The following is a 72089-nucleotide window of genomic DNA, read 5'->3' as shown; positions in this document are numbered from 1 at the left end:
AATGATCAGATTAATAACTCTTGCAAATAACAATGAAATCATATAAAAAAGACGAAATGTATCACTAATCCTAAAGAAATCTCTAATTAATTGAAAGAATTCTCTATAACTTCTACTTACTTTGACACCCTTCAGTTCCAGGAGTACACTAGAGTACTGAATAAATACATTCATGAATAATTCATTCATATTACAAAAAATTCTAATATACTCATTTCATTAATTCATTCATGAATATAAAAATCAACTATCCACAATATGGTCATGTATACAAGTACATCACATGAAGTGTCTACACTCATTCTAAAAATTTCTACTATCCACATACTCATCTAAATCTAAAAGAAAATCACACCTACATATGCAATCTAGCTAAATGTCCAAGAAATGAGCTAGCTACACATTTTCTCTATTTCTAAAGCATGAAATGAGCTATACAAGCCAAGGAAGAAGAGAAAAACAAGCCCCAAACCTTTAGCGCCGATGGATGGACGGGAAATCAAAGATCTTCACAAATGTGGTGAAGAAATGAGCAAGAACTCCTCCCTCTCCCGAGCCGAGAACAGCATGAAACAAGTGAGCTGAATGGCTCGGGCGGGGGGAGAGGGAAGGGGATAAGGGGGCCAATGCCTTTTTTTCCCGGTTGGAGACACCAATCGGGACAAAATGAGGGCCTTTTGTCCCGGTTGGTAGTTCCAACCGGAACAAAAGGGTACGCGGGCCTTTTGTCCCGGTTGGAACCACCAACCGGGACAAAAGGCCCCCATTTTGTCCCGGTTGGTGTCTCCAACCGGGACAAAAGGCCTGGCCCCCCCCCGCTGACCCGGCTAGCCGTTGGACCCGGGACAAAAGCCACCTATTGTCCCGGGCCCAAAGGCTGCCGGGACAAATGGCCTGGAACAAAGGCCTATTCTGTAGTACTGCTTATAACTAAGCATAACAATCAGATGGCAAGCCCGAGGATGTAATCAGGCAAAGCAACGGCAAATCAGTAACTGCATCTTGATGGACTACAATGATCCAAAATGCTCAGCTGTTGGTGCAAGGGGATGCTGCGAACATGGATGGACCTGAAATTGCGGCAAGCAGCAGTATATATGTAAGTTCGTTAAAGGCTGAAGCTTGAACGGAAGTCTAGATGATTCTGAAGAATAGCTGTTACTAAATACATACCAGTATGAACACGCACGTTGAAATGGGGGCCTCCTTTTTTTTTTCTGCAGAAGGTACTTTGTGTGCTTCTGCCTATTTTCGTTAGGATCAAAGGTCATTGAACTGGAGGGGGCAGCCAATCCTATTGCATTACAGGAAACAGAAGCATAATTTCGAGGTGATCATATGGGACAAATGCCAGTCTACGGAACAGCGCAAACGAAGTTGGGAGACGCAGCTTACGCCGGCATGGTGTGCCACCCTGTGTGGACGACGATGCATTTGTATCTACTGCAGGGGTCAAAGAAACAGCTATCAGTGGTACAAACAGATGTTTAGTTCTCTAAGGGCACTTTGGCCGTGCATAGGTAAGGCAGCGTCCTCACCTGGATTACAACTCTGAGACTACATATCTGCTGGATATGCAGTGCAGCCGAAGGATAGCACAAAGTGTAATGTATATATAGCTACAATTCCCTGGTAACGAAGAAGCAAGTCTCTCTGTGGGCAGGATCAGGTAAACAGCGGGCACGGGTATGGGAGACGTAACTGATGAAAGTAAGGAGAGTATAAAATCATAAGGAGGGAAAAAAACAGTAGCATAGAACTTAACAAAGGGAAGATATACAGAAGCATCTGGAAGAGGTGGATATACCTGGTCAGTTTCGTTGACGGCACAATTGAGTACCTAAAGGCTTGTCGGAATCGACCACCCGGCTTGATTTCACGGTATAAGTCCTATCCGCTGACGCGCGACGGAGGTAAAGGCAGTTTAACATTTGCACTACGAAGGTTTTACTGACGAATTTGATAACCGGGCCTGCAAGGCAACCAAAGAAGAAATTACTAAGAAATGATATCCAAAATAAGAGCCAAATGTTCAGGATATTTTCAGCTGAGAGAGTAAATTGGTGGTTTGCAAGGCATCTTCCTAGCCTCAATGCTAAATAGGCTGTTATAACAACCGGAATGCCAGAACGGCAGTGTACTCTCATTATAGGAGCCAATGCCCGAGGACGTAGCATAGCAGTTTAGTGGCACAAAAGGGCTTTCGGTTAACAGTGGCAAGAAATAGACTACGCATGAGCGTTTCGGATCAGTAGGAAGAACTAACTGTAACCCAAATACAAGCAGGAAATCAGTTTTTTCCTACATCCAAGATGTGTTAGAGTCTGGTAATCCTTACCTCTTTTTTTGCCTCGAACTGCCGTCAAATAATTGTTGCCAAGAATGTAGCTATCCTTTCCATTTCCATAGTCTGAAGATTGCTAATCTGAGGATTTGCTGTCATGAGCGCGGGAAAAATCAAATAAACAATCTCAGTGGCCACAGGTGCATACTCATGCCTGTGTGTTTTGGGGAGTGCTAGAAGGTGATGATACCTGCGGATCGACATCTGAATTTATTGCCAGCAAAACAGGGACTTTCTATCCTGTAGCCATTGCAGTTCTCACAATATTCTCCAAATCAAATTAGGTATCCACATTTACAAACTCCACGCTCTCAGCAGCTAACTTGAGATCTTCCGATGTCTTCCCATTTCCGTTAAATATAAACCTGATACAAATTGAATAGAGTTAGTTCTCCTTCAGAATAAATGTCATCAACTGGAGGAACAATGAACTCTACAGCTAAAAGGTGTGCAAATTAAATAGCAAGCGAAAGAATTCCTGCGGTAGAATAAAAAATAGCAACATGATGTCCTTTTTAGCTTCTAGACTTAAACTCCACGTAACACTCTTGTGCATACCATTTCGTCATTAATAAAAATTCCCTGTTCATGCGCAGAAGAAGTTACCAAGGACAGATCTGCACAAAGAAAACTGTTCCTACTTCTATAGTAAGTTTTTTGCACAATGCCTGTTAGGTGACTTCCTACTGTTCCAGAATCTCCCTGCTCCTTCATGTTTTATAGAATGGAAGGTAAAGGCAAAAACAAACTCTCAACCTCTGAACCTCTTTGACCATGCATGCAGAAGTGACAATTTGGAGTTCATAGAAGATCTTGTATTCGAGCTGTTAGTAAAACTAAGCTAGAGATCTTTAACTTCTGCCAGATTGTTGTACTGCCCCTTAAAATGCTACTTACATAACAGGCGACGGTAACTTAGCAAGCTTGATATTCTTTTTATGTTAAATAGAGACCAGCTAATCATCCTCGGCCTCCCTGCAACTGATTCTGCAACACCAGGAAGGCATTCCTCCACCAGCAAATGCAAACGCATTGCTCAATGACCCATTCCATCCCAGGAAGTAGAAATGTAGGAGCAAGAGCAGCACCTGGTGGGTTCGAATCCCGCTTGGAGCGCGAGGCGGAGCTCGCTGGCACTGACGAGCATGACGCCGCAGTGTAACATCCCGAAAATCCACAAAATAAATCACGCGCTAAGTTATTTTCAAAATTATTTTTCGTCGTTGAGCTCGAGATCCTCCTAAAAGCCCTAAACCCTAGATTCCGGAAACTTCCCACTGTCCCGAACACCCGATGTCCCATCTCCTTTTTCCCGCTCCGCGCGACGCACTGCGTGTCGACCGACAATGCGCGCGTGGCCGACCAACCCGCGGTCGCCGCCGCAGATTTCGCTGGCACGCGCACGATCTCTCTTCTCTCTCCCTCTTTCCCTCTTTTTTTTATTTTTCTGTTTTCCTTTTTCTTTTCCATTTTCTCTTTTTCTTTTCTTTCCTCCCTCCTCCCTTCTCCTTTCCCCCTCCTCTGTCCCGCTTCCGCGCCGCTCGGCCGCCTGTCGGCCACACGCGACCACTCACCGCGGTCGGTGCCGACGCATCTCTTCCTTTCTCTCTTTTCCCCTCTCCTTTTCTTTTTCTTTTTCTTTTCCCTTTTCCCATTTTTCTTTTTCTTTTTCTTTTTCTTTTTCTTTCCTCTCCCCCTCCTTCCTTCTCCCTCTTCCCCTTCGGCTCTGTCCCGCTCCCGCACGCCCCCCCCGAACGCCTGCTCGCCCCTGACCCGCACCTCGACGCCGCCCGTCTTCCGCTCACCCCCGCACGCCCTCCCTGGCCGTGCACCGTGCCTGAGCCGTGCGCACGCGCAAACGCGCTCGCCGCGCCGAGGTCGCCACGCCACGGCACCGGCACGACTGCACGCCCCGCCGTGCCACACACGCACGCCTGCCATGCCACGCGCTGCACGCGTTCCACGCTGACCCGGAGCTCGCCGCGCCGCCCGCTGGCCAGTGCCACCACCGCCCTCCTGTAGCCGCCCTCGCCGTCGTCCTCGCCCACGCGCGAGTCGTCGCCTCGCCCCTCGCACCGCTCGGCCACAAACACAGCGTCCGCCCCCCCCCCCACGTGTCACAGTGACCGGCGCGCCGCTCGCCGCTGCCCGAGGGGTCATGGCACCCCTGTGCCACCGCGAATCGGGCTGCTGCGGCTCCAATCGCCATTAATGGCGCACATGGAGCTCGCCGGCCGACCCCACCACGGTCACCAGCCACCACCGCTCCACCGCCTCTCTCTCGGCCTATAAATAACCCCCTCGCGTCGCCCACCACCACCACAACGCCGACCACCGCCGCTAGCCACCTCCCAAGCTACGCAACCCCGCCGCTCCGAGCTCCTCCGCTCGCCGCCGCAGGCCATCGTCGCGCCGCCTCCTCGCTCCATTCCAGTCCAAGGTGAGGGGGGCAATAGAATGCCCTCGCCTCCCTCGACATTTCCCCCCTAACCCTAGCCGCTGCCGGGCCTCGCAATGCCGCCGCCGCACACGCCGGCCGCCAGCCGCCGCCCGCTGCCATGGAGCCGTCCCTATAGACCACATCTGCCCAAATCAAGAGGGGGAAACGATTCCCCGCGGACCCCTTCCCCTTTTCCCCGGCTCCCGCCCGCCGTCGTGCCCCAGGGCCGCCGTCGTGCCCCAGGGCCGCCGGCTCAGGCGCCGCCGGCGCCCTGATCCCCCTCCCCTGTTTTGCCCCGTCGAGAGGTAGAAGAAGGAGGGGCACAATTTCCAAAAACCCCCTCCCCTTCCCTCTATTCTTTTAAGAGTCCTTCCACCTCTCTTAACCTTTTGCAAAAGAAACCCTTCCTTTTATTTTTAGTCGAAACCAACCCTCCCACCATATGAGAACATTTATAAATAAGCCCCTGTCCTTTCTAGTATGCCCTAGATATTTCTGGAAATTATAATCTAGTCCTTCCCTTTCCAAAGATAATTACAAATAGGCCCCTGGACCCTGATTTAACCCCTAAACCTTTATATAACCTATCATTTCATGCACCAAACAACCTCGGATCTACCTAAAACTTTACCACGCCAATCATGACATAATTTTGTCCATGTTATTAGGAAACCGCCCGAAAATATTACTCCGAACTCCATATCTTAATTATTTCCGATCCGACTCAACGATAAAACTTTTATTTCTTTTCTTGATTGTGTGTTTGTTTGTGTGCGTGGTAGACCACGGTGTAAACGAAGGAGAGGCCGTTGACGAGCAGTATTGCGAGCCAGCGATCGAGGACCAGTTCCACGACCCCGAGCCCGAAGGACAATGCTTCGACCAGGACCTTCCCGAAGGCTTCGAAGACGGCAAGTTCAATCCCATCCTTTGATGCATGCTTTTGTCCTAGTTTTTATAAACACAACCTATTGGCCTGTTTTACAAAATTGCATATGTTTTGCCTGCTGAAAACACGGTTGGATAGCCACCCCTTGATTTGTTATAACCATTCCTTGACCACCTAGATTAATGTCTAATTTAGTTTGGACGTTAATCGCTGCTAGAATGCTTAGGATCTTATACACAATACAACTTGTTTTATAAAGAAAAGGTGTGTGTGTGGAAAGGGATAAAAGTGGGATTTTCGAAAAGATAAGTCTAGACGGGATGGATGGCATTTCTGTGTGATTTGCCGTTTGGTGTACTTGTGCCTGTGTGGCAGAGCAAGGAAGGGAGATATCCATCTTGTCACCACTAAGGACCGAGTTGGTGTGTCATCTCACCTAACTCCACTATCGTGCAAACCACTCGACCGTTGTATAGGCAACGGCTTAGCATAAACCCCACTAGTTAGTCTGATAGCCATCAGGAGAGCTGAGAGCAACGGGTGATCAAGGAGAAGGGATTAGCTCTGTGTGACTTATGCCCAAGTTAAAACCTCTGTGTGATAGGTCAATGACCCCTTGGTGCATCCCGTGATGGCTAGTCAGGTCTAGCTAAGGTGGGTAATGGCTTTGTTGGGATCTGCATCGACACTAAGGTGATCGAGTTGCGGTACCCCTGCTTGTGGGTAAAGTTGCACACCTCTGCAGAGTTAAGAATCTATTCGAATAGCCGTGCCCACGGTACTGGGTGAGTTACGGTGTGGTCACATAACTAGTGTTTATTTTGGGATGGGTTGGCGTGAGTTGTTTTGTAAACGTGTCCGGCAGTTATGCCGTGTGCTACGGCGGATGAGGAGTCTGGTACCAGCTTAAAACTTGGATCCTGTGTGGATCAACCCTTTGTGTTACTCGGAACAAGAAAACTGGTTTTGGGAAAATGTTTTCTTTCAAATGAACCCTTGCATAAAATACTGTTTTCCGCAAATTAAACCCTAACCTTATCCTTCATTTACCCTGTGCATTATATTCTGTTTATACCCCATCCGTGGGTGTGGTTGGACTTGCTGTGTATGTTTGTACTCACCCCATTCTTAATTTTTATAGAGGAAGACCCAGACTTCGTTCCAGAGGATGTTGAGTAGGGTACCGTCCTTCACCCAGCCTTGCCTGTGGATTTGGGTCACCCGCAGGAGATTCCGCATGGCGCAAGACTCTGATGACCCTCTTTTTATAATTAATATCATTGTGTGGGTGTGGGTAGTAATCCTCGCGATAGTGGCGCTTCTCTGCTCACTACCGCGTAGAGTTGTACGGTAATGAACCATCTATTGTAATAAATGTGTCATCAGCCTCCTGGGACTGATGTTTGTAACACATTTAAGTCTTCTCTTATGAGGGGACGTTTCAGGTGGTATCAGAGCCGTAGGTTAGCCGTAGGACGTGACCCTTGGAGCGAGACCCCATTTCCAAGCCTTTCCCATTAGGTCCAACCCTGTTTAACCTCACAGACTGTTTTTATGCAAAACGTTTTCACCTGATCTTTGTTTTTCAGATGGCTGAGGAAGGATGGACCCAGGGCAATTGCCAAGCTGCACTTGGCTTCCCCAGCCTGTTGATCAATGCCCTGGAAAGCCTTGGCGTTACGGAACGCCCAAGGTACTACAGCAGAGAGTACGAGCACCATGTTACCCTCCGCTGCAGGGTGATCCTGGTCATCGCCTGGAGTGATCGCTACCCCGACATCCAGCCGTGGCGAGTGACCGCTACGGGGTTTAGGTACCAAGACACCTATCCCTTGGCCATTAGAAAGGCACTCCGTTACCTGTGCCGGATTTTTGAGAGACACCTCGCCTCCACACCAATGAGGTTCTTTCCGCCGGCCATCAGAACCCCAGTTTGGGAAGCTCGAATGAGGAGTCTGAAACGGCATCGCCATGTAGAGGACCCACTGTACCAGGTGGCTACTTACCTAGCCTCCCTGGATCAGCTCTTTGACGAGCAAGCCAACATTCTGAGAGAGCAGACCCATCGAGCCGAGCAAACAGAGCTCGCGGTGAGACAGCAACAGATACGAGCAGCCCAAGCCGAGGCAAGAGCCATAGCTGCAGTCAGCAGCGAAGCAGTTGCTCAGGAGAGCCTCATGCAAGCCCGAGACCGGCGTATGCAAGAATGGACCAGGAGTGGAACCCCAGTCCCGGCAATTGGGGAAGACCATGTTCTACTCGGGACACCCGTCATAGGATGGGGACCACTCGTGATAACCCCACAAGCCCCACCTGAGAACCCCGAAGGGCCTACTGAAGGAGAAGCTACTACGCAACCCCGGGAGAACGGAAACTTAGAGAATGGCGAGCAAGGAATACTCGCACATTCCGCCCCAGAAGAAGGCTCGCCCCGCGAGTAGAATGCCCGACGCCACCCTGGTGTTGTACCTCCCAGCCCCACTGGCTTAAGTTGTACCCTTAAGTGTGAACCTGTATCCGAACGTGTAGTATGCGTTTTAGTCTTGTCCTTGTGCTGTACCCTCCCTTGCAGTTATGAAGTGTTTGTGCTTGTTGATTGCTATGATTGTGTGCTTGATAGTTTGTGTGTGCTTATCGGCAGAAGGTAGCTTCTGCCTTTTCAAAAATACGAATTAAACAACTTAAACATCACATAATCTAAAATCCCACTCTACCCGATCCACAGATGGCTTCCCGAAGCGTTACGAGGGCCTCCCGCATCCGGAACCCTGAAGTCGCTGGTACGGGAGTGCTGCCTAATGGGCAGAACCCTCCTCAGGAAGAACAAGAAGTGAGCCAGGACGGAGGAGAAAACCAAGTAGAAGGACCACTGCCACCACCACCACCCCTCGGAGACCTGGCACAAATAATTCATAACCAGACCCTCATCCTAGAAACACTGGCCAATGCCCTCGTTGACAAGCGGCCTCGAGAGCAAACCAGGAATGACAAGCTAACAGCTTTTCTGAGGGCCAAGCCGCCCACCTTTGCCCGATCTAGGAACCCCTTGGATGCAGATGACTAGCTACGTGTAATTCAGAGGAAGCTCGAGCCGTTCGAGTGCCAGGACCGAGACAAAGTCCTTCTGGCAGCCCACCAACTCACCGGGACTGCCTTAGCCTGGTGGGAGAATTACTGCGCTGCTGCCGAAGATGCTTCCACCATCACTTGGAAGGAATTTGTGAAGGAATTCCGCCGATATCATATTCCCTCGGCCACCATGAAGCGCAAGGCGGATGAGTTCCGCGCACTATAGCAAGAAAGCATGTCGGTGGAAGAGTACACCCATCAGTTCATGGAGCTGGCACGATATGCGCCAGAAGAAGTGAACGATGATGAAAAGAAGCAGGACATGTTCAAGAAGGGATTAAACCCAGAACTCCGGACCCTGCTTACCCCTCAGATCTACCCAGACTTCAACACCCTGATGAACAAGGCCATTCTTACAGAAAGGGCCAAAACCGAAGAAAGGAAGGATAACAAGCGTAAGTTTCTAGAAAGCAAGGCCCGCCAGCAGGATCGCTTCCAGAAACCAAGGAGTTTTAGCTACACTACACCAAGGTCTCAGGCCCCGATGCAGTATAGGATCCAGTCCCAGATGACAGGTCCACAGGCCTCGAACACTCAACTCAGGAGCCAGAACACCGTGAAGGCCCCACAGAGCAATGCAACCAGGTCACCAACAACAACAACAATGTTAGGGCCTATTTCAACTGCCGCGAGGCAGGGCATTTCTTTGCCAACTGCCCATATGCCAAGAACAAGCCGGCCACATCAGCCTTCTCCAATACAGTGAATGGACCAAGGCCAGTTATGTCAGGTGCCAACCGAGTGCCCATCCGCAACAACAACAACACCAACAACAACATTCATCAGATGAGGCAGCCCCAGCAGTCATTTGGACGAGACCGCGTCAACCACATCAACGCGCAGGAGGCTCAAGGAGCTCAGGGCGTAGTGCTCGGTGAGTACCTAGTCAGCTCAGCTCTTGCAACAGTACTATTTGATTCTGGATCATCACACTCGTTCATATCCTCAAGTTTTGTGGAAAAGCACAATATACCTACAGTACTACTAAGAACACCCCTATTAACCCGGACGCCTGGAGGCGACATCGAGTGTCAACTAGGTTGTCTACGGGTAAGGATCAATTTAAGTACTTAAGTCTAAGGGAATAGACGTGATCCTTGGAATGGACTGGTTAAGCCGACACAATGGTCTTATAGGTTGTAATGACAAAGTGGTACACCTAACGAACCCAGAAGGAATACGATTGACCTGCCATACCCAGTAAAGTCGATCTAACCCAATAGTGTTTAGCATGGAAGCCAAGTCCTTGGAAGAAATCCCCGCAGTAAATGAGTACCCAGATGTTTTTCCCCAAAGAACTTTCCCCACCTGTTTAGAGGCCAGCCGAATCTCGAGGATGAGATTCATTTTAAGTGGGGTAGGTTTGTAACATCCCGAAAATCCACAAAATAAATCACGCGCTAAGTTATTTTCAAAATTATTTTTCGTCGTTGAGCTCGAGATCCTCCTAAAAGCCCTAAACCTTAGATTCCGGAAACTTCCCCCTGTCCCGAACACCCGATGTCCCATCTCCTTTTTCCCGCTCCGCGCGACGTGCTGCTTGTCGACCGACAACGCGCGCGTGGCCGACCAACCCGCGGTCGCCGCCGCGGATTTCGCTGGCACGCGCACGATCTCTCTTCTCTCTCCCTCTTTCTCTTTTTCTTTTATTTTTCCGTTTTCCTTTTTTCTTTTCCATTTTCTCTTTTTCTTTTCTTTCCTCCCTCCTTCCTTCTCCTTTCCCCCTCCTCTGCCCCGCTTCCGCGCCGCTCGGCCGCCTGTCAGCCACGCGCGACCACTCACCGCGGTCGGCGCCGACGCGTCTCTTCCATTCTCTCTTTTCCACTCTCTCCTTTTCTTTTTCTTTTTCTTTTCCCTTTTCCCATTTTTCTTTTCCTTTTTCTTTTTCTTTTTCTTTTTCTTGCCTCTCCCCCTTCTTCCTTCTCCCTCTTCCCCTTCGGCTCTGTCCCGCTCCCGCGCGCCCCCCCGAACGCCCGCTCGCCCCTGACCCGCACCTCGCGCCGCTCGCCGCTGCCCGAGGGGTCATGTCACCCCTGTGCTGCCGCGAATCGGGCTGCCGCGGCTCCAATCACCATTAATGGCGCCCGTGGAGCTCGCCGGCCGACCGCACCACAGTCACCAGCCACCACCGCTCCACCGCCTCTCTCTCGGCCTATAAATAACCCCCTCGCGTCACCCACCACCACAACAATGCCGACCACCGCCGCTAGCCACCTCCCAAGCTACGCAACACCGCCACTCCGAGCTCCTTCGCTCGCCGCCGCAGGCCATTGTCGCGCCGCCTCCTCGCTCCATTCCAGTCCAAGGTGAGGGGGGCAATAGAATGCCCTCGCCTCCCTCGACATTTCCCCCCTAACCCTAGCCGCTGTCGGGCCTCACAGTGCCGCCGCCGCACGCGCCGACCGCCGCCCGCCGCCCGCTGCCATGGTGCCACCCCTATAGACCGCCTCTACCCAAATCAAGTGGGGGAAACAAATCCCCGCGGACCCCTTCCCCTTTTCCCCGGCTCCCGCCTGCCGTCGTGCCCCAGGGCCGCCGGCTCAGGCGCCGCCGGTGCCCTGATACCCCTCCCCTGTTTTGCCCCGTCAAGAGGTAGAAGAAGGAGGGGCACAATTGCCAAAAACCCCCTCCCTTCCCTCTATTCTTTTAAGAGTCCTTCCACCTCTCTTAACCTTTTGCAAAAGAAACCCTTCCTTTTACTTTTAGTCGAAACCAACCCTCCCACCTTATGAGAACATTTATAAATAAGCCCCTGTCCTTTCTAGTATGCCCTAGATATTTCAAGAAATTACAATCTAGTCCTTCCCTTTCCAAAGCTAATTACAAATAGGCCCCTGGACCCTGATTTAACCCCAAAACCTTTATATAACCTATCATTTCATGCGCCAAACGACCTCGGATCTACCTAAAACTTTACCACGCCACTCATGACATAATTTTGTCCATGCCATTAGGAAACCGCCCGAAAATATTACTCCGAACTCCATATCTTAATTATTTCCGATCCGAGCTCAACGATAAAACTTTTATTTCTTTTCTTGATTGTGTGTTTGTTTGTGTGCGTCGTAGACCATGGTGTAAATGAAGGAGAGGCCGTTGACAAGCAGTATTGCGAGCCAGTGATTGAGGACTAGTTTCATGAGCCCGAGCCTAAAGGACAGTGCTTCGACCAGGACCTTCCCGATGGCTTCGAAGACGGCAAGTTCAATCCCATCCTTTGATGCATGCTTTTGTCCTAGTTTTTATAAACACAACCTATTGGCCTCTTTTACAAAATTGCATATGTTTTGACTGCTGAAAACACGGTTGGATAACTACCCCTTGATTTGTTATAACCATTCCTTGAACACCTATATTAATGTCTGATTTAGTTTGGACGTTAATCGCTGCTAGAACGCTTAGGATCTTATACACAATACAACTTGTTTTATAAAGAAAAGGTGTGTGTGTGGGAAGGGATAAAAGTGGGATTTTCGAAAAGATAAGTCTAGACGGGATGGATGGCATTTCTGTGTGATTTGCCGTTTGGTGTGCTTGTGCCTGTGTGGCAGAGCAAGGAAGGGAGGTATCCATCTTGTCACCACTAAGGACCGAGTTGGTGTGTCATCTCACCCAACTCCACTATCGTGCAAACCACTCGACCGTTGTATTGGCAACGGCTTAGCATAAACCCCAGTAGTTAGTATGATAGCCATCAGGAGAGCTGAGAGCAACGGGTGATCAAGGAGAAGAGATTAGCTCTGTGTGACTTATGCCCCAGTTAAAACCTCTGTGTGATAGGTCAATGACCCCTTGGTGCATCCCGTGATGGCTAGTCAGGTCTAGCTAAGGTGGATAATGGCTTTGTTGGGATCTGCACCGACACTAAGGTGATCGAGTTGCGGTACCCCGCTTGTGGGTAAAGTTGCACACCTCTGCAGAGTTAAGAATCTATTCGAATAGCCGTGCCCACAGTACTAGCGAGTTACGGTGTGGTCACATAACTAGTGTTTATTTTGGGATGGGTTGGCGTGAGTTGTTTTGGAAACGTGTCCGGCAGTTGTGCCGTGTGCTACGACGGATGAGGAGTCCGGTAGCAGCTTAAAACTTAGATCTTGTGTGGATCAACCCTTTGTGTTACTCAGAACAAGAAAACTGGTTTTGGGAAAATGTTTTCTTTCAAATGAACCCTTGCATAAAATAATGTTTTCCGCAAATTAAACCCTAACCTTATCCTTGATTTACCCTGTGCATTATATTCTGTTTATACCCACTCCGTGGGTGTGGTTGGACTTGCTGAGTACGTTTGTACTCACCCAATTCTTATTTTTTACAGAGGAAGACCCAGACTTCGTTCCAGAGGACGTTGAGCAGGGTACCATCCTGCACCCAGCCTTGCATGTGGATTTGGGTCACCCGCAGGAGATTCCGCATGGCGCAAGACTCTGATGACCCTCTTTTTATAATTAATATCGTTGTGTGGGTGTGGGTTGTAATCCTCGGGATAGTGGCGCTTCTCTGCTCACTACCGCGTAGAGTTGTACAGTAATGAACCATCTGATGTAATAAATGTGTCATCAGCCTCCTGGGACTGATGTTTGTAACACATTTAAGTCTTCTCTTATGAGGGGACGCTTCACGCAGCCGAGCTCGCGCAGGAGGCGCAGCATGTGGAGGTTGCTGTTGGCCTTGACAGCATACCCCACGACGGAGCGGAGCCCCTGGAGTGCCTCGCGGTAGGCGGTGAAGTTGCGGAGGACCTGTGGCTTGCTGTATAGGAGGACCTGCAGCTTGCTGTACAGGAAGAAGGGCTCCGCGCCGCCGCCGCCATCGCATCCTCTGGCCACACCCCCTCGCAGTACAGGTATCCGCCATGGCCATCCGTGGCGGCTGCGCCGGCCTGAGCAGCGGCTCCCACCATGGTTGGCCGGGGCCGTTGCGACAGCTTTGGCACAGCCCGTGCGGCCTAAGCAGTGGCTCCCGCCATGGTTGGCCAGGGCCGGAGCTCGGGGAGACCGGGGAGACGCCACCGCACTCGCCTGCCGGGCCGGGGACGGCCGCTGTGGCCCGCCCTGCTCGCCCACCGCAGCTCCGCTCGGAGGCGAGCGTCCGCGGGGGTGGCGCGCAAGGCGTGCGCGCGCGGCATCGGCGAGTGGCGAGCGAGGCGCCCAAGCCCGGCGTCTGCGAGCGGCGAGCGCGACATCCGGGAGCGGCGAGCGCGGCGCTCGAGGGCGGCGTCTTCAAGCGGCGAGGGAGGAGGGAGGGGCGTTGGCTCGGCGAGGGAGGAGGGAGCAGCTCGAGGAGGGCCGTTGGGGCTGACCTCGGAGCGCCACGGCGAGGGGAAGGGAGGTGGGAGAATGGCCGGTGGAGCTCGAGCTCGAGGGAGACGCTGAGGTCCTGCTCCGTCGCTGCGCCGCGAGGCCCGCCGCCACGAGCGCCGAACGGCCGCGAGAAGCATGGATCCGGCCGGTGGCGCATGGATTCGACGTGCTTAGATCCTGCTGGCCCGGCAGCCCCGCGCCGCGCCTCTGCAGGCCGCTCGCCACAGACACGGCCGCGCGTCGCTCGCCGCTGCCACTGTCGGGGTGGGGAGGAGGGAGCATCACGCGCTGGTAGCACGGCCGCGTGCAGCCGCTCGCCGCTCGAGGAGGGAAGGAGGGACGAGGGAGGCGCAGCTGACGCGCGCTGCCACCTGCAGGCCGCTTGCCGCGGACGCCCGCCGCCGCACGCATGCGCGCACGCCGATTGCCGGGGAGGGGAGGAGGGAGCACCCCGCGCCGCCGCCGCCCTCTTAAGCCCCTCTCGCGACGCTCCACCCCGCACGTGGCTGCGCGCGCCGCTCCGGCTACCCCATGCACGGCCGGCCTCCCGCGGGCCCACCGACATGCCGCGCGCACGGATCCGGGAGGCAGGGGCCGGAGTGGGAGGGGCCGGCCGTGGGGGAGGAGCCGTCGCGTATTGTGCGGATCTGGCCGCCGCTGCCGCCATGGCGCCGCGCGAGCACCCACCATGGCCGCCATGGATCCGCAAGCCATGGAGGGCACCGTCGCCGTGCTCTCTGCCGGCCACCGCCGCTCCGGCTGGAGTGAGCGCCGGAGAGGGGCCGGCCGAGAGGGAAGGAGCCGCTGCGCCGGCGCGGATCCGTCCGCCGCCGCCGTTGCCCTGCGCGGCTCTAGCGAGTTCGAGGCCGGATGCGCCGGAGGAAGGAGGGAGGAGGGGAGGTGGAGGAAGGAGAAAAAATTGCAATATTCGGACTGCAAACACTGACCACTCGTGAATTTACCACTCCCAGTGAATGACACGGGGGGACCATCTGTGCCTATGAAATGTGGGGCCAATGGCAAAACTGCAAAGGCCAATGTTTGCAGTCCCATATTTGCAAATTTCTCGGAGGAAGGAGGCGCCACGGGTCCGCGGAGAGAGGAGTGCCGCACGCGGCACGCGGTAAGAGGACGAAGCAGGCTCACTCCTTAGGCGGAGAGGGCACAGGAAGTTGGAATTTGGCAGTATGGCGCAAAACTTTTGTGGACGTTGGCAAGATGACCAGGCCACAATTGCTGTAGCGAATGGCGACGGAAGCAGCGCACATGGCACCATCCGATTCGAATCACAGGGCTCACGAATTGAAGGCGACGTGTCCACTCTGCCTGCGGGATTTTTGTCCGCGCTCTAATCTTTAGAAATGTCTCAAAATATAACATTATTTTTTATGAGAAACCACAGCAGGCAAGAAACTGGCCTGGACCATTTGTGTTGATGTGAGGTTTTTAATTTGCATACATAGATTTAAGAAAGGGGGGGCATAGGTTACAACTTAGGAAGTGTCTCTGTGTCAATCAACTGAAATCTAGCTTATGTGTCAATCACCGGCCACAGCCGATAGATCATTATCCAACGTCTTAGTTGTCCCCCACAAGTGTTTTCTGTCTTCTGCATGTTAACGGGCCTGCAATTTACTGTTACACACCCGTTAACCGTCGGACACAATCAATAACGGGCGCGACAGTCTTTTTTGAACCCGTTAGTCGGACACAGTCAATAACGGGCGCGACAGTCTTTTTTGAACAGTAAGTTTGAGGCATGTTTTGTCCCTGTTATGGGCCGGTTTGTTAAGAGAGAATTGTCGCTCCAGTCTAGTAGTTTTCTTTCCGATTCCAACTAGAGTAAAAAACAAAAAAAATTATATGCAAACATGTAATAAAAAATAAAATAAAAATTATATGTAAACCTGTAGTAAAAAATAAAAAAACAAACAAAAAATTTACACGTAATATTGTGTACTGTTTTATCTTTTTTTTTACAACTAAAAACAAACCAGAAAGCAAAAAAGCAATAAATAAAAAAGTTAACGGTAACTTTTTAGGCTAGCCACGAAGTTACAAGTCAATTTCTCCTAGCCCATCTTTTTTATTACAATTAAATAAAAATCCAAACCTAACGATCTCAACTAAAGTCAAAAGACATCACAGAACAACATTTTTCAAGTGTTGTGCCAACCTTGCATACTTAATTCTGGCATTATCTCCTCCTTCAGTAGTCTTTCACTCTTTTGTAACATAGGAGCTGGTCAGCCGCTAGACGCAGAAAGGGAATGTCTGTTTCCTGAAAAATTCTAGTGTGAAAGTAAAATTTATTCCTATAAAATCAGTAAAGTTCAGTAAAATAAAATGCAACCTTGGGGAGAATTAACTAAATAGGTGCTATTAATGTGAAGCTAATTACTATCCCACCGACTAAAACAATAGTTGTACCAGGCAACCTAAAAAAGACATGGAAAAATAAGTTATAATTATAAAATACAATTTCTAAAATTCTACAGTTGAGATTGAGTGCTTTTATATAGTTGGGCTGTAATTTTCACCACAGTACAGCCAAATAAAAGTTTACAAACTACATAAGAGGGATAAATGAGTAATTATTTCTTAAAACACTATACAGATCTAAGTTTCAACAAAAAATGATGGAACACAATGCCACAGGGTACTGCCAAGATAAATGACCACAAATTCAGGATTTCTCCTACAAGACGCCGCTTTCTTCCATATGCTTTTCGACAACACAGAACAAGGCCAACATGGCCTAGCAATCCATTACTATCTAGTTGCCTCACCTAAGAAAATGGGTAAAGATGGGACGGTTTCATGGTTATGTTATCTTACATAGTTCATTATATCTTAGAAAAAATTAGTTGACTATGATAATAACTAAGCACATAACTTCTGACAGTTATTTTTACAAGGCCCAATGGGTCAAATAACCAAAAAAGAACACATATTTACAGTAAAGCTTGACTGACCAAGACAGCCATCACACCAAAATGATAAGAAATATAACAAGTTATAGATGCATACAAGCACAACACAAAATGAGGGTAGGATTGGACCGACAGAGATAACTACCATAGAATTCTATAAGCTAAAGATGGAAATGTCTACTGAGGCATTCAGAGCCACTAGACTCTTGAAAATCTGCATAAAAATCATCATCTAGATGGTGTTCACATAATGAAATCAAACCATAATAATTCTTTATAGTGATGACATCTATAGCTAGCTACAACCATAATGATTCGGTCAACATACCACAAAATAAGAAAAGAAATATATTGCTACATTAGAGTTTGATTAAATTTAAAAGTTCAGAGATACTTTGATCATAAGGTAAAAACTCACATCAAGTATGATTTGTACTAGCTAGCATGATACAACAAAAATGGAAATCAATCAACCATAAACTGGACAAAGAAAAAATTCGATGAGGAATACCAAATCGACCAGAAGTTCTATTCTAGGTAACATTTGAACAAAAAAAATTATGCTACAATTTTATTTAAATTATATAAGTGGTAGTTGTGTAATATTTGTGTATGTTGCTTGAATTTTTTAAATGGAAATTAAGTTTTGAGTAAACTGCACAACAGTGGTCTCTATGATACAACATCAATTTTGTAAAACAGACAACCATCTGATAAACAGAGATAAGTGAAATATCAGCTTTTAGTGCTATATGAACTCAAAAATGAGAAACGAGAATGTGTATCGTACATATCAACAAAGGGAACTCAACATGTTTGTTGACTATCAAATGTGTACATTCGACTTGGAGTTGTTGAGTTGGCTGTTGCTTCTATTGCAATAAAAGAGATAAGCTTTGGGTGTACCTCAACCTGCAACCTGCTTTCGGACTTGACAAAACAATTCATAGACATAAAGTCCAATAAATGAATAAAATTTACAAAGAAATAATAATAAATTTAACAAATAACATGCTTTTGGTACCTCAACCTGCAAAGTAGAACTCCAAAGAATCCCCATATAAGAACAAAAAGGGAGAAACAAATACTTAGTCCATTATACATCACAGTATAATGTGCTATGAACTATAATGTGCTATGAACTAGTAACTGGAGAAATGAATTGCTTTAAAAGATGATGGGTCGTCTAGTGGGGGTTTAGATAAGTTAGCATTAAGAAAATAAAAGATTGCGCAATAAGTTCTAAAATTTAAGTACTTCCACAGATAGATAACTTAAAAGTTATAATTAGCCTCTTTCAAAAGTGAAGCACTGGCAGTAATATATAACAAAAAAAATGTGTTGGTCTAGTCTAAAAATTTATAACGAAATAATAACAATACAGCTAGTCATAGTGTAATTCTAGTACAAATAGTTGCAATTTTTTTATTTACACTTGTTACAACCAAGAAAATTATAGTATTGGTATACTAAAATTTAAGAAGTGAGCGTTACAATATTAAGATCTTTCCACCATAGACAATACAGTAGAGGCACTAAAATTTTGGAATGACACTACAATATTAATTATCAAGCCACTGCAAACAAACATCACTTGTCTTATTTGGCAATGCACATATCCGTCTTGGTCAAACTGAAAATAAAATATACCAAAGGCACAATGCAATTATATTGACATTACAGAACCGATAAAAGTGTAATATTTATATATAAAACTTGTAAGTTTTCAGATGGGAACTATAATGTTTGGTTTGTGAAACACAGAACCAGAGGAAGTTTTGAGTCAAAAAGATGTTACAAAATTAGCATATACAAGATTTTTCATTTTTTTAGTTCAAAAGAATATTATATTACTCGTACAACCAAGTTGAATAAAAAAAACTCGATCAGCAGGGAAGGACGACCCCACTGACATTGAATAGAGCTGCTACTAAACCTCTAAACATTGTACAAAATTGTAATCTTAACACAAGCTGAATAGAGCATGCAAAACATGCTGGTTGTTACAGTGTAACTGCCCTTTCTAGTAGCCTTGTGTTAGCTAGAGGTGCTGGTTAATGCACACAAATTTTAGATATTTTTTAGAAATAATAAACTTAGATATGAGAAACAATAAAACTCTACTGAGTAAAAGTTATCAGGCTATTAGATCCACACTCATAGCATGGGCAAATAATAAACTTTTTCATACCCCAAAGGTCATTGCCATCTGCTAGACAAAAATATACTTCTGAAAATAAATATCGATGCTTTGACTTACACCTGTCCAAAATGAACTGTCCCAGCACATGGTCAAGGCACAATATTTGCAGTCTTCAATTCTAAGTAATGAAAACTAGATTGTGACCATATTATATTAATTATTGATAGTAGTGTAGACTTTGCCGGGCATCTAGAACCTACACAAATCAGACAACCCCAAATTATCATCACAAACTAGAACGCCCAGAACAAGGGATTCGTTCAAACAAGAAACTGTGAAATAAGGGGCAAGATATATAAACTTGTGAAAGCACGCACCTACTAACTTAAATCCTCTACATTATAATTGAAAATACAAAAATAAAAAAAATTCACAGCAAATGATATTTGAAAATGTGTAGTTGTGTACAGGAAAACAAACCATAAACAATACAAAAGGTCACATACATCAATAAATCACAAGGCACCAGATAACCGATCAATGATCAGACTACAACGGAAGATCTAAAAACCTAATCATGGGCTATTCGATATGCGTGCCCAGATCAATCTGTCACTATTAATCCACCCTTCATCAGATCAAGTTGTATCAACACAAAATGGAACACGGATCAACAACAGGGAGAAATGGAAGGCGTCCTTACATTGATGGAGGAGTAGGTGTTGAGGACACGCTAACCGCAAAATAGCTACCGTCTCAAACTCTCATCCATACAATGGGCGCTTACCTGATCTTCTCAGTCTCTCGCGGCAGGGGGGTGGCGAGGCACCGCCTGAACTGCGGTGGACGAGACAAAAGCGGCTGCCTGATTCATGAGTTACCCCTGGACAGGGATGGGCAGTGCGGCGGTGGCGGCGGCTGCGGGAGTGGGGCGGTGAGAGAGGCTTCCTAGAGACAGGAAGCGGAGTGGAGAAGAGAGGAGACAGCCTGACAGCCGACATGGCCAGGAGATCGCCGGAGGTGAGGTCTAGATCTAGGTTTAGACACGTTGTTTGCTGCGGCTCCGGAGGAGTGAGGATGGGTTGGGGCAATAGCGAATTAGCGATGCTCCGGGGGAGTGAGGATGGGTTGGGGCAATAGCGAATTAGCGATGTGCCTGGCAAGCTAAACGAGCAGGTGGACAAGACAAACGGACCCGACAACGTCTAAACGGGTAAAAAGAAACTCTCATGCGGACCCGACAACACAGATAACACACTGATTCATCACAGACATTTCAGCCTTGATCGGATGGCTTATAGCGTCGATTGATGGATATACAAATTGTCAACCGATTGACAACGAGCATATCTGTACAACTTAACTATCTTACATTACTAATAAAGTTCTCCCATCAAAGCAAATTGGCTGCATCTTCCACTCGCGCATGGACAGACCAGCATTGAGGATCAATTACAATGGCTTTAACAACATGGATAATCAAGAGGGGCTGCTGTTGAAAGATGAGGAAGTTTCACACTTTCTAAATATTACAAAAGATCGCAGTGATCACCATAGACGCCAACCTGGGTGCGCAGTGCCGTCGATGGCCACGTGCGGGGTGGGCGGCCGCACCGGGCCCCCACCCATGAGGGCCCCCCAACTTTTCTAATTGTCATAGCCCAAGGTTCAATCGTTTGACAATTATGAATCGTCACATGCTCACAACGAGCTGTCATGCTATTCCATCCATATCTGCATTGTGTGTCATACCCGTGTCTCTTTTGCCTTAGATCCGTAAAATGGTGGTTAAAAAAATTACATCAGATATTGTAGTAAAATATAACATTATTCGTTTATTTGTGGTAATTATTGTCCTACCATGACCTAACTAGGCTCAAAACATTCGTCTCGTCGTGTATATCAAAACTATACAATTAGTTTTTTATTTACCTACATTTAATGCTCCATATATGAAACAAAAAATTTGATGTGATAAATAAATAGTAAAATTTGGAGAGAGAAATTTTAGAACTAAACACAACCGTGTTAGCCGTTCGTAACCTCACTATTTGCGATCCTGTCGGCTGCAGAGCTGCTGCCGACGACGAGCTCCCCCCCGCCCCAACCCCGGGCTCATAGCCTCTGCCTTGAACCAGTCCGCGTCGTGTCGGTGTTCTCAGTGTCTCATCTCCCATATACAAGGGCCAAGGGCGACTGCATGCTCTCTAATAGGAGAACAATCTCTCGGCCAAGCGAGCAAGCTTCGAAGGCCGCAAATCATCTTGAGGTATTGACGTGAGTTCGTAAATGCTATTATCAGTTCTTGTCTTTTTCAACTGATTTTTTTTTTATTTTGACCATGTATTGTCCATATTAGCATGGAGGTAATAGCATGTAGGTATAACACTAATATTGGTGATAGCATTAATAACTATACTGATAATGTTTCTTAGTAAAGCATAACGTCAGTACTACCTATATTTTTAAAGTATTGATGTTTGATATACTTCTAAATAGTGATACTTGTATTAATTTTTATAAAAAAGAGAGTTCTATTAAATATATTTTAATAAAATATTTTAGGGCCCCCATCTAGAGTTCCGCACCGGGGCCCCCAAATTTCTGGAGACGGCCCTGTGGGTGCGGAGTAGTACTGGACCTCTGGAGGTATCCTAATGTGATACAAGGTAGGGGATTAATATGCTTCCAAATACTTTTAGCGTCAGGCACTGTAGGAAAAGGTGATCCTGGTCCTCCACATCGTTGCGTCGTGAGCAAAATGGGAGGTTGACAATATGGCGGTGGAAGAGCAAGGAAGTCGGTTAACATCCATCCAGTGGAGCAGTCGAAACATTCCGAACCTATGTATGAATATCTTCACAAGTTCAATCCACATATCCTAAGAAATTAAAAACAAAACTTTTCACAATTATTCAACAACAGATTCCATAAATTATGGCATTGCCATACTTTTTTGAGGGACCGAAGAGACGACCAGAGGGGGGTGAATGGGAGCCGATAAAAAATTATCGCAAATGAAAGCTCGGCTTATGATCCCCTAAAACACACTCAACCCTAACGTCCTAGGTGAAGTGTGTTGTAGCTATGGAGAAGCTACACCAACACAAAACAACCCTAGGAATAAGCAAGAACCAACGCGGAAGAAATCACAAACAAACAGCGCAAGAACAACACGGTATACTAACACCGGTTAAACCGACGTGTGAAGAAGTACTCCACCGGTTCAACCGACGTTACAGAGCCGGCAGCAGAAAAGAACCACTCACCAGTTAAACTGACGCTACGGTTTAAACAGCGTCGGTTCAACCGACGATAGTTCACCGGATAAACCGACAAAATCCAAAACGAACGCCGGTGCAGTTGTCCAGAGAGAGCTCAAAATGAAATTCTAAGCGCCAGTTAAACCGACGATCACAAGCTCAAAGCATCGGTGCAGTTGTCCAAAGAGATAGCAAAACGAATTCAACAGAGCACCAGTTTATCCGACGTCGAGGAAATTCTATACGCCGGTTGAACGAGCAAAACAGCAAATTAAATAGTAGCACCGGTTGATCCGATGCATGTAGAGTTCAATGCACCGGTGCAACCACCGAAAACCCCAAAAACCCTAACACGGGAAAACTCCACTCACCGGTTGATCCGACGCAAGAGAATGTAAGCGTCGATTCAACCGGTGATAAGGAAAAATCCTGCCCGAGCAGAGCAGAGTTTTCCCAGTCCGCGAACTTTGAGAAACTTGACGATTGAACGATCAAATCAAGTACAAAGGGGCTCAAATTTTGGGGAGATGAAGATGATGACTTCAAGAATACATCCCCAAAAGATTTCAACGAAAGTCCTCACGGATTGAGAGGAATCGAAAGAAATCTGAGCAAAAACGGGGTTTTCTCTAGAAACGCGAAACGCACAAGAACTCCGATCCTAAAGAGCTCGTGATTCCTAGAAGTTTTGCACTAGGCAAGAGGGATTAGAATCACGTCAAAGAGCTCAAAGAACCACACCAATCTCGTGCTTCATGATCAAACAAACGAAATCAAAAATCGTCACAAACAAAGGGACGAAACGTATGAGATTGAACACGAATTCAAAGCCCGGAGGGCACAAGGAGGGAAGGTCCCCCTTTCCCAGTCAATCTCAGTACAAAACGTTTCAAGAAATCATCCTCCAAAAACTACTCATAGAGATGAGAAGGAGAGAACCAGGGAGAAGGAGGAGAAGGGCGTCCGAAGGAGGGGCGTGCGCTCTGTCCAGGGAAAAAGGAGGGAGAGAGAGGGAGAGAGGGGGTGAGGGGGTTTTTTAACCCCAACTACTCTCAACCAAAAAAGACTAAACTACCTCTAGACTCAAATAAACACTAGAAAGCACGTAGGGGCAAAACCGGAAAAAGATACACGATCTCATCCGACGGTCGAGGTTCTTTCTTCGAGTCAACGTCTTCTCTGCGATGCCGCCGTGCCGATGAAGATCCGGTTCGCGGTTTTGGGGGGTCCGTGAAACCCGGATAGATGGCCGGTTTTGAGAAAACCGCAAAAACTCCACGCGCGAGAAGATACCCGCCTCCACGCCGTGGCCCTAGACGCCGTTCCCGCCTCGGCCTTCTGACGGCCCTAGACGCCGCCCGACGCCCATCACCTCCTTGCCCGCAGCGAGGCCCTAGACGTCGTCGACGCCCGTCGCCTCCATCAGTCCCGAGACCGACGCCCGTGCCTCCACGACTTGGCGTCTTCAACCGCCGTCGGCCTCCTTGGTTTTGTGGCGCAAACCAAGAAACCCGCCTTCCGTCGCCGCTTGCGTCCTCGATCCAGGAGTGGACGCCACAGCTGCCGCCCGGCCTGAGCTCCTCCACGGCAACTCTCCATCGACACTCGACGCCCGTGTACCTGCAACCAAAGACCAAGCGCACAATCACACCGCATGGTTGACAATTCACTCATCACAAGCATGATAGAGTACTCAACATTCCTCAATCTCCCCCTTGATGAGTGCATTGTCAACACACCACAAACGAACCAATGATTGAAACAAAAATAGTGAAGAACAAAGATGCAAGAGAGAACTTGAACAAGTGACAGAAGCTCGAAAGAAGCAAGAAGAAGTCACTTGACCAAGCAAAGATCGATCCCCTAAGACAAGGGCAACGGCTAGACGCAATCGATCAAACACAAGCATGACTCCTCAAAGACAGAGGCAGGGCTCGACACAGTCATGCCAGAAGCGGAAAGAAAACCAAGAGCTAAACAAAACAGAAACTCCATGCATTTCCCCCCTTACACGTGCAACTCTCACTACATGTATGCACTCTCAAAGCCTTGTGCACAACAAGTTTTTGGTTCTCTCAAAAATCAAACAATTCTCCCCATTGTTCGATCACTAAACTTCTCCCCCTTGTTGGCACATGCACACATCAAGGCTTAGACCTAAAACTCCCCCTGAAACTGAGACTCCCCCTGAACATATGCTATGCAATGAATACAATACAGGAGGTGTAAGTGAAAGCATTCAGGGATACAAAGATATGAGCAACAACTAGTCACAAGCACGTGTGCAGCTATAAACAAGACCTGCATCTAGCTCAATAGGGTATATCAAATCAGACTAGAGCTAGGCAAGTTCCAGTTTAGGAGAAATAAAAGCATCACCCTTGATCTAGCACTAACAAGTAGGGACTGAAAGACAGTGCTAATCAAACTCATACAGATGAGCCAAAAACATCCAAAGCATGTTGTGAATATTGATTTTGCAATCTCATTATATCAAGCAATTTTAATGCCAGGGGTTGAAAGCTTGTCATGCTTTACTTAGCAACGATGCCAAGCCTATGCCAAAGGCAGTCAGAAGCTTAAGACACTCGTTTCAGTCATGCACAGCCTTGCCCGGGTTCTCACAAGTGCAAAGTGAGCCATCCCGAAAGCGTGATCAGTGTGACAAGCAATCCCACCTGGATCTTTCCAATCCAATTCAAGCATAATTCAAGCAATTTTATCAATTTTAGATCATATCAAGTATGAATTGCTGAACAAAAGGCTACACTAGCATGAATGAGATAGCAAAACATATCAACATACCCTAACATGCTAGTAGCCAAGACAGGGTGACCATGTTTTCAAATTTTCAAATCAAAATAGCTTAACTCAGATGATGTCATACACACAGTGGAGCAAGCTATACATGATCACATTTATAAACTCACACTAGCAAGCACTAGAAGATCATAGCAATGTATACAAGAATGCTAGTGTAAGTGAGGCAATGCTAAATGCATAAATAGACAATGCATATGGACAATGCAACTACCAAACCTAGAAAACGAAGAGAAAAACAAACAAGACCTATAAAGCTAACAAAAAAAAGTCAGCGATCAAAAGGGGTAGCAAACCCCAAGCTCCCCTCTCAAGCGAGCAAAGGTGTCCTGCTCAAGAGGTTTGGTGAGGATATCTGTGGTTTGCCTCTTTGAAGGGACATGGATCAATTCTATCTGGCCTCTCTCATGGTTGTCTCGCAAGAAGTGGAACCGGATATATATATGTTTGGTTCTAGAGTGTAGGACAGGGTTCTTTGCAATGCTGATGGCGGACATGTTGTCTACAAAGATGGGAACCCTATCGTAACTCAGACCATAATCCTGCAAGGTTTGTTTCATCCAAAGGATCTTGGAGCAGCAGCTAGCGGCGGCAACATACTCAACTTCTGTGGAAGAAAGCGCTACGCTAGCCTGCTTGCGAGAGGACCAAGACACCAAAGATGTACCGAGAAATTGACAAGTGCCGGATGTCGACTTGCGATCCAACCGACACCCACCAAAGTCGGCATCAGAAAAGCCCACTAAAACCAGAGAAGAATCTGCAGAGTACCAAAGACCAAATTCAGGGGTGAATTTCAGATACCTGAAGATGCGTTTCACCACCTGCCTGTGGGAGGTGCGCGGCGAAGCCTGGTACCGCGCATAGAGGCCGATGCTAAACTGAATGTCCGGCCGCGTCGCCGTCAGGTATAGGAGGGAGCCGATCATGCTCCTATACTCCGTCTGGTCCACCGCCTCGCCGTCCAAGTCCTCATCAAGCGCCGTCGAAGTGCTGTTCGGAATCGGCTGAGGAGACAAATCACTCATGTCGAACTTCTACAGCAAGTCCTTGGTGTACTTCGCTTGATGGACGAACGTGCCCTGAGGTGTTTGCTTGATCTGCAGCCCGAGGAAGAATTGGAGCTCACCCATCATGCTCATCTCGAACTCCCTGGACATCTGCTCAGAAAACTTGGAGACAAGAGCGTGAGAAGAGCCACCAAAGATGATATCATCCACGTAAATCTGAACCAACAGAAAGTCAGAGCCATAGCGCATAAGGAACAAAGTTTTGTCAACACAACCCATTTTAAAACCTTGAGCAAGCAAGAAAGTTTTAAGCCTATCGTACCAAGCTTTAGGCGCCTATTTCAAACCATAAAGAGCTTTCTGAAGTTTGTAAACACGGTTTGGAAACTTGGGATTTTCAAAGTCAGGGGGTTGCTTCACATAAACCTCTTCTTCAATAAAACCATTCAAGAAGGCAGATTTCACATCCATTTGAAAAACTTTAAAACCCTTGGAAGCAGCAAATGCAAGAAAGATCCGAATAGCTTCCAAACGAGCAACTGGGGCAAAAGTTTCCTCATAATCAATACCTTCTTTTTGGCAAAACCACTGGGCAACAAGACGAGCCTTGTTCCGAACAACCATCCCATTCTCACCCTGCTTGTTTTTGAAAACCCACTTCGTTCCGATGGGATTACAAGCAGGTGGAGGCTCGACTAGAACCCAAACTTGGTTTCTTTCAAAATTTTCAAGTTCCTCATGCATGGCATTGACCCAATTGGAGTCAGAAAGTGCGTGTCCAACATCTTTGGGCTCGAAAGAGGCACCAAACGCTGAATGAGCAAAGCCAGCGATACATGTTACCTTGGACCGTGTGACTCGCTCATTTAGGTCACATAGCATCTGTTGAGGTGGATGACGACGCTGAATGTGTCGCGGTGCTTCCCTTGTCGAAGTCGCCTCCTCCTCAACCAAAGCTGGTGTCTCCTCAGGTGCAGCCTGGGAACGCTGAGTCACCTGCTCGATCGGCCCCCGTGAAGTAGATGTAGTCGGATTGGGGCTGTCATCATCGTCCGAACTCGTGGCGGAGGCTACTGGGTCCACAGTACGCATGGTAGCCTCAGCATCACCCTCCGTAGCTTCTTCCTCCTCATCTTCAAAGATGGAGGTGCCGAGCTCATCTTCTCCTGCAACTTCAAAGACAGAAGCATTGCAGGTGCAGTCTCGACGAAAGTGACTTCACAAGTCTCTCTGACGATGTTAGAATCAATAAGCAACACACGGTATGCTCTAGAATGAGAAGCATAACCGAGAAAAATGCCGTCAGACGAGCGAGACTCAAACTTATCAAGATTTCCTTCTTTCAGCACAAAGCACCGGCAACCAAAAACTCTGAGATGGTCAACACGAGGCTGGCGTCCAAATCGCAACTCATAAGAAGTCTTGTGCATGAAAGCACGCAAGAAAATACGGTTGGACACATAACAAGCGGTATTGACCGCCTCAGCCCAGTACTTTCGAGGAGTCCTATGCTCGTCGAGCATCGTCCTCGCCATCTCAACTAGCGTCCGATTCTTCCGTTCTACAACTCTATTCTGCTGTGGAGTGTAGGGAGAAGAATACTGGTGTTCAAGACCTTGATCACTTCAAAAGGTGTCAAAACGCGCGTTTTTGAATTCTGTGCCATTATCACTACGAATCGCTCGCATGGCCTGGGGTAGCTCGTTTTTCAATCTCAAGATCAAGTCTCGAACAAACTCGAAAGCCTCATCCTTGGTTCTCATGAAAAAGACCCAAGAATAGCGAGAAAAGTCATCCACGATCACAAGAACGTACCACTTCCCACCAACAGACATCACCCGAGAAGGACCAACATTGTCCATGTGTAGCAATTCTCCAGGGTGAGAGGTCATCACCTGATTAACAGGCGGATGAGAAGCGGCAATCATCTTCCCGTGGCGACACGGATGGCAAACAAGGTCCTTTTCAAACTTCAATTTGGGCAATCCTCAGATTAGGTCAAGTGAGCTAAGTCTAGACAACAAGTCGAAGCTCAAATGTCCAAGTCTCCTATGCCACTTCCACAGATCAGAAGAAGGACCAGCCAATAAGCAACAAGAAGGGCGAAAAGGAGTTCCAGAGAAATCGACCAGGAAAACTCGGTCATGAGGAACGATCCGGCAAACCAGGTCTCCTCTGGAATCCAAAACTCGAGAACAACTCTCCTTGAAGCGAACTTCAAACCCCTCATCAAGAAGTTGCGAAACAGAGAGCAAATTAAAGCCAAGATTCGAAACCAAAGCAACCTCTCTCAAGGTGAAGCGATCAGAAACTCTAACAGCGCCAACACCACGTACCTTGCCCTTACCATTATCCCCAAAAATGATTTATTCTTTGTGGCGTGTTGGGGTGAGGCTGGAGAACCATTTGTCATTCCCGGTCATATGGCGCAAACAACCGGAGTCCATGATCCACCTGTTCTCCAAGCCTCCGACCTGCACATCAGTAGTGAGACAAGGGGTGAGCAAATGTCTCAACACTGGAGTTAGCAAAGTGAGAAGCAAACCAGTGTCGAGCCATTTGCTCTACAGAAGGGTTAGCGAAATCAGTCAAAGCGTATCCCCTGTCCCGTCTACCACGAGGCTGACGACCACCAGCGCGAGGAAAGCGTGGTGCATCGTAACCTCCTCCAAAGCCTCGGTCCCGTGGTCCATAGCCGTACTGAGGACGACCAGGAGCACGACCGGCAAAGCGACCACCCGCTGGAGCAAGGTAACCATCGTCTCCCTGTCCTCCACCTACACGGCGCGCCCTAGCATCTTGCCTACCACCACGCCGAGGAGGACCATGCACCCGAGTAGAGTACATGTCCGGGTTGCATCTCTCCTGCTCACGCCTCACAGCCTGTTTCCTCCTGAAGCAAAACTCCTCCAGGTGACCCTCTCTGTCACAGTACTCGCAGTGGTACCTCAACTCTCTCTTGGGAGGTGGAGGCCAAGCCTGCGGACGGGGAGGAGCAGCCCCCTTCTTCTAGGTAACCTGGGCTGTGGCAGCAGGGAACGTATCGGGGGGATTCCTCAGCTCATTGGGCTTTGGAACCCAAACCTGCTTCTATGGCGGTGCTTTTGATGGTTCTTTAAGCACACCATCCACGGGGTCAACAAGTAAAGGCTGTGTGCTCGTGCTAGCCGTGTTCAGAGCACTTGGAGCTCCAGCAGCCTTGCCGATCTTACCATACAACTTGTCAAAGTCTGACTTCATGTATGTGTAACCAACCCCAAACCCATCACCACGCTTGAACTGCTTGATCATCATGCCCAACTGCGGCTCACTAGCAGAAACCCAACTAAGAATCGCCCTAAGATAGGTATTCTCATTCTCCAAGTTGGCTTTCTCTACCGTAAGATTATCCAATTCAGAGATCAAACCAGGGCAAACATAACAATCAACAGGTGGGCTAGACTCCCCGACCTTAGTCTTCCCCAAGGACTTAATCAAGGCGTTCTTCTCATCTAGCTCCGACCCAAGCGTGGGACAAAGCTTACAGGCACCAAGCAGAATAGGCCTAGATCTAAGCTCCTCTAGTTCACAAACAACAGTGGCAAACTTAGACTGCAAAGAAGCTAGATCAGACTTAAAGATAGGACACTCATCGCATTCAAGCACATCACTGATAATGGGAGCGTCCTTAACCAGTTCAAGTTCATGTTTGGCCTTGGCTAGCTCGTGAGACACGTCAGAAAGCGAGGTCTTGGCAACATCCAAGTTCGCGGCGTTCTCATCATGCTTGGCAGGGAGAGCAACAAGATCATTCATGTGAGATATGCAGCCAGCGCACTCATCCTCGCTAGATTTCTCCCTAGCACAAGCCAGCTCAGCCCTAAGCTTTCTACGCTCTCTAGCTGCTTTCTTAAGCAGCCTCTTCTGGTTGTCGAGAGCGGCGTACAACTCCCTAACCTCAGTATCAAGGAGGTCGATGGTGGAGTTTACCTCTGAATCACTCTCGGATCCAGGAGAAGAGTCGACGTGCGTCGGTGTGGCATTTTCACCCGAAGACGCACGAGCACCATTTGCTTCACCCGCCATGGTGCAGAAGCCCTTGCACCGACCGGCTGCCAAGCAAAGGCCGATGAAGCCGGTGGCATCCTTGTCCTGCTTCTTCTTCTTCTTATCGTCGTCATCAGAGGTCGGTGAAGAAGAGCGGTCGGTGTCGAAGCTCTTGTCGAGGTCGCTGAGCTGCGCCAGGAAGGCCTTCTCCCGCTTCTTGGCCTTGTACTGGAAGCGCTTCTTGAGCGACTCCTTGTCAAAGCGCCCTCCCCGGTCACGACTGCGGTGCTTGTGACGCCGACGCTCCTTGTTGGAGCCTCCCTCGTCGCGGTCACGGTGACGGTAGTAGTCGGGGTTGTTGTTCTGGCCACCGCCGGACTTCTTGGGGTAATCGGCGATGAAGTGGTTCGGATCGCCGCAGTGGTAGCACCCGGGGTTCTTCCGCCTCTGTCTGTTGTGGTAGACACGCTGGAACTTGCTGATGAGAAGGCACAAGTCGTCGGCGCCCAACGTCTCCAACTGCTCATCTGAAACAGAAGGCAAAGAGGCAAAGAGAAAAGCCAAGAGCAGAGTTAGTGTTAGAGCTCGATCCACCTGGGCCAGTCACAAGAGCGATGCTCTTGGAAGGAGGGGCACCATTGAGCTTGGCTCGTGTCTGGTTATCCACCTCCGTGGCCTTGAGCTTGCTGAAAAGCTCATTCACGGTCAGAGTCTCATAGCTAGCAGACTCGATGATCGTGTTCACCTTGAGATCCCACATAGAGCGGTCAAGTGCGTAGAGCAACTTGAGGGCCTTCTCATGCTCTGTGTACTCAAGGACATCAGCAGATCTGTTCGCATTGACTTTGTTCACAATCGATTGAAACCGACTGAACATGTCGCCAATGCTCTCACCTGGCCCCTGTGTGAAATTCTCATATTCACATCGGTGAGTCTCTAATAGTCTAGCCTTGACCTGAGGTGTGCCCTCGTGGTAGTTCTCAAGACACGTCCAAACTTTGTGGGCTTCCTGAAAACCCTGAACGTGTGAGAACTCCGCACGAAAAACACCAGCGAACAAGGCATTGACAGCCTTGGCGTTGGCCTCATGCTCGAACACCTGAAGAGGTGAGGTCCGAACGGCAAGCACCTCGTAAGTCTGGTTCTTGGTGATCTCCCAAACCTCGGCTCCCATACTTTGCAAGAAGTCCTCGCCGGCAAACACAGGGATCTTACCAAGACTCGCCATGGCCGCCAAATGGTTTTCGAGCCGGTTAAGGTACTGAAAACCTCAACCAAGCTCTGATACCAATTGAGGGACCGAAGGGGCGACCAGAGGGGGGTGAATGGGAGCCGATAAAAATTTATCGCAAACGAAAGCTCGGCTTATGATCCCCTAAAACACACTCAACCCTAACGTCCTAGGTGAAGTGTGTTGTAGCTATGGAGAAGTTACACCAACACAAAACAACCCTAGGAATAAGCAAGAACCAACGCGGAAGAAATCACGAACAAACAGTGCAAGAACAGCACGGTATACTAACACCGGTTAAACCGACATGTGAAGAAGTACTCCACCGGTTCAACCGACATTACAGAGCCAGCAGCAGAAAAGAACCACTCACCGGTTAAACCGACGCTACGGTTTAAACAGCGTCGGTTCAACCGACGATAGTTCACCGGATAAACCGACAAAATCCAAAACGAACACCGGTGCAGTTGTCCAGAGAGAGCTCAAAATGAAATTCTAAGCGCCAGTTAAACCGACGATCACAAGCTCAAAGCACCGGTGCAGTTGTCCAGAGAGATAGCAAAACGAATTCAACAGAGCACCGGTTTACCCGACGTTGAGGAAATTCTATACGCCGGTTGAACGAGCGAAACAACAAATTAAATAGTAGCACAGGTTGATCCGATGCATGTAGAGTTCAATGCACCGGTGCAACCACAGAAAACCCCAAAAACCCTAATATGTGAAAACTCCACTCACCGGTTGATCCGACGCAATAGAATGTAAGCGTCGGTTCAACCGGTGATAAGCAAAAATCCTGCCCGAGCAGAACTGAGTTTTCCCAGCCCGCGAACTTTGAGAAACTTGACGATTGAACGATCAAATCAAGTCCAAAGGGGCTCAAATTTTGGGGAGATGAAGATGATAACTTCAAGAATACATCCCCAAAAGATTTCAATGAAAGTCCTCACGGATTGAGAGGAATCGAAAGAAATCTGAGCAAAAACGGGGTTTTCTCTAGAAACACGAAACGCACAAGAACTCTGATCCTAGAGAGCTCGTGATTCCTAGATGTTTTGCACTAGGCAAGAGGGATTAGAATCACGTCAAAGAGCTCAAAGAACCACACCAATCTCGTGCTTCATGATCAAACAAACGAAATCGAAAATTGTCACAAACAAAGGGACGAAACGGATGAGATTGAACACGAATTCAAAGCCCGTAGGGCACAAGGAGGGAAGGGCCCCCTTTCCTAGTCAATCTCAGTACAAAACGTTTCAAGAAATCATCCTCCAAAAACTACTCATAGAGATGAGAAGGAGAGAACCAGGGAGAAGGAGGAGAAGGGCGCCCGAAGGAGGGGCGTGCGCTCTGTCTAGAGAAAAAGGAGGGAGAGAGGGAGAGAGGGGTGAGGGGGGTTTTTAACCCCAACAACTCTCAACCCAAAAAGACTAAACTACCCCTAGACTCAAATAAACACTAGAAAGCCCGTAGGGGCAAAACCGGAAAAAGATACACGATCTCATCCGACGGTCGAGGTTCTTTCTTCGAGTCGAAGTCTTCTCCGCGATGCCGCCGTGCCGATGAAGATCCGGTTCGCGGTTTTGGGGGGGGGGGGTCCGCGAAACCCGGGTAGATGGCCGGTTTTGAGAAAACCGCCAAAACTCCACGCGCGGGAAGATACCCGCCTCCACGCCGTGGTCCTAGATGCCGTTCCCGCCTCGGCCTTCTGATGGCCCTAGACACCGCCCGACGCCCGTCACCTCCTCGCCCGCAGCGAGGCCCTAGACGCCGTCGATGCCCGTCGCCTCCGTCAGTCCCGAGACCGACGCCCATGCCTCCACGACTTGGCGTCTTCAACCGCCGTCCGCCTCCTTGGTTTTGTGGCGCAAACCAAGAAACCCGTCTTCCGTCGCCGCTTGCGTCCTCGATCTAGGAGTGGATGCCACAGCTGCCGCCCGGCCTGAGCTCCTCCACGCAACTCTTCGTCGACACTCGACGCCCGTGTACCTGCAACCAAAGACCAAGCGCATGATCACACCGCACGGTTGACAATTCACTCATCACAAGCAGGATAGAGTACTCAACATTCCTCATTTTGCTAAAGGTATCCCTGCAACCTAACTTCTCCCCACAATACTGATGAATGGACTGCACTTAACTGATATTCAATCTACCAAGTGGTATCCTCTTTCCGTACACATCATCTTCATTAATAGGAAGAACCAATCCCCTCACACATTATAACTCACCACATGAGAAAACAAAAAATAGGTGGTACAGTCTTAATAATAAGCAAGCTCGTTTAATAGCCACGTATGTACAGTCAGCACAATACACTACTACAAAACAGGCCTTTGTTCCTGGCCATTTATCCCGGCAGCCTTTGGGTCCGGGACAATAGGTGGCTTTTGTCTCGGGTCCAATGGCTAGCCGGGCCAGCGGGGGGGACGGGGGCCTTTTGTCCCGGTTGGAGACACCAACCGGGACAAAATGGGAGCCTTTTGTCCCGGTTGGTGGTTCCAACCGGGACAAAAGGCCCGCGTAGCCTTTTGTCCCGGTTGGAACCACCAACCGGGACAAAAGTCCCCCCTTTTGTCCCGGTTGGTGCCTCCAACCGGGACAAAAGGCCTTGCGCCCCTTATCCCCTTCCCTCTCCCCCCGCCCGAGCCATTCAGCTCACTTGTTTTCTTGCTGTTCTTGGCTCGGGATAGAGGAGTTCTTGCTCATTTCTTCACCACATTTGTGATGATCTTTGATTCCCCGTCCATCCATCTGCTCTAAAGGTTTGGGGCTTGTTTTTCTCTTCTTCCTTGGCTTGTATAGCTCATTTCATACTTTAGAAATAGAGAAAATGTGTAGCTAGCTCATTTCTTGGACATTTAGCTAGCTAGATTGCATATGTAGGTGTAATTTTCTTTTAGATTTAGATGAGTATATGGATAGTAGAAATTTTTAGAATGAGTGTAGATACTTCATGTGATGTACTTGTATATATGACCATATTGTGGATAGTTGATTTTTTTTATTCATGAATGAATTAATGAAATGAGTATATTATAGAATTTTTTTTATTATGAATGGATTATTTTGACACTCTAGTGATGTATTTAATCAGGCTCACATTGAAACCATCTAGAAGCTAAAAAAATCTTTTTTTCGAAACAAGTATACGTCGTTAATCTCCATCCAACGGTGATGGCACTACCTTTCAGGGATACACGATGCGCTATAAGGACGTCGCAAATCGGTTGGTCGCATCACCAGCACTTCCAATTGATAAGAAGACAGCATTTGACGCAGTCAGCATGCCCGTTGTTGTACTGAGAGCATATCAACGAGCATGCTGCCTATGCCAAGTGCTGTGCCTATTAATCGTAAATGTTGGTGCTGCGACTAGCCGATTGGTGACATCCTTGTACCGCACCGTGTCCCCCCGAAAGGCAGTGTCATCACCGCAGGGTTGAGGTTACTGACATATACATTTTCAGAAATAAAGGTTTATTTTTCTTCTAGAGGGTTTCTGGATATTGAAAAGAGTGTACTCCTGGAACTGAAGGGTGTCAAAGTAATTAGAAGTTATAGAGATTTCTTTCAATTAATTAGAGATTTCTTGAGGATTAATGATACATTTCGTCTTTTTTATATAATTTCATTGTTATTTGCAAGAGTTATTAATCTGATCATTGTAATTGTAATAGTAAATAATTTTTGCTTTGTAATGGTAAGAATTTATAATTTTGTGGAAAATAAAGGTATTTTTCAGTAAAATATGGCTTCAGCAGCTGGAGGGAGTGGCGCCGGTGGGGGTGATCGTTGTCCTTCTGGAGAGAAGGGCACAACTCGAGTAGGTCGTCGGTCCAAAAAACCTAGTGCTTTTCATAGGGCAGCGCTCCGTTATTTGGAAAAAGAATATAGAGAATGCATGGCAAGGGGCGAGGAACCTCCGTTTGATCTTGAGGATTTATTGCGGCGTTACAGTTCGTCACCACCAAACTCGGAGGTTTCAGCTCCGCCATCTTCTTCTGCGCCAGCAAGAAATCCATTAGAACATTCTGCGTTCCAACGCAAGGACGGTTGAAAACCTATGTGTTGTTGACCGAATTTTTAAATTTCATGTATAGTACTCCTTTGTTAAGTTATGTAATGGATTAAGTACACCTTTTAATTAATCAAGATGTATGATGGATATTGCATATCTTTTAATTATTCATGTTATGTTACATTTAGTTTAATTTAGGTTTGATATATTTTATTTATTCGATACGTGTAAAGAATTCAAATCGATTTATTTAAAATGCAGATGGACCGGCAATGGATGTACAATGCTGACCGACGTTCGAAAGAATTCATTGATGGCCTGCATTATTTTTTGTCTGTGTCTGAGGCAAACAAGCAGAATGGTTTTATGTGCTGCCCGTGTGTTCATTGCAACAATAACAAGGATTACTCATCTTCAAGAATCCTACACAGCCACATTTTCGCAAATGGTTTCATGAAAAAGTATGTTTGTTGGACGAAGCACGGAGAACAGGGGGTTACCATGGAAGACAATGAAGAAGAAGATTTTGACGACCACTTTCCCGGGAATGCTGGAATCGGTGCATTCGATGACGATATTCCCATGGAAGAGCCCGAAGTAGATGTAGCAGAAAATGATCCCAGCGACGATCTGGGGCAAGCATTGCACAATGTGCAGGCAGACTGTGAGAGTGAAACGGAGAGGTTGAAGTTCCAGAAGTTGTTAGAGGACCACCATAAGTTGTTGTACCCAGATTGTCAAAATGGATTTAAGAAACTTGGCACCACCTTGGAGTTGCTGCAATGGAAGGCGACAAATGGTGTATCCGACAAGGGATTTGGTGAATTACTCAAACTTGTTAAAAAAATGCTTCCTAAGGACAATGAATTGCCTGCCACAACGTATGAAGCCAAACAACTTGTTTGCCCTTTGGGACTGGAAGTGCAAAAGATACATGCATGCCCCAACGACTGCATCCTCTACCGAGGCGAGTACGAGAATTTGGATGCATGTCCCGTATGCAGTGCATTGCGTTACAAGATTAGAAAAGATGATCCTGGAGATGTCGAGGGGGAGCCTCCCCGGAAGAGAGTTCCTGCGAAGGTCATGTGGTATTTGCGTATAATACCACGTTTGAAGCGTTTGTTTAGAAATAAAGATAATGCTAAGTTGATGCGATGGCACAAAGAGGAACGCAAGAAAGACTCGATGTTGAGACACCCCGCTGATGGGTCGCAGTGGAGAAAAATAGATAGAACGTACCCTAAATTTGATTTGGATGCGAGAAACATAAGGTTCGGTTTGAGTACGGATGGCATGAATCCTTTTGGTGAGATGAGCAGTGGTCGTAGCACTTGGCCTGTGACTCTTTGTCTGTACAATCTTCCACCATGGCTCTGCATGAAACGAAAGTTCATCATGATGCCAGTGCTTATCCCGGGTCCAAAGCAGCCCGGAAATGACATTGATGTGTACCTAAGACCATTGGTCGAAGAACTCTTATTGCTCTGGGGTGATGAAGGTGTACGGATGTGGGATGAATACAAACAGGAAAACTTCAACCTACGAGCATTGCTGTTCGTAACGATCAATGACTGACCTGCTCTTAGTAACTTGTCAGGACATTCGAACAAGGGATACAAAGAATGCACACACTGTTTAGATGATACTGATAATATATGGTTGACTCACTGTAAGAAGGTTGTATACATGGGTCATCGTTGGTTTCTTCCCATCAGGCATGCGGTACGAAAGAAGGGCAAGCATTTCAAAGGCCAAGTGGACCACCGAACAAAACCGATGCACCGTAGTGGTAAAGACGTCTTCAACATGGTAAAAGATCTAGAAGTTGTTTTTGGAAAGGGATCAGGTAGCCAACCTGTTCCGAACGAAAACGGAATGGCGCCCATGTGGAAGAAGAAATCTATATTTTGGGAGCTACCATATTGGGAAGTCTTAGATGTTCGTCATGCAATTGATGTGATGCACCTCACGAAGAATTTTTGCGTCAACCTGATAGCATTCTTGGGAGTGTACGGAAAGACAAAAGATACAGTAGAAGCACGTCAAGAATTGCAACGTATGGAAGAACGAGATGCCTTACATCCACAACAGCGAGATAATGGACGACAATACTTAAGTCCTGCCAGCTATACTCTTAGCAAGGAAGAGAAAGAAACCATGTTTGACTGCTTGAGCAGTATAAAGGTTCCATCTGGATACTCATCCAATATAAAAGGAATCTTAAATTTGGCAGAGAAGAAATTTACAAATCTCAAGTCCCATGACTGCCATGTGCTTATGACCGAACTTCTTCCGGTTGTGCTGCGGGGGATTCTGCCTGATAACGTCCGATTAACCATTGTGAAGATATGTTCCTTCCTCAACGCAGTTTCTCAGAAGATAATTGACCCGGAGAATTTGATAAAGCTGCAAAACGATGTGGTGCAATGTCTTGTTGATTTTGAGCTGATATTTCCACCATCTTTCTTCAACATCATGACACATCTTCTAGTGCACCTTGTCAAAGAGATTGATATTCTCGGACCATTATTTCTACACAACATGTTCCCATTCGAAAGGTTCATGGGGGTACTCAAGAAATGTGTTCGTAATAGAGCTCGTCCAGAAGGAAGCATCGCCAGTGCCTACGGAACTGAGGAGGTCATTGACTTTTGAGTTGACTTTATTGATGACCTTAAACCGATTGGAGTCCCTGAATCGCGATATGAGGGGAGACTAACTGGAAAGGGTACATTAGGAAAGAAATCTTATGTCTGCACAGATGATTTCTCATTCAAGAAAGCGCATTATACGGTTCTTCAACAATCATCCTTGGTTGACCCATATATCGAGGAACACAAGAAAATTCTGCTCTCCAATTTCCCGGAAAAGTCTGAGGCATGGATTACACGTGAGCACATGAACACTTTCTGCAGCTGGTTGCGGAAGCATCTAATGCATAACATGGATATAAGTGAACAACTGTTCTTATTGGCTAGGGGACCATCTTGGAATATCTTAACATACCAAGGGTACGAGATAAATGGAAACACATTTTATACGATAGCCCAAGATAAAAAGAGTACCAACCAAAATAGCGGTGTTCGTATGGATGCCACGGACAATAATGGAAAAAAAGACACATATTACGGCTACATTGAAGAGATATGGGAGCTGGATTACGGTCCCAATTTCAAGGTGCCTCTATTTCGTTGCCAATGGGTTAAGCTATCTGGAGGAGGGGTAACATAAGATGAGTATGGGATGACAATAGTTGATCTCAACAATCTTGGGTATAGAGACGAGCCATTTGTCCTAGCCCAGGATGTCGCTCAGGTTTTCTACATTAAGAACATGTCCAGCAAGCCAAAGAAGGGGATCAACAAGCAAAAGGATGAGCCTAAGCGACACATAGTTCTATCAGGAAAGAGAAACATCGTTGGAGTGGAGGACAAGACAGACTTTTCAGAAGAATATAATAATTTTGTTGCCATTCCACCTTTCGAAGTAAATGCTGATCCATGCATCCTGCTAGCCAATGATGATGCTCCATACTTGCGCCGTGATCATAATCAAGGGACATTTGTGAAGAGAAAGTCTGTTACCGCTAATCATTCATGTACTTGAATCATTTTATATTATTGTATAAAAACATAATCGCAATTCGAATACTTTTATTATATATGTACTGTACAATTATACTTTATGTGTTATTTATATTATTTTATATATTTTTCACTTAATTACTAGACTCAATTATAATTTTCATTCAATAATGGATTACTCAACTAATTTTATTTATTTCATGAAATTACATTCACATTAACACACTATACTCTCTCACTAACACACACAATCTCACTAACACACACTATCTCTCAAACTCACACACTACTCATTAATATCATGAAATTGCTTAATTTTATCTAAAATTCACTTTTTAAACGTTAATATCGTGATAGAATCCACTTTCTATCGAAAAGCAACAGTTTGAAAAAAAATTCACCTAATATATTTTTGCATGGTCAAAATAACAAATATGATTTCAAAAAAGTTAGATATTTCATTGACCCAATCACTTGAATGAAAATTAATTATTTTTGTTGCGTGTATCAAGTTTATATAGAGATAAGAAATTTTGTTCCATAATTTTTGGAATCATAATTTTATTAACTGAATTAACAAATGAAAGCCAATTTTAAAAGAGAAGTAAAAAGAAACAAAAACAAACATAACATTAGGCGGGAACGAGGGAAAACGGGCCCCTTTTGTCCCGGGTGGTAGATCCACCCGGGACTAAAGGTGGGCCGCGGGCTGGGAATTTTCCCGGCCCGCCCAAAAACCCCTTTTGTCCCGGGTGAAGCCACCACCCGGGACAAAAGGACCTTTTGTCCCGGGTCGTGGCTTCACCCGGGACAAAAGGCCCCCCCCCCCCATATATTTCCTTCCTCCTTCGCCCTTCTCCTAACACTTGGTTTCTCATCTGCGCCCGTCCTGCTCCCCCCACCGCGCGAGCCGAGCACCGCCGCCATCGACGTCGCCGCCGCCCAGAGCCCCGACCTCACGCCGCCGCCCAGAGCCACCGCTGCCGCCCAGAGCCCCGACCTCACGCCGCCGCCCAGAGCCACCGCCGCCGCCGTCCTGCTCCCCCCACCGCGCGAGCCGAGCACCGCCGCCATCGACGTCGCCGCCGCCCAGAGCCCCGACCTCACGCCGCGGCCCATAGCCACCGCCGCCGCCGTAACGCCCTCGCCACCATCCCCTGCTCGCCGTCGACCCGCCGCTACAGGCCATCCCAGCCCACGCCGCGTACCCAAAGGTAGAGCTCGATCTCGTCCCCTCCAACACAGAGCACTAACAGAATCACCATGCTTGTCTGCTGCTCTCAAATGTAGGTGCATTGATGCTTGGTCATCAAATAGGAAATGAGGCTTCACAAAACTATTATAGTGTTCACCCTGAATCTGACTTAAATCATCTGTCACAAATAGGAAATGGAAGGAAATAAGCTCACGGATCGACACAAATGCACCGTGTAAATCATCTGTCAAACTTACAGTACCACAACAATGACTAACATAACTTTCTAATTATGATCTGCATGAGAGAAAAATTATTGATAAGTAATTGACATGAATCTATGAATTTACTATAATAACATTCAGGGTCCAACTTAATTGACGTAAATTGCTGACTTCGATTTACTAGAAAGAAAACTCTTGGCAAGTAAGTAACATGGATCCATAAATTTTCTATAACATTTACTAATAAAAAAACTTTTAGTTTTGTGCTACTTAGACCTAAGTCCATAAAATCAACCACAACAAAAGAACCTGATGAAATCGGCACAATTCAAAGAAAGTAGCAAATTATATGGTTAATTTAGCATTGTACAGGATCAATGAAGGTCTAGAAAATTACGAGAATTGTGTACTAAGAAGCATGGTAAACTAGTATAAGAGCGATCAATCATTCAACAATACATTTGTTATACCTAAAAGGTAAAAGTAATGCAGCAGCCTGGTACATAAACTACTAAAGCTGCCTGTACCTAAAAATAGATGGAATCATACTGGAGAAAGGCCGAATCCCACTGCATTTGACACCGAGGTTTCATCTCCTAAAAGATCGTCCTACTACGAGAGTCCCCTCAACACCTTCTCCATTCCATTGAACCCCATAACCTCTCGCTACGTTGGGAAGCTCCTGCCTCTGTATAGTTCCCCAATGTTCTTTAATTTTTAGTTTTTAGAGTGTGTCGAGTGTTTGCAGCACTGAGATCGACATCGTCGACCAATTATGGCTCATTTTCAGTAGCTAGGAAGCTACACTCATGTAACTTTGGGACATGCTCATAATTTGAAATCATAATTTAGAGTTCATGTTATTTAGAGTGAAATCATAATTTGTTGTTAAGAGTGAAATCATAATTTGTTGTGTAAATAAAGGTATATTTACAAATTTTTAAATGTATGAATGTATGTATGTATGTATGTGTAAAGTGAGTTTAAATTTCTTTTAAATATTTCATGTATATTTCTTGAATTACTTAGTGAAATATTTCTCGACCTCATCCATCGATCAGTACTTAGTGAAATTATCGATAGAATATTTCAAGTTCATTTCTTGAATTACTTAGAGGATATTACTCGACCTCGTCCATCGATCGGTACTTAGTCAAATGCTCGCAAATATGTGGATTATTTAGATAATTTTTTAAGGGTTTTATTTGTATTCATATTTTAGTTACGATGGACCCGCGACACACAGACGCGGAAGACGAACAGTTCTTGTTGAATATGATTGGCGAAGGTCAAGGAGATGTCGCTGAACAAGCTGATGATGGCAGCAATACCGACATATATTTGAATATGTCCGGTGATGGAATTGAGGCACCATCTATTCAGGATGACGCTGCTGCTGAACAAAGTGCTAATGTACATATCACAACTATAATTATTTGTAGTGACAATCATATTTTCATCTGAATCTATATGAATACTATGAATGTTTTTTATAGCCGTCTGGATCATCGTCGCAGCAGAAAAAGACGAAGCGAGGCCCAACAAAAAAACTGGAAGGGCGGTTCATTATAACGGAAGTTGGTCCAGATGGCGAACCGATCGCTCCAGAAGCTGCCGCCAAAAAATTCATAAGACAATCCGGATGTATTGTCAGGGACCACATCCCGATTAGCTTCAGGCTCTGGAAAGCTTCCAATCCAAGCGAGGAACGGGATGCGGTACCCGAAAGAGAAAAAGAATGGTGCTGGCGGGAGCTTAAGAAAAACTTCACGGTTCCAGCTGATTCCGAAGAGATATGCAAGCGCTGGACCCTGAGTAAGATGGCCGAACAACTGCGATCATTCAAGAAAATTTTGACGAAGAAATATATCAAGACCAGGACCACACCCGTATTTACCGGCGAGCTCGAAAAGCTCAGGGGTCACTGGGATGCATTTGTGGAATACAAGTCTTCAGAGCTTGGGCTTCAGAAGGTGCAGAAGGCCAAAGACAACGCCTCGAAGAAAGTGTACCATCACACTCTAGGCCAAGGAGGCTACAAGCTTGCAGTACCCAAATGGGAGAAGATGGAGCAGGATCTGCTTGACAGAGGCATCCAACCTGCGACCATGAACTGGCCTGAAAGGTCAAGGACCTGGTTTTATGGTCACGGGGGAAGCTTGGACCCATTGACTGGTGACTGCATCTATGGGCCAAACATCCAGCGAGCAGCCCAGAGACTACAGGAGGCCATACAAGCAGCGGCCGAGGGAACATTCCAGCCGGATAGAGAGAGGGACGAGCTGACTTACGCCCTTGGGAATCCAGAGCATCCGGGCCGCACAAGAGGCAAAGGCGTGGTTCCGTGGAAGTATGGGTTCAGGGATTACATTGATTCATATAGAAGCCGGCAAAGAAGAAAGAATGATGAGCGGGAGCACCTGGGAAGGCTAGAGGAACGGCTCATGTCACACGATCAAAGACTGGAGGAAGAGGTTGAACGCCAAGTGGCCGTAGCAATGAGCCAGCAACAGCAAGCGCAAACGTTGCCTCTAGAGCCTAGTGTCGCAGCCGATCACCTGTCTCAGCAGAAAAGCAGCTGCGCTTCCACAGACGTCGCCGCCGCCGAGCCCACGGGGATCCAGGCCGCAGTTGAAGCGTCGGCCCCGCAGCGATTTCCAGTGGATGAGATCACCCACCGGACACCTTGTGACCTGCAGACTGCCGTTAAGAACTTAATGTTCACTGTTGCGTACGGTACCGCCATGCCAACCGAACCAGGCGACGTGTACCACGGGCAGCAAATTCCGCCTAGATACACAAGAGTTGGCGTGGAGCAGGTGTGCCAGGGTTGGGAGATGCTCGAGCTTGATATTCCTGGAGGCGATGGGGAGAGGACACTAGCAGAAGCCATTCATGGCTACATCCTATGGGATAAGAGCTACATTGTCCTAAAGTCGGATGATCAAACACCAAGACCGGCATCTCAGCATGCCTCTCCAAGACCGGCATCTCCGCAAAACTCCCCAAGGGCAGCACTGTCTCGGCAAGGTTCACCGGCACATTCTCCATCACCATCATCTCATGCGCCGATGAACACTCAAGCATCACCGTCGCCTCCATGGTCACCCCCTCCGCCGCCGGCAAAGAAGCAGAAACGGCCGCCGGCAAAGAAGATAGCTGCACCGGCTAGGGAGCCTCCAAAGAAGAAGAAAACCAAGGAGGCTCCTATTAAACCCTGGGACATGAGCCTTGAAGAATGCGATCGGATAACTCAAGAAAGAGTTAAAGAGCACTTCAAGCCGAAGCCGAAGCCGGAGCCCGAGAAAGTCATAAATCCGATAGATTTGAAATTTTTTAAGGGAATGTGCGAAACAAATAAGAGAAAATTCATTCCGAGAGACCCCCCTTCAGACTACGAACGCACAATTATCAAAACTACTGAGAAAAAGAAGAGACAATCAAAGTCGTCGTCGTCCGACGTTCCACAGCTCGGAGCCCAAAAGAAACAATCAATAGAGCCTCTCGTAGTGGGACAGACGACGCAAGAACAAGACTTTGTTACATTTCTGAAAGAATCAAACCTGACGGCCGCTCAGATTGCAGGGGGAGAAGATATTCCAAAGGCCGATGTGGTCGTCAAATGGACGTTTGAGATCGGCAAAACTCTTGTACCCCCCGAAGTAGTGTCTGTGCTTCCAACGCAAATGTATAAGCTGCACCAGCACTACATGCGTGCGATGGCCGATTGCATCTTCATGTAGGGCGCAAAGATTAAAGATGACGATTTCTTACGGGGGGAGGCCATTATATGGATAAACTGGGAAGAAATTTACCAACTATTCCATCAGGAGGCCCTCGACATCTCTATGGTCGGCTTGTGGGTTCTGTAAGTATTTTACTCTCCTTACGTATTGTTTTGCATGATCTCAACATACTGATCTCTTGATTTATTCGGTATCATGTAGAATGGAGATACATACTTGCATCAGAAAGGGATACTCTCACCTCGGCTTCATCGACCCAATTACTTGTAATTGGAGGCTTCTATGGGACAATCCCGATGACATATTCCAAAACTTGTTCAAGTACATAAGCGTTCATCACAACAAGCAAATGATATTGTTTCCTTACAACTTTGCGTGAGTGATTCCTTCTGTCTAACTCTTTCTATTCTATAATCGAATTGTTTAAACCTTAACTACCAAAAACTGCCTCCGTATAATCTTGCAGTGAACACTTTGTCCTAATTGTCATAATTTCCGAGAAGAGCCTACCCGTGGTTATGGACTCATTGAGGAAACCTCCAGAACAATACGAAAATCTTCTTAACATGATGAAAAAGTAATTCTACCACTACTCCGTCCATGACCGATAATTTGAATCACTTTGTTACTTGACTATAATTGTTCTAATCATGCACAGGGTTTGGAAAGAATTCGCTAAAAATCATCCAGGCAAATTTGACAAGGAATTGAAGATCAAGACAGATTTTCCGGTACGCGCTTGGATGATTCGTTGCACGATTCATTAGTTTTATTATATATTCATGTAAATACCTGATAATTTCTTCTCTCTTAAAGTGTATGAGGCAGAAACCAGGCACTGTATTGTGCGCATACTATGTATGCGAGAACATCCATGGTCTGGTAGGTCCTCTAAAGGGCTGGACAGATTGGGAGGAGGAAGTAAGTAAAAAAACTTGTTAATATTTGAACTCGTATTTTAATTAGTCGAAATTAATTATCCCCTTTTTCCATAGGTCGGGGAGATGCGCGATAAACTCATACCGGAGGAAAAGATTATGGCGATTCAAGAACAATTCTCCGGATTTATTGTTGAGCAAGTTCTCGATCCAAAAGGCGAATTCTACTATGATGGAATATCTAATATTGACAATCACAGTAAATATGACAATATACGCGTATATATGTAATTAAGAACGAATATAACTATGTAAATATATATGTGTGTCTATGTATTAAATTTCTATTTATGAGTATGTATGTATGTATTAAATTTCCAAAAGGCGAATTCTACTATGTAATTAAGAACGAATATACCTATGCAAATATGATGGAGTATGTATGTATTATATATATAAGCACTCCAATAATATATATGTGTATATATATATATTTATATAATATTGGTCCTAGACATTTTCATATGTAAAGGAATTCACATGTATAGATATGTGTATACATATATATATAAGTGAATTAATTTATATATGAAAACTATCTAGGAGAAATATTATATAAGTAACTATATATATATGTATATATTAGTGGAGATCATACACACTGAATTCCAATACATAAGTTTAATTGAAATGCAAAAGTATAATTGAAATAGAAAAAGAATTGAGAAAAGAAAAACATGAAAAAAAAAGAGACCTTTTGTCCCGGTTGGTAACACCAACCGGGACAAAAGGGTGCGCCAGCCACGTGGGCGCTGGCTGCACCTTTTGTCCCGGTTGGTGTTACCAACCGGGACAAAAGGTCCTCTTTTGTCCCGGTTGCCACACCCGGGACAAAAGGGCACCCCCTTTTGTCCCGGACAGGCGTTCCCGGTTGGGAAACCGGGACAACAGCGGTTTCCCAACCGGGACAAATCAACGTTTTTGTAGTAGTGATATTACCAATCTGTACCCTTTTTTGCCCACATTGCTCGTTAGTCAATCATTGGACCTGTGGTGTAACGCATATATATTCCTTTGGAATGGTTTCCATTAGCCAAACCAATATATATAGTAGAATAAAGAAGGAAAATTCTGTTGTGTGTCATCTCCTCACAATACGCACACAATGCACACACAATGCCACATTTTTCTGAAAAACTCTAATATGAACAACGGTATGCACATATCTGGAATGAGGGGCACCAGGATCAGCAGCCGGTAAAGCTACCTCTAACAATGTTGAGGTTGCCTTGCTTTAGGTGCTAGAACCGTCTGGTCGACAGAGATGAGGATGGGCACGAGATGCAGTGAGTATCATGTGTCCTTGCCCTTGACAAACCTGGCTTGCAAGTTCAGGAGGACACCGTAGTGCTTCTTTGTGATCCACGATGCTTGCTAGTTAGGAAGAGTGATTGCCTCGCCATGTAATAAGAAGGATGGAGGAACAAACTAATAGCTTCTATTTTACCATGTGAAGATGGCATAGAGGAGCTCACCTGCCAAAGTTGAGTTTAGATCTAGTACTACAGGATGCTGATGTTGGATTTACCATCATTGCCACTCATGCCTCTTATAATAGTGACGACATCTATAAGAGCCAGTTATCTGTTACCAGTTACCACCGATTTGAATAATTTATTTCTAAGTTTTCCACTAATAAAGCAAAAGTGTCATCCACATTATCCACGCAACTCAACTTTTCCACTGGTAGTTAATCTGCCAACAAGTCAAATATCTCTTATACGTAGACACCATCTTCACAATTCATCAATAGGAAGAACCAATATACTTAGTTCCCTGACATGTTATAATGTAACACATGAGAAAATAGAAGGAGGTGGTGCAAGCTTAAAACAAGTCGAGCCTTTATGACGAATCTGGCTCGTTTAACCACCTATTGTACCAGTCAGCATGGTCTCCAACATGTTACCAATCTCAGTCGATATATTTTCCTTAAGTGCCAAGGTTTTTTTGTTCACATGATCCAAACAGTAAGTCGTTTGACCACTAGCGTAGTATATATATTCCTTTAATTTGGAATTGATGGCCTTGGTCAAAATGCTGATATACTTGAATTCGAAAGTAAAATTTTAAATAGTTGCTTTAAGTTGGCTTCTCGATATGCGCGCACGCACACACAATGTGTGTGCTTACACCCATGCCATATTTTTGCTGGAGAAATGAGGAAGAACATATCCTAGCTGATTGGTTATATGGATGGAATGAAAGGCACCAGGGTTAGCATTACATCTTTGTAGTATTGATGACTCGGTTGGTGTGAGAAATTCTGCTTGGCGAACAACTCGATATTCACAATCGGGGCTTCTAATCAAGTTTGACTTGAACCCTTGCAACAAATACACCATTACTCTCTGCTCTATTGCTTAACAGCCATGCACAACATGATTGACATTGCCAAGAGGTCTATATCTATGTACAAATTGAAGAATACAAGCAGAATGTAAAAATCCAATCTGAAATTTCATATGTGTATGAAATATTGAAATATAAGAAGAGAAAAAGGTTCTAGTTCTTCAATCGGATGGACTCTTTGTCAACAGATACAACAAACAGAATAAAACATATATAGCTGCTGATAAAGAAATGTTTGTCATTACAGCTATTATCTGGGTGTGGTTATTGGGACTAGTAGGAGCAGCCATTACTGGATGGGTTGATGTGGCGGCGGATAGGCATCACCGAGCAGCAAACTCATGGTAAACGTTAGGGGTGCGTGGTGGTGTATCCATGGGCGAGCGGGGAACCTTGCAATGTGTGGATTCCTAGGAGGCACAGACTGACGGCCGTGTGGTTGGTCTAGACAGTTTGGCTTCGGACAATTTAGATTGACAATGTTTTTTGGGACGGAGATAGTATTAGTTTCATTCGGGTGCGTGGATGGAGCATGTAATTTTCCAGTGTGCCATTTCTTTGTGTGTTTTGCACCCACCAACGAGACCATTGTATTTCCGGTATGAGTTTTTCAACAGCTGGCAAGTTATTATTATGTACCTTTCCTGTGACTTATAGGATAACACATAGAGAAATGAACTTCCCTGTGTTTTGTGGAAACCCACTGCAGGTTAATGCCTATTTCTCTGTTAGTTACATCATAACTGTCAAACAAAATCATTGCCCACAGCGATATTCCTGCTTCCAGTAGTGAGTAGTGACTGGGCCAGTGCCACATTGACAAAAGATCAACTAGAGCTGATCAGAGATCAGCCAGCCTGCATTACTCCCGCTCTCAGTCGGCATTCAGACATTCAGACGTTCACATCGCAAGGTAGCAACATGCCAGTTATATGTGAGATCGTGTTGCTGTTTTTCTTTTTTTCATTAATTGGAAGCATGACCAAATCTCTTCAGCGTGCCATGCGGAGGAGACAGGGACTGGCGATGTCTTATTAGTACTTAGGCATCTGCTTGTGCAAATCAGAGAAGTCTGAATGGTTAGAAACTATTTACTGGGGGACTTAGTTTCATAATTTCTCCCGGTGCCTTCCATTCTCAACAATTGTTGCTATAATTTCCTCTGAATATGTGGGGAAAAAAGCCGGGCTAATTGAGCAAGCTGGCTCAAGTCCTTACCTACCTTTGGCACCTTCGTACAAGTAAGCACACCAATCTCAGCTCATATATACTCCTTAAGTGTCTACTTGTTCACATGGTCCAAGATAGGAATATGGTTGGACCAGCAGTGGCGTAACAGTACACCTCCCTATATATTTCCTTTGGAATAGGTGGCATTGGCCATCGGTATAGTAGAATAGTGTGGAGGTGGTCGCTAACGGGCAGAGTCGATGGAGATGTTTGAAAGTGATTGGGTGCTCTAGCCTAAGAGGGGGAGGGGGTGAATTAGGTAACTTAAAACTTTAACCTATGGTTTCAACTAGTTTGCACAAAACTTAAACTAACACTACTAGAAACCTAACCTAGACCAACAGGGAAAGACTAATAGCCAACAAACAGTTGGGAAAATTACGTATGGCCAACAGTTATGATGTTTCCAAGAGTTACAAACTAACCTCTTGGCTTTGTATGCAATGGCCAACAGTAGAAAGTATTTCGGACGGTTATTTAGTGCCCTGTTGGCAACTTAGTCTAGATAGCCAACAGGGAAGAGTATTTCCCAACTGTCTCAATATTACACATGGCAAATAGTAGTTATAGCCAATGGTTAGATAATTACCAACAGTGTTATAACTACATATGGCTATTCTATGAACCATGGCCGACGGTAACTATTTTACCTGTTGGCTTATGTACCAAATAGCCAATGGTTCAATATTTCACCAATAGTGTAATGTAACGAGTAAATTGCATCCATCATACAACAACTTGGCAGGTGGGTGCAAATTGGTCCAACAACATATATAGTGCTCAATTTAGTACAATAACTTGATAGTTGGGTGCAGATTGATCCAATAACTTAGAAAATGATTATTTTAGTTGCAAAAACATGGTAAATTGGTACATTCACAGTTCAAACATTACACGACAATATATTTGCTAACGTCAAGTCACAATAAAGAGTATATTCACGTCGGAACGTATTATTTGACCGTAGATTTTTGTGTCGCAATGGACACCAATAATTTTATTCTCAGAATAAATTAATTATGGTTTTTACTAAAATAATATATTATTTAACCACCATTACAACAGCAAGATATTAAGCAAAGTAGATGATTGTCAATAATTCTTAAATTTTATAAATGGAAATTATTGATGGTGATCCAATTGTTGCTTTTCAATTATGTACACTTTTTTATTAGTTCAAATGCAAAGAAATTTTAGAATTACACCATTATTAGCATCACTCAAACACTGAAGTCGATATGAGAGACCTTGAAATCTAATGTTTCTTCTGCGCTTCTGCTCATGTATTCAACAATGCTCATGTTTGTTTCTGTTTATTTCGCTCATTTTTCTTTAACGAATATATGAGGCTTTAAAAATATATATACCAAGATCCTAAAAGATATCAATAGTTTGTATCAACATATTGACTATTTTAATTTAACAGTGCATATAATCAAACATATCGGAAACAGTGAGGGTGAATTTTTCAATATTGACAATCAAATTAAATATTTTAATTAAAATTAAATAAGTATAAAAAAATAACTAATGTAAAGACATAACATTAATTTCTAAACAGTGAGTGTTTTTTATCTTGGCCAAATACATTGCCACGCAAGCGCAGCACAAAAATCAATGGTCAAATAATACTTAATAATTTGTCTTAACATGAATATACTCTTTGTTGACACTTTGTGTTAGTTACATTGTCGTGTGATGTTTGGATTGTGAGTGCACCTATTTGCCAAGTTATTATATTAAGTTGGGCATTTTACAAGTTGTTGGACCGATCTGCACCCACCTATCAAGTTATTGTACTAAATTGAGCATTTTACAAGTTGTTGGATTAATTTGCACCCACCTAACAAGTTGTTGTATGTTGGGTGCAATTTAGTCTAATGTAACTTATGGTTATAAGTAGGAATAACCAACACTTTTCATGGATACGTGGATGAGGTCTGATGCTGGAAGACGAAACGAACGGCAGGTGGGCTGATGATGAATGAGCTGAATGGATGAGATGGAGCGTGGGAGGGCCATTAATTAGGGAGAGCTAATTATGTAAACAATTAATATTTGATGGAATATTATTTGGGTGCCGTTAATTCTCAAGGATTATCCATATAATTGTGTTTGTTTTTCTTCTCGTATAATTTATGAGTAAATTGCACTCATCATACAACAACTTGGTAGGTGGGTGCAAATTGGTCCAACAACTTGTAAAATGCTCAATTTAGTACAATAACTTGATACCTGGGTGCTGATCGATCCAACAACTTAGAAAGTGCTTAATTTAGTACAATAATTTAGTAAATTGGTTCATTCACAGTCCAAATATTACACGACAATATTTTTGCTATCGTCAAGTCACAATAAAAGTATATTCGACCGTAGATTTTTGCATCGCAATGGACACCAATAATTTTATTCTCAAAATAAATTAATTATGGTTTTATTAAAAATATTATATTATTTAACCACCATTACAACATCAACATATTAAGCAAAGTAGATGAACGTCAATAATTCTTAAATTTTATGAATGGAAATTATTGATGGTGATTCGGTTGTTGCTTTTCAACTATGTACAATTTTTTATTAGTTCGAATGCAAAAAAAAGAATTACACCATTAGCATCACCCAAACACTGAAGTTGATAAGAGAGAACCTGAAACCTTAGGTTTCTTCTGCGCTTCGGCTCATGTATTCAACAATGCTCATGTTTGTTTCTGTTTATTTAACTCATTTTTTCTTTCTAACAAATATATGAGGCTTTAAAAATATATGTACCAAGCTCCTAAAAGGTATCAATAGTTTGCTTCAACGTATTGACTTTTTTAGTTCAACAGTGCATATAATCAAACAAATCGTAAATAGTGAGGGTGAATTTTTCAATATTGAATATCAAATTAAATAGTTTTAATTAAAACTAAATCACTATACAAAAATAATTAATGTAAAGACCTAGCACTAATTTCTAAATAGTGAGGGTTTTTATCCTGGCCAAATACATTGGCACGCAGGTGCAACACAAAAATCAATGGTCAAATAACACTTAATAATTTGTCCTAACATGAATATACTCTTTATTGATATTTTGCGTTAGTTACATTAACGTGTAATGTTTGGACTGCGAATGTACCTATTTTTCAAGTTATTGCATTAAGTTGGGCATTTTAAAAATTGTTGGACGGATCTGCACCTACCTGTCAAGTTATTGCACTAAATTGAGCATTTTACAAGTTGTTGGACCAATTTGCATCTACTTGACAAGTTGTTGTATGATCTGTGCAATTTACTCTTTATGGATTACACGGTTATTTATTTGTGTAAACTATATTTTTCTTAATTGAATATTTTAATAATATATTTTATACTGTTTTCTTATGAATGAATACATGAATACTAAACCTTAGCCAACCTACCAAATGAATTTGAAATGTCACCAGCTTCGCAATTTAAATGAGAGAATTAATTTAATGTGTACAATCCTTTTACAATCCAAGCGGCTAAAATTTTTGATTGTTTCATATTACATATTCAATGTTGCAACAGTCATTCATCGATTTTATGAATAATGAAACTAACAACGAAATACTAATGTTATTTATCCATATTTGGAAACATTACACATACAAGCGATAATCTTGTGGGTCTAGCTAGAGTGAGTTTACTTCCTACTATATGACCTAGTGGTATAGCCGAGTAGTACGATCCAGTCGTGTGATTTTAAGGGCCAGTTTGGCAGGGCTTCTACTAGCTCCAGCTGCACCTGTTTCACACAAGCTGAGACTTCACCCCATAAAGCCGTTTTGGAAGAAGCCCTCCCAAACCATGCCTATAATATGTGAAACTAAGTTTTAGATGTAATTTTGCAATATAAATATTTTTGGGTGACTTGATATATAGACTAGTTATATGAGCTCTTTTGTGGTTGTTGGATGGTACTTTCAGGTACTTTGCAACATAAATATTTTTTTCTTGAAAACTATATAGACATAGATGCAAACAACAATAATATGACAGGTGAAAAAAATACGTTTGATTAATTATAACACATAAACGCATAGGCCAAAGTTTATTTTATATATAGTCATAATTTTCAATCTCTCGGAAGCTGATATTTCTACTGATAAAAAAACATATATGATAGGCGGGAGACCGAATATTTTTAGCGTGAAACGAGTAATCGCACCCAAAGTACGCTGCCGGGGGAGTAATTTCAGCGCCAAAGGAAACAGTCCCGCCAAATCACGCCGCCACATACCCTAAAATCCCTCCACGATAAACAAACTGCCGCATTCTGTCTGTTTGTATTCTGCCTCTCCGCCTCTCCCTCAACCAACCTAATCGTGAGATTGGTGAGCATCCGAGAGGCGAGCTAGTGGCGGACCGGCCGGAGAAGGCCAGCTGTTCACCGTCATCGAGCTTCTGCGGATTCAGAGAGGATCGACGAACGTGCCTCCACTGCCAACTAGCCGCCGCCGTTTCGCCCTTATCACTATACCACAGCCTAAAAATCCCATCGGACGTGTGTTGGCAAAAGTACTAGAATAGCGACGAACTATCAGTCGGTAAAACTTTGTAACAGTCTATCCGTCGGCAATTTAAGTTTTAACGACTGACCATCAGTTGGTGTTTCAATTCAGATATACCATCGAACGGAGTGTCGGCAAAAGCTAATATGGGCCTCAAACCATCTGTCGGCATACATGCAGGCCCATCGTCTGCTCTCGCGCGCAATTTTTCCTTGGGAGCCCATCGGTTAGCTCTGCAAAACCCTAATCCCCACACCCTCGCCCTGTCTTCCCCAAATTTCCCCGCCGCTGCGCAGTCGCCCCAACCCAAATCTCATCCACGCGCACTCGGCGCTCTGCCCAAATTGGTGCGCGCGCTCGACTCCTCCCCGGAATCTTCACCTGCCCCTCTGCTCTCCCAAATCTCACAAGCCGCCAAACTGCTCCTCTCCCAAATCTTCACCGTCGCGTAAGACCTTGCAGACCTTGCACTCCTGCCGGCCGTCCATCCAGTCCAGGAGCCGCCGCCCACGGGAGAGCAGGAGACCGGAGCCGCGAGCGCGTCCAGGGGAGAGGAGCCGCACAGCCGCGTGCCCAGGGGCACGGCCGCACGCGGGAGAGGACGCGGCAGCCGGGCCTCCGCGCCGCGAGTGCGTCCAGGAGCCGCGCCGCCGCGTGCCCTGGGGCGGGGCCTCGCGGGGAGAGGATGCAGTAGACCGAGCGGCTTTGCACCGCGAGTGCATCCAAGAGCCGCGCCGCCAACCCTAGACCACCACCCAGCTACATCCACCACCGCCAACCCTAGTCCAAGAAGGGGTGATCCTACAACTTGCAATCATTTTCAGAGTTTATCTTGCAATCTTCCTATACTCAGTTGGTTGGCCGCCACATCCATCACCACAAGTGTCAGTACTCAATGTGAATCCTGCAATCTTTAGTCTAATAAATTGGTTCAGTCCACATACATAGTTTACTAGTATCTTGTTCATATATTCACAGAGTTTACTAGTATCTTGTTCATATATTCAGTTGCTAGCAACTTGTAGTATTTTTTTAGTATTTGTATCCAGATTTGGTCTATACTGGACTTCAATTTTAAAACACTAGGCTTGATAGTACCATCACTACTAGAAAACAGGCCTTGAGCACCGGCTGAGAAAGGCCAAAGGCACCGGTTTCCCAACCGGTGCCCCGCAACCGCGACCAATGGCCTCATCTTAAGACACCGGGTTTTTCAACCGGTGCCTTAGACACCCATTGGTACCGCTTGGAAAGACCAACTGGTACCAAAGCATTTTTGGCAAACAAAAAAAATAAACAGGCATCCTGCTGCCCGCGCTCGGCCCCGAGCTCCTGCTGCCGGCACTCGGGCCCGGAGCTTCGTCTCGTCGCCGTCGCCGCTCCTGCTGCCGCGCTCCGAGCCGCTCGTACCGGCCGCCGCTCCTGCTGCCGAGCTCGGGCCCGCTCCTCCCTTGGCCGCAGCGCCGCCAAGAACCGCCGTCCTCGCGCCCCTGCTCGGACACCGCCTGCACAGAGCGACCGCGACTCCAGATCCGCCGCGGGCCGCCGCTGCTCCGACCGAGATGGCCCGCCGGCGTGCTGCTCCGCGTGAGCCAGGGCTCGAGCGCCCCCTTCCGGCGTGCTGCTCCGCGTGCCAGGATCCCTGCCGGTGAAAAAAAAATGAAAACCAGTGCAGGATTTGAGGTGAAGATGATGACTGACCTGGCCAAGATCCGCCGTTGTCGTAGCTCCACCTCGTGTTCTTGGGGTCGCATCCCTTGACGGTCTGCCACTCGTGTCTCTCGATGGCCGGGAAGCAGATCTTGACGGGCAACTCGCCGACGAGGTCCTCCCAGCGCTCCTCGATGAGGTCCATGACGGCGGTGGCCTGGTCGGGCGTGGCGAGCGAGGCGAGGATGGCGACGCAGTTGCCCAGCGCGAACCACCGGAAGTCCCCCGCCCGCACGAGAGAGAGAGGGGTAGAGAGATAGAGCTAGAGAAACGAGAGTGGTAGAGAGATGCGAGAGAGAGGGAGGACGGCCAGCACTTAAAAATATCAGACGCGAGAGGCATGGGTATCGGGTGGTTTTTTTCCACCGGTGCTAATGTCTGCTTCATAAGCACCGGGTTGTGCCACCACCCGGTGCCATTGATGCATGGCCAATTTGGTACCGGCTGATGGATTTAACCGGTGCCTGTCAGTGCATTGGCACCGGTTTGTGCTGTGGCGCGTTTTGCCAATGCTCGGTGCAGGCCAAGAGTACCGGCTATTGATGCAGCCGGTGCTGATGTCTCCCATTAGTACCGGTTCAAGCAACAAGTGGTTCCTTTGGCCTGGATCTTTGGCCTGTTTTCTAGTAGTGCATGTTCTTATACTCTGTTACTTGTACTCTTTAATGCTAGTATTTGACATGGATGAACATCAACTAAAATCTAGTGGGCAGTTAATTTCAAAAGTTTTCTGGTTAAACTCGGTTGTATGTGCTCTAAGTTTACATATTCTTTGTTGAAAAGCTCAGCAGCAACTTGCATGCTTAATTTGAGTTGACTATCTGACTTTGTATCTCCGCACAGCCACCTCCTTGGAGCTTCCTTCACTGATTTGGTTACGGAGATACTGCTGGCTCACCGCAGGTCCATATTGCAGGACAAGGTAAAGAGAATTTCAGATATGAAGCAAAAATTCTTGGGTACCATATGTAATAGTGGATCCTTTTTGAATTTATGCCTGATGCATATTACATTTGTACGAGCAGACCAGTAGCCGAAAGCAATTGACATTATCTCGACATCTACAATATTTGGAGCAGCTGACCTCCTATCAAGAAGTATTTGCGTGAAGGAGCTTGTGTAATGGTATGATTGTGCTTCTCCGATTCCAATGCATTACTGTCATTGCCTTGTTTTAAGCTTCTGATATGTTTTGTGGTTGCACTCTATGTGAAAAGATATAATCTGAAATCTGATTGATCTCATCATGGATAAGTCATGGATCAACAATGAGGCTAGGTACAAGCTGGTTATTTCACAAATATTAAAATTGCTGTGTAGTTAACATGGGAATTGACATAAAAAAATCATATGTAGGCACACCAAGGAATACTTGCAATGTGTGAAAAGTTTTCTAGCTTTTGCATTTAGAAATTCAGCGGTAGGAAACAAGATATTATGCCCTTGTCAAAAGTGTGTTAACTCATTTTGGAAGGTGGCAAGTGTTGTACGTGAGCACTTATAATATGTGATGGGTTTCTAAAAGGGTACCCAACATGGAACTTGCATGGAGAACCTACCTTGTCTGTGAATCATGGGAACTTTGATGGTGTTGAGGTAACCGAGCAATGTAATGAGGATGATGACATATCTTGTTTGCTTAGAGACCTAGCTGCTGGTTTAGATGATAGAGAAGATTTTGAGGACAACAATTATGTTCTAGAACCTTCCGCTGAGCTACTTGCCCTTCAAAAGTTGGTGGCAGATAATAGCAAAGAGTTATTCCCTAATTGCAAGAAATATACACAGCTGTGTTTCCTTATTAGATTATTGCACATCAAACTCCTAGGAGGATGGACTGATAGATCTTTTAATATGCTGCTAGATCTGCTTAATGATGCACTCCCTGAGGGTTCAGCACTCCCTAGAAATTTTCATGAGGCTAAGAAATTGGTGAAATCCATTGGAATTGGGTACATTAATATACATGCTTGTGAAAATGATTGCATTCTATATTGGAAGGATAATTTAGATTTAAATTCATGCCCAAAATGTAAGGTTTCACGGTGGAAATCAGCAAGAAAGAGTCTAGATGGAAAGCATACATATAAGGTTCCTAAGAAGGTTCTTCGCTACTTCCCAATTAAGAAATGTCTCCAAAGGTTATTTCTGTCCTCTAAAACAGCAAATTTAACTAGATGGCATGATGAAGGCCGAAACAAAGATGAACTTCTAAGGCATCCTGCAGATTCACCATTGTGGAAGGACATTGATAAAAAAATCCAGAATTTGCTATGGATAGCCGGAATCTCCGTATAGCATTCGCCGCTGATGGTTTTAATCCATTTAGAACCATGAATGTCAGCTATAGTGTTTGGCCTGGTATTTGTATTCCCTACAATTTATTATGGAGTGGTCAATGTTCACGGAATGTTTGATGCTTTGTTCTCGCTATTTACATGAGACTCAATTTATCCGTCAAGTAAGAAATGATGAAGGTAGTAGTACAACTCCGTTCTTTCGTAGCATCGGTCGAGGGTTGGCTGGAAAAAAAGCATAGTCAATTTAGATCACAAGACGTGGCTGCAAGCTCACAGATATTTTTTGTTCAACTATGGCAACATAGGACCTTACTTGGAGTAAGTTACATAAATCCCTTGACATCAGATATCACTTTCTAGAAACCATGGTAAATAATCGTATCACCTTTGCAGCAAGCATGCTCACTATCTAGCCTCCATTGGTATTCGGAATAGACGAGATATCAACCGTAGACAACATGAATCCTTTCATGAGTGGTTTCGGTTGCATGTAAGTTAAAATGAACTTTAGCACATGTTATTTTAGATGAAGTTCTCATTAAATTTAATTGTAGTATTTCATCCATAACCACAGGTTGAAGAAAGGTGTGAGGAAGTACCAGAGGAGATTAATATTTTAGCTAGGGCTCCAATGATGATTGCACATAAGTATAGTAGTTATACCATAAATGGATTCAATTTCCACACACAGTCCTATGATGAGGGTAGGTCTATTCAAAATAGTTCAAAGTTGGGGACACCCATACAGCAGGCAGTAAGAGCTTTGCTCGTTCGGGCCATGAATTGGTCTTGAAACTATATATATCATTATTTTGGTACATTACAATTTCTTATTTTCAGTCTTGAAAGTTCAATTTTCTTTGTAGGCTGGTGTTCTAGGGCGCCCTCCACGAAGAGATGAACTATATATAAAGACCCAAACAAGGAAAAATGGAGTGCCATTAACGAAAGCAAAACCAATTATTGTAAGTGTGCTTATGAAAATGACTTGTAGTTTGTAGAAATATTTTTTTGTGTGTAACCATACATATTTCATTTGTGCAGAATAAGCTTAAATCCATTGTTGAAGCTCGTCCAGAATTGAAGCAGAAAACAATTCAACAAGGTGATGCATATGCTGCTGCTTGTGGAGAAAAAGAGCCAAGAGGACGTGTTCGTGTTTTGGGCCTCGGACCAACTCCCCAAGATGTTGGTAGCCCGGGGTTGAAGTCTTACAAACCCACAAGGCTTCAAATGGAAGTTCTAGCCCGTAAAAAGGCTGAACGTGAAAATGCAGCTCTACAACAACGCATTGCACAAATGGAGGAAGATATGGAAATAATGTCACAACATGGTTCTAATTCAAGGCATCATGTGGTAAATTATTTCAACAACCTTGAGTTACTTAGAATCATAGTAAAATATAATTAGTTGATGAATAATCTCATAGACATGTAAGCTCATATCAGTAGCGAACAATAATTTTTACAAGCTCATAGCTCCTATTTGCACTACCACTTATTTATCTCATCTTTATAGAGCCCAAGGTCTGAAGAACATGTCGATGAGGCATGTCATAATGCTCAAAATCAAGAAGATGGAGCTTCTGATCACTCTGGTGAGGATGATTACTTGATTGTGAGAAGGCGTGTTGTAGCCCCAACAACAGCCCATCATGATCAAATGAGCCCTGGAGGTGCAGCCCCAACAGTGCAGCCGCGTCGACGCATCCCTGTAGCCCCATCTTCACATGATGAACTTGTAATCTTCTCATCCATGCTATAACTTTTTTTTACATTGATTTATTTGTGGCTCTATCTCATAAATGCATCATTTTCTTTAGGTTGGAAAGGATGTGATATTATATGCCTTGCTGTGATCTGATGTAGCAGTGGCTAAGGGAACAATTATTTCAACTGATCCAAAGAGCACGCTAGTAGATGTGGCTCTTGGAAATCAGTATTGTGAAGTAGTTGTGAATGTTGTGCTGAAAAGGGATATAGTTCTACCTCGTCCTTATGGTTATGTGGAGACTATGGCTGATGCACATAAGATGTCAATTGCATGGCCATACAAAAGAGTACTATACTTATCTTTGCTACATTTTTTTATGTGTCATGAGAGTGACCGCAGCCACTAATTAATTATTTATATTTCTGACAGTTGAAGGTTACCAAAGGATCACAATCTACCCAAGGTACAACAGGTATTTTCTGAATTTTTGCTTTCAGCAAACAGCCCACTCTTCTACTATTACTATTTGATCTCATTTTAGTTCCAGCTTTGGGCGTGTTAGAATTTGTGGTATTCCATTAAGAAAGTACACTTAGTTGTATGAATTACACACTAATTAGCCAATTTTCCTAGGAGTAGGCAAGTCAGCTAGCTGTAGCAACATACAACAGTTTTGTAGATTAATTTTCACTCTTCCTTTTGTTCCTGAAGTTAATTTTCAGCATACTTTTAACTTGTTCAGGTGTGAGGTCTTAGAGGTGGCATGATGGTTGATCATGTAAGCAACAAGGGGATCAGCGCTCATGGACACTTATTTTGGGCAGTGCTTATGGGCATTTTTATTTTGGGTAGTGCTCATTTGGAATATCTAGGTTGGCTTCTATTATTTTGTAAATGTGGGCATGTGGGCTTGTAATGTGGTCTGTGACAAAGCCAACAGACTATCTAGCTAGCTTGACTTGAGCACTGTGACATCACAAATGATGTCTATGATGAAGCTTTGCCAACCAATTATGTATTGTTGAATATATGTAGGATTCATATGAAAACTATGAGCTCTATTTTAGTCAATACTATGTTTGATATCTGTTGGATTCAAATGAAAAACATGATCTATATATCTTTAGCCAAGTGTGCTTGATATGTACTGTTTCAAAAGATTATTGGTTCTGTATGGTCAATGAGGGATTAATTATATTATTTTTTGTGAATGCATAGCGTTGGATTGTTGGTTGCTAAAGAAATTTAGCTACTCACCGTGAGTTGGCATAAACATTGTAACGGATAATCTGTTGGGAATATATGTCAGTTGGTATATCTTTGTATGGCAACAGACTATCTGTCGGTATATCTATGTCAGTCGGTATAAGTTATACCGACGCCACTTACAACGACAAATATGTGGTGTCAGTATACATCTATACCAACTGATAGTCCGTCGGTATAACGGCTTTTACCGACAGATCATCAGTTGGTGTATCGGGGCTGTGGTATAGTGCATCGAGCACGTGCAGGTTCGAGTTGATTGACAGCAGCACCAGCACCAACGCGTCACCCTCGTCTTAATCGCCAAGTACCCCACGCAAGCTGCCAGGCCAGGTGCACAATCATCTTCCTTCCTTTCCCCTCTTTATTCCCTCTGTTGTTTGTGTTGCAGTTTTGTTTCTGAAATCAACATGGAACTCTGATTATACAATCTGATGTTTAATAATTACTACACCTAGGTGGTGATTGCATTGTTCTTTTAGTGTTTGCAGATAACTGATAGATTGTTTTTACTTGGGATTATAGATCAATCTATAATTTCAGAACATTCATGCATTGTGTATACATTTGCTCGAGCCAAATAATTAAATTGTTTGATTGATTGAATTTTAAGTGTAAGTAGTGTACGTACGTACTAGAAAACATACACATTGTGTACAGCATATTGTTCTGAACTTTCACTCAATTTTGTTTATTTATATCTATGATGTTAGCACTCATCCAATCAAATTTAATTTTAATCTGAAACATGCAAATGTTTAGGTCAAATACGATGGGTGAGGATCGTAGTTGGATGTACAATGAACGAAAGGTAGCTTGTTTAGTCGAGCTTGGAAATATGGTTTGGACTCTTTTTTGGACCATGCCTTTTCGTTGCCTGAAACTGCTGTAGATGGGAAATCTAAGTGCCCATGTACTAAGTGTGATTGTCGCCACAAACGTAAAAGGGATGAGATTGAGAGGCACTTATGCCGCAATGGTTTCCAGTTGGGATATGAGAGGTGGACTAACCATGGGGAGCCTGATATACCCCATTCAGCACACTATGATTCTCTACATATCTCAGATAGGATGGATGAAATGCTACTAGATGCTATTGGTGCAGAAGGGGCTAAACCCGGTGAGGAGCCAACTAAAGCTGCAAAAGAATTATATGAATTGCTGGAGGAGGCAGATAAGCCACTGCATGAAAGACCTTGTCAATCCTGATTGTCCATTGTTGCACGACTCATGACTATTAAGTCACAATATAATTTGTCTGAAGCGTGTTACAATGGAATAATGAATCTTATACATGAAGCTGTTGGAGATGAGGATGTCAAGGATCTCCCTACAAACTTCTATAGGTCTAAGAAGTTTGTGCATAGCCTGGGGATGCCATATGTAAAGATCCATGCATGTCCAAAAGGTTGCATGATATATTACAAAGATAATGAAAATAAAGAATCTTGCACAGTTTGTGGTGAATCCCGGTATGAGCCAACCATAGGAAACAATTCTAGGAAAGTCCCACGTAAGGTGTTGCGTTATCTTCCAATTACTCCAAGGCTCCAACGACTATACATGACACAGAACACAGCCAAGCACATGGTCTACCACGCCCAAGCCCGCGACAAGGATGTTATGGTTCACCCATCTGATGGAGAAGCGTGGATAGAATTTGACAAGTTGTATCCAAATTTTGCCAAGGAGGTTAGGAATGTTCATCTAGCCTTGGTTACTGATGGCTTCACACCCTTTGGTTATTCCGCAGCCCCTTACTCATGTTGGCATGTTTTTGTTGTTCCATATAACCTCCCGCCTGAAATGTGCACTAGAAAGGACAATATTATTCTTGCACTTGTTATTCCTGGTCGTGAATTCCCTGGGAAGAGCTTTAATGTCTTCCTGCAACCCCTTGTTGACGAGCTTCTGGATTTGTGGAATAAGGGTGCTAAAACTATAATTGTTGCAAAAAGGAAAACTTCACTATGAAGGCAATGTTGCTGTGGACCATTCATGATTTTCCAGCATATGGCTTAGTATCATGCTGGAGCACACATGGACTACTGGCTTGTCCAATTTGTGGGTCTGACATTAAAACATTCCATTTGAAGCATGGGTATAAACCTTGTTGGTTTGATTGCCATAGGAGATTCCTTTCAGCTACGCATCCATTTCGCAAGAGTGTTAAGTGTTTTCGTAAGAAAACAAAAGTTTATGATCCTCCACCAAAGCGCCTAACTGGCGATCAGATATATGAATAGCTTAATAGCCTAACTCTTGATACGAAAGGTAAGAACAAATATGTAGGGTATGGAAAGCAGCACAACTGGATAGATATAAGTTGTTTGTGGCAATTGCCATACTTCAGAAAATTGGTTCTGCGACACAACATTGACATCATGCACAATGAGAAAAATGTCTCCGAGGCAGTATTGAGCCTATGTCTAGATATTCCAGATAAAACTAAGGATAATGTTAAAGCACGTCTTGACATAGCTGAGATTTGTGACCGCCCAAAATTGCACTTGACTCAGAAGCCCAATGGCACGTGGCAAAAACCGAGAGCACCATATTGTGTTGACAAGGATGATAAATTGGCTATCTTGAAGTGGTTTAAACAATTGAAGTTCCCTGACCGCTTTGCTGCTGATTTAAGTAAATCTGTAAATTTGGATCAGCAGAAATTTATTGGCCTAAAAAGCCATGACTTCACATTATCATTGAGCGCCTCCTGCCAGTTCCATTACGGGGTTTCATCAATGATAAGGAATGGAAGGATATTGCAGAATTATGTTTTTTCTATCGACAATTATGTGCTAAAGAAATTGACCCAGCTCAAATGCGCGAACTTGAGAGGGAGATCCCAGTTTTGCCATGCAAGCTTGAGAAAATGGTTCCACCAGGGTTCTTTAATCCAATGGAACATTTGATTGTGCACCTTCCATATGAGGCAAGGGTTGGTGGTCCTGTAGCATTTCGTTGGATGTACCAACATGAGAGGTATTTATAAGTATCCTAAACCAAAAATATATTTTATTTAACCTTTATATCCTACATCAATTAACACTGCAGTAATATATTAGGTACATGCATGATCTCAAACTGAAGGTGCATAACAAGGCAAGAGTAGAGGGTTCGATTGTTGAGGTGCACACAGTGCAAGAGATGACAGATTTTTTTTCAGGGTGACCATGTTCGTACTAGATGGAAGAGGGTTGATAGATACAACAATGGAGGAACAGAGGTCCACAATGATGGCTGCAGCCTAGATGTGTTCCAATATAAAGGAACCTTGCACGGTAGAGGTGTACTTCGAGACCTCTCCAAAGAAGAGTTGAATGCAGCAAGGCTATACATTTTGACCAACTGCTCTGCTGTAGACCATTTTAGAGAGTAAGTTTACAAATAGTAATTGTCTATCCTTGCTTGGCACAAGTTTGCTAATTTGCACATGTTTTTAGATCATTTGAGGAACAGAAGCGTGTAAAGGTGCCCAATCTATCAGTAGAGGTCCTCGATCAACTGATGAGAGAAGAATTTGTGGATTGGTTTAAGAATACTGTAATAATCTATTTCATCAGCCTTATATCATGTCAACATATATAATTACTAATTCAGATACTAACAAAATAAAACTACTTACTTTTTCTGTAGTGTAAAAAGGACCCCAATGCAGATGAAGACTTGTGGAACTTAGCCAATGGATGCAAATCTAGAGTACTATCATATAGCTCATTTGATGTTAATGGCTATAGATTTAGGTCAGAGTGTTATGAGAATTCACGTGCAAAGTTGACCACAGTGAACTCTAGGGTTTGTTTGTCTTCTTTCACCTCAGATGACCAACAACTCGACTACTATGGTGTTATTGAGGACATTGTTAAGTTGTCCTTTACTGCTGGTAGAAAAATTGAAATGGTACTTCTAAAATGCCGTTGGTTTGACCCAATTAGGGGCCTTAGGTCTGAACCTAAATTAGGATTGGTGGAAGTTAAGTCATCTTCAAGGCTTGCACATTTTGAATCTTTTGCCATGGCTCACCAGGCCACACAAGTTTACTACTTGCAATATCCATCTAAGAGGCATGATCTTCGTGATTGGTCCGTTGTTTACAAGATACATCCAAGAACCTTGAGCAATCCTGATGTGGATGGTTCACATGACCCATCTACTGCAGATATATTTTTCCAGGAAGATAGGTTACAAGGAAGCTTCTGTGTTGACATTGATGGATCAGTTGATGATTTTATTGTATCTACAAATGGTTCAGATGATATCCTAGATCCTGTAGATATTGAAACTATTGAAAAAGAAAGCAGTAATGAGCATTCATTAGACAATAGTTCTAATGATGGTAGTAGTAGCAGCGATGAAGAACAATTGCTTGAAGAAAACAACAACCAGGAACACACTGATGATGAAGAGGAAAACACACATGAGGATGTCACAGAATATGATGTTGATGACTACTAAATGCCTATGTTCCTCTTGTACAAGAAATTCTACTTTACTATTTAACGTTCATGTAGAATACAGAATTATTATGCAGGCTTGGATAAAGATATTACTTATTCAGTATTGTTTTTAATTATGTGTCTATTTAGTACTTATTTTAATGATGGTTTATTATTTAACATCACTTATGTGTCCCCTTATGATATTCGTGCCACCTCTTTATGTTATTTAATAATTTATGAAATGATACTAATTATCATGCATGAAGAGGATGACTGGGCGATTGAATCATAGGCCTGTGTCATCCAGGTCAGAGGGATCCATGCCAAGTGCTCCAAGAGAAAATAACAGGGCTTCATCAAATGAGCAGGCTCAGGATAAAAAGAAAACTCGATCAAGGACTGATAGTGGTGAAAGACTGAAGGAGGCCGACAGACCCACCATCAAGGCTGTTGGCAAGTAAGTAAATTTTTTGCTTCCATAGAAAAATTGTTACTTGTCCCTTTGCTTATTGACAAGATGATTTTTTTAAACATGATGTATTCAGCCATTGGGAAGTGCATCCATACCGAGGTTCTTGCAAACCTCCAACGGTAATGGGCGCTCTAGTTCGTGAGATGTATCCTGATTTTGTTGAAACTGAAAATGGCAAAAGGCCAGTCCGATCATGGGAAGATTACAAGAGGACCAGCACTCATAATGTGCTAGATGATAGAGGAGTCATTTCAGAGTTCTGGGTATGCTTTAGAATTAGCATCTAGCTTAATCTATGTGCAAAGTAATTGTAATGTAAGTACTAGTGTTGCTGCTGTTTAAAATTTGTCTCACTTGCAAACTAACTGTGAACAATGTGATGTGCAGTGGCGTTTCAAGTGTCTCCCAGAAGATAGAGCTGACGCAGAGGAAACTCTGGAGCAAAATTTTAAAACAAGAGTGAGTAATATGTTGAGCGAGGAGAAGCAAGCAGCAACTAAGAAACTGTATGCTAGTGGCAAAGTGCCTCCTGAGGAAGTTGATGCACACGACAATCTTTGGCCAACAAAAGAAGCACTTATTTCTGTTAAGCCAAAAGACTTTACAACTGCGGAAGGTTGGCGCTTGCTATGTGAGCATTGGAGTTCAGAAGCATTTAGGAAGATGTCCTTACGAGGAAAGAACAATAGACAAGCTAATGGAGATGTGTTCCATCGTAGTGGATCAAGAAGCTTGCCAGCAACGCGCCAATATCTGGTAACAATTGGTCGTTACAAATAATTTATAACATCCATAAGTTACATATATATTTAATGTAAATGTGTGAAAGCATACTTACTCCTACTTACCCAGTTACCCTTATTTAAATGTAGGAACTCACAACTGGTGTTGACCCTGGACTCACTGGTGCTTGGCTGCATACACATGAACTGCGCCCAGGGAACAATGATGGTCTAATGTGTAGCCAGAGTGCTTCTGAAAAATGGGTTACCATTGGATTTTTTTTGTCATAGATCTTGTACTTATCCATGGATAATGCTAGCTTATTGATGATGTATTTCTCTCTTTTTCAAAAAGGCACAATACTCAGAAGCAATGGAAACGAAGTACGGACCAAACTGGAAAGCTGAGCATCCCAATTTTGATGCAGCTGTCATTTATGATAATGTGGGGAGAATGCCCCATGGCAAGCTGGGACTTGGTGATGAGGCAATTAGTATTTCTGAGAAGGAAGTAATTAAAACAAGGAAGAGGAGTGCACATCCAATTGTTTCAGCTAGAGAGAAGCGACTTGAAAGGGACATTGAGAATCTGAGAAAGGAGAACAGTATTATCCGTGGAGTTGAGCATGTTGTGCGGGTAATGGTACTCTTGTTGTAACTGTAAGTGCTAAAATAAATATATGTTACTAATCTGAAACTATATATTGCAGATACTGGCTACTAAAGGAGGATTGGACTATGATGCATTAGCTAGTAACTTGGTAATTGTACCTCTGAACTTATCTGGTATTCAGAAAATGACTGCTACATGTAGCATGTAGCGTGGTAATGCAGTTCTTAGAACTGTGAAGGAGATAGTCCATGTTACCTAGCAAATATGTTTAATTTCTTATTTTGTATTCGTACAGGCTACGTTTGAATCTGAAGTTGGTTGCTACTCCAAGCAGCATGAGAGAGATTGTCATGATGTAACTGAAGAGGTTAGTATTATTCACAAATTCAAGAAATATGTAAATATAATGAGAAAGCTGGTTTGATGTGATAATTAATTACTATGAATTGGCATTATAGATTTTTTCGGTCCCTGCTAGAATACAATATGTTTATGAACAAATAATAGAACTGAATCAAACTATGCCCAATTTAATATGATTGGTAGTATGTATTTTCTATGTATTCATGAGTAACTAAAAAGTAATTAAATATCTGCAGGGCAACACTGGTGCAAGAGATGGCAGCCTTGAAGATGAAGAGTATGACAACTATGGTGATGAGGACTATGACCATGATGATGACCAGGACTACAACAATGATGATGAAAATTATGGTCGTGGATTACTCGACGATGATTATGAGTGGTGACGACTAAGGGATATATTGTTCCCATTTGGCATTGGAGGGTGAGAAAAGAAATGTGCGGTGCTCCAGATTTTGGTGGATAGAAGTTTATCTTGTTATGTGTTACAAACAATAGGGTCTGGTTATTTGCAATATTTGTATTGTCGACTACTTTTGCATTGCTATTGAATTTGGATGAACTATGCAATATTAAAGTTCTGTTTACAGAATGCTAATGGAATGTTCATTATATGCAACATGTGTATTATTTGGCCAATTTGGTCATATGAGTTTCATGTGCCAATCATCTGAAATCTAGGTAGATTAAAAAATGGCCACTTATTGGCATAGCCAACAGTTAGATGACCATTGTAAATTCTAAATATGACACTCAAGATAAACTCTCGCTCATACATATAGCCAATGGTGTTAAATTCCCAACAGTTATGAAATGACATAGGCAAATACATTTTCCAACGGGTTAAAGAAAATGTAAAGAAACGAATCCCCAACCAAGCAACCGTTGGCAATTCATGTTGGGCCCACCTTGAAAACAGCCCCTCACCATCTATTTGCCAAGCAAAAAACTGTTGGTAATATACCATGGGTGAAAGAAATTGCCAAGAGTACTCTTGGCAAAAGGGTGAATGGCCGACAAAGGATGCCCAACGGGAGGTTGCCAACGGTATACGCTCGGGAATTACTTTTGCCGACGGTGCAATGTAATGGCCAACAGTTTAATAACTGATGGCTATTCCTACCATCCTAGTAGTGTAGAACGTGCTATCTAAATGTGCAACTACGGTTCTTCTAGTGTGAAACTCCCATCCCAAAAGAGTTTAACAACCTATAGCCAATCCTATCAAGAAACTACTCTATGAAAGTGAAGGCACACAAAGATTACAATACGTAAATGCGGAAGCTTAAAGGAGGGATGAGAGGAAGCAAACTCTTTGACACGAGGATTTATCTCGTGGTTTGGTTAGCCACAAAGGCACATCTACATCCATGTTGTTGAAGCACTCACAAAGAGTATTGCTTCTCGGCAATCAACTCTCTCCCAGGGACACCGAGTCACCACGGTCACCTTGATCCCGATTTCCACTAAGAAGCTTCACCAAGAAGGGTGGGGGACTCCACATCCCCCGCACAAGGATGTCGACGCCGCTCCACACCAAGTCGGAGGGTCGTTGATGTGCCGGCGAGCCACCAATGCTCCAAGGAGCTGGCGCACCGAGATACAATGTTGGTTCACTCTAGAACCACAGCACAAGGCACAACACCTTGCTCTCTCACTCAATTAAGAGCTAACCTAGCACTAACACTCACAAAGTTGTGCTAAGGACTAAAGATTTGATCACTATACTCTTGGATGGCTTGGAGGTGTTCTTGGGTGTGAATGTGACTTCTAGGAACTCCAGCAACTCCAAAATGGCCGGGGAAGCCCACAATCTTGAAGTAGCCGTTGGGGGCATTTCTGCGTAAGCACCGGTCTAACCGGTCACTAATAGCTTGAACTAGCCGTTGGCCCTTTTTGACAAGTTCTGCAGCTGAAATATGGTACCACCGGTGTATCCGGTGATAGCGTCGGTCTAACAGGTGCTAAAGGAACTTTCTGGACCCAAAAACATGCTCTCTGGTCAATACTACAGTGATCACCTTGTTTTCTCATGTTTTGGTCATAACTTTTTGCTCCGAACTCCGATTTTGATGATCTTGGACTCTATGGAAAGCTTATGAAAAATCTACAGAGATATCCAGAATTCCATGTCATTAGATCAATTTTTTAGCACCAATTTAATGCATCAGTTTAACCGGTGCTACTATTTCGTGTGAAACTTCAACCAATTCAGCATTTCTTTGAGTTCTTTCTTTGATTCTTGTTTTGCTAGGGCTGTTTATTCATCCTTGGGGCCTAATATGATTCACTTGACAAACTTATTAGTCCCATTCACAATCACCAAAATCACAAACAATGGCCTAATGGGGCCATGTTCCTTACAATGTTGGAAAAGGATGTAGCTGTTAAAGTTAAATTAGAGGAAAATTTTAATTGCACCAACAACTTTATTATATATATATATATAAGGATTTTTTAGAACAGTAACAGCTATAAGTACCAACCGATGGACTGGACTCAACTGGTACTCAATCTGATGACAAGTTAAGTCACATCTCTTTGGGTAGACACCATCTTCATCAATGGACGAACCAATTCCCTGACACGTTATAACGCAGCACATGTGAAAATAGGAGGTGGTGCAATCTTTTAACAAGGCGAGAGCCTTTATGATCAAGCTGGCTCGTTAGCCACCTAGTATTGTAGTACCTGTCAGCATGGTCGTCCCCAGCATATTACCAATCTCAGTCTATATATTTTCCTTCAATACCAGTCTATATAGCAATCTCAATCTGATGACAATATGCTTGCTGATTGGTTATATGGTTGGAATGAGCGGCACCGGGATTAGCTGATGGATGCATTGGCCTGATCTTCCAAAAGGTGTGGTAATCCTGATCAGTGGAGAACTCGATCCTACATGCAAATTGTAGATTGCATGTAAGAACAAAGAAACTGCAATCTGAAATTGCATATGTATACGAAATATAAGAAGAGTAAAAGGTTCAAGTTCTCCATCACTCGGATGGACTCTGTCATTTGTCAACAAACATGAAAATGGAAATAAAAACAAATATATGTCCCTCGCCTCTTGTTTGTTGTGCGATTTCATGATATCAAGGGATCTTTTAAATATATTACGCACTTTTAGTTATTTTGTGTAGGTGTGCCTAATTGCTTTGCAAATTTTAAAATTATTTATCAAACTGTTCATCAGTTCTTACCAAATCGTATATTGAAGTAATAGTCCAGCATACCCTAAGTTAGAATCCTAGATTTTCGCCGCTGTTTCCAGCATGGTACAAATCTCACCATAATTAAGTATACTCCTTAAGTGCTTGTATATTTATTCACATGGTCTAAGATATAACTGGTTGGACCAGCGGTGGCGTAACAGTAGTACAGTACACCTCCCTATATATTCCATTGGAATTGGTCGCATTTTCCATCGGCATGGCAGAATAGAAAAAGAAAACGTTGGTTTACGTTGTCTTCTCGCAATGAACGCATAGTGCGCTCGATGCCACATTTAATTTGCTGGGAAAATTTCTCTCTCTATTATGAACAAGTATAAGCAGATAGTTAGAATGGGCGGCACCGGGATCAGCAGCAGCACCTTGCGTACGTACAGATGCCACCACCGAGACATGGTTACTATGCTTTAGGTGCTCGATCCTGCCATTTGCATTGGTACAGCCGCCAGGACAGAGTCACCATCGGTGCCACAAGCCACATCGGGCACCTCCCAAACAGATATGATGAAAGAACAGGTTTGTGCGGAAGTGGTCGCAAATGTCCAGAGTCAATGGATTGGAGAGGGATGTAGGTGAAAGTTGGAATGGGCATTTCAGTCCGCATACGTAAAAACATATTTGCGAGTAACAGTGGCACATACGTATACGTTGTATATTTCGATTTTTTGCAAATCATTTTTAGATAAAGGAATAAATCAGTCTCTATGTCCATCTGGTGGATATATACAGCAAAGATTTACATGAGAACATATTTATTCACCTCCAAAATCCTAGGAGGTATATTTTATAAGCCAGTGGAACAAAGAGAACAGTAACAAAAGAGCAGTATTTCACACAGTTTACATTTCCGCCAAAATATAAATAGATTAACTAAAACATGTGATTGCTTGGTAATATTTTTCAGCTAAAAAGTAATAATTTATTAGGATCAACCTTTGTCTTTATTTCTTCAGCACTATCTGTAACATATATCTGACATTTTTGTGTTCTCCCGGCCCCCTAAAGAAAAAAGAAAAAAGAATAACACTACTAGAAAACTGTGACAGCCCGTGGCCAGTTGGGCCGGGCTGAATTCGAGTTACAGTATTCCCAGTTTAGTCCCATACGGGAAACCGAAGGTGAGACAGACCGACTTAAATAGCCGGTCGCGAGAAGCTAAATAACCCGGATCGATCCTTTTGCGCGAAACGAGGACGAAAACGCAAGAGAGTTATTTAGCAGGTGTGGTTTACTCAAAATGTAGAGTAAATCTTAGCCGTTATCTCGGGCCGGGTCGTTACAAAAACTGCTCGAGGATCGTTTCTGCGTGCTTTAACTTTTGGTCTGTCATGTAGCATGTGGGTCTGAACGCGTGCACTCATCTCCTTGTTCGTGCGGCTCAAACAGTCATACTCCAATCCCGTGCTGTAGGAAGCGAATTTAGAGGATAAAGAATAGATGACAATTGGATGGAGAACCAGATACCGTCAACGAATGCCATGCGTGGGCTGCCGGTGCTCCATGACTCCATCTCTTTCCTGATCATCCACCTGCCTCTCCTCCTCGATCGATGAAGGCGGGATTGACAGAAAGGTTGAAATCGCAGCAATGCTGGGCAGTAGCCACGGGAGCTAGCCTCAATGCCCCAGCTTTCCGTGTCTCGCTCACAAGCGCCGCCCGCCCAGTCGCCCACGTCGCGCGGCACACCGACCAGTGGGAGCCGCTGGCCCGCCTTGCGTGGCTTGCCATGAAGATCGGCTGGACCCAAGGCTGGAGGAAAAACTCGTAACTCGTTAGCTCGCTCGACTCGCTCGTTAGTAGCTCGGCTTGAGCTCGACTCGTTTTACAATGAGCCAGCTCGTTTTATAACAAGCTAGCTCGCTTTATAATGAGCTAGCTCGAGCTGCTCGCGAGTCATAACGAGCCAAAATA

The 72089-nt window shown here is 44.6% G+C and overlaps 1 protein-coding gene and 3 long non-coding RNA genes across 6 annotated transcripts; 3 read left to right on the top strand and 1 right to left on the bottom strand.

Moving 5' to 3' along the window:
- Positions 1–1138: 1138 nt before the first annotated feature.
- On the bottom strand, positions 1139–3503 carry LOC120663336. 2 transcript variants are annotated; one of them, XR_005670479.1, is made up of 7 exons: positions 3433–3503; positions 2535–2709; positions 2339–2436; positions 1808–1972; positions 1539–1701; positions 1396–1443; positions 1139–1294 (listed from the first exon to the last, which is right to left on the bottom strand). It is a non-coding gene; the product is annotated as an uncharacterized LOC120663336 (long non-coding RNA). The 2 variants fall into 2 exon arrangements; XR_005670478.1 differs by having other exon boundaries at positions 1139–1443.
- A 52314-nt stretch (positions 3504–55817) lies between these two features.
- LOC120666128 lies at positions 55818–56422 on the top strand. The gene is made up of 3 exons (XR_005671574.1): positions 55818–55973; positions 56077–56176; positions 56408–56422. It is a non-coding gene; the product is annotated as an uncharacterized LOC120666128 (long non-coding RNA).
- Positions 56423–58049: 1627 nt separating this feature from the next.
- On the top strand, positions 58050–59266 carry LOC120667863. The gene is made up of 4 exons (XM_039947853.1): positions 58050–58055; positions 58396–58707; positions 58870–59091; positions 59174–59266. The coding sequence occupies exons 1-4, from the start codon at positions 58050–58052 to the stop codon at positions 59207–59209; spliced, it is 576 nt and encodes a 191-aa protein (XP_039803787.1). The 3' UTR covers positions 59210–59266.
- A 65-nt stretch (positions 59267–59331) lies between these two features.
- On the top strand, positions 59332–59967 carry LOC120666127. Of its 2 annotated transcripts, none has more exons than XR_005671572.1 (3): positions 59332–59410; positions 59494–59527; positions 59807–59967. It is a non-coding gene; the product is annotated as an uncharacterized LOC120666127 (long non-coding RNA). The 2 variants fall into 2 exon arrangements; XR_005671573.1 differs by having other exon boundaries at positions 59339–59410; positions 59494–59536; positions 59807–59874.
- The last annotated feature ends 12122 nt before the right edge of the window (positions 59968–72089 follow it).

This window comes from Panicum virgatum, chromosome 3N (assembly GCF_016808335.1).
Source record: "Panicum virgatum strain AP13 chromosome 3N, P.virgatum_v5, whole genome shotgun sequence".
In the NCBI taxonomy this organism is placed as follows: domain Eukaryota; kingdom Viridiplantae; phylum Streptophyta; class Magnoliopsida; order Poales; family Poaceae; genus Panicum; species Panicum virgatum.
The sequence above is the reverse complement of the archived record's forward strand: the minus strand, read 5'-3'. Positions and strand labels throughout refer to the sequence as shown.

Coding starts and splice junctions, on each gene's coding strand:
- LOC120667863 (XM_039947853.1), top strand. Junction 58,708..58,869: donor CTAATTCAAGGCATCATGTG/GTAAATTATTTC, acceptor TCATCTTTATAG/AGCCCAAGGTCTGAAGAACA. Junction 59,092..59,173: donor CATCTTCACATGATGAACTT/GTAATCTTCTCA, acceptor CATTTTCTTTAG/GTTGGAAAGGATGTGATATT.